A 71704-nucleotide genomic window follows, 5' to 3' on the forward strand; every position below is an offset into this window, starting at 1 on the left:
TCACAATACCCCATAATGACATCACAATACCCCATAATGACAAAGCAAAACAGGTAATTTTTTAAAACAAATTATATAAAAATAAAAACTGAACACATTTACATAAGTATTCAGACCCTTTACTCAGTACTTTTATGAAGCACCTTTGGCAGCGATTACAGCCTCTAGTCTTCTTGGGTATGACGCTACAAGCTTGGCACACCTGTATTTGGGGAGTTTCTCCCATTCTTCTCTGCAGATCCTCTCAAGCTCTGTCAGGTTGGATGGGGAGCGAATCTGTACAGCTATTTTCAAGTCTCTCCAGAGATGCTTGATATGGTTCAAGTCTGGGCTCTGGCTGGGCCACTCATGGACATTCAGAGACTTGTCTCGAAGCCACTCCTGCAAAGTTAAAGGGTCTGAATACTTTCCTGAATGCACTGTATAACGCAAGTCTCAGGAAACACTGTCTGGGTTGGCAATACTCAGTGTAGAAAACAGACGGCCCACAACCTGGACCTACAGGCTGTGGTGAAAGAAAGAAAAGGAGGACTTCAGGAGACCAGGGGAGTATCAATTTGGATTTAATAATGAAGGGTCAGCTAGTGTTGTGGGTGGACTCACTGCGTAATGAAGAGTCAGCTGGTGTTGTGGGTGGACTCACTGCATAATGAATAGTCAGCTAGTGTTATGGGTGGACTCACTGCGTAATGAAGGGTCAGCTGGTGTTGTGGGTGGACTCACTGTATAATGAAGAGTCAGCTGGTGTTGTGGGTGGACTCACTGCGTAATGAAGGGTCAGCTGGTGTTGTGGGTGGACTCACTGCATAATGAAGGGTCAGCTGGTGTTGTGGGTGGACTCACTGCGTAATGAATACTCAGCTGGTGTTGTGGGTGGACTCACTGCGTAATGAAGGGTCAGCTGGTGTTGTGGGTGGACTCACTGCATAATGAAGGGTCAGCTGGTGTTGTGGGTGGACTCACTGCGTAATGAATACTCAGCTGGTGTTGTGGGTGGACTCACTGCGTAATGAAGGGTCAGCTGGTGTTGTGGGTGGACTCACTGCGTAATGAAGGGTCAGCTGGTGTTGTGGGTGGACTCACTGTATAATGAAGAGTCAGCTAGTGTTGTGGGTGGACTCACTGCGTAATGAAGGGTCAGCTGGTGTTGTGGGTGGACTCACTGTATAATGAATACTCAGCTGGTGTTGTGGGTGGACTCACTGTGTAATGAAGAGTCAGCTAGTGTTGTGGGTGGACTCACTACGTAATGAAGGGTCAGCTGGTGTTGTGGGTGGACTCACTGTATAATGAATACTCAGCTGGTGTTGTGGGTGGACTCACTGTATAATGAAGGGTCAGCTGGTGTTGTGGGTGGACTCACTGTATAATGAATACTCAGCTGGTGTTGTGGGTGGACTCACTGTATAATGAAGAGTCAGCTGGTGTTGTGGGTGGACTCACTGTATAATGAATACTTAGCTGGTGTTGTGGGTGGACTCACTGTATAATGAAGGGTCAGCTGGTGTTGTGGGTGGACTCACTGCATAATGAATACTCAGCTGGTGTTGTGGGTGGACTCACTGTATAATGAATACTCAGCTGGTGTTGTGGGTGGACTCACTGCATAATGAATAGTCAGCTAGTGTTGTGGGTGGACTCACTGCATAATGAATACTCAGCTGGTGTTGTGGGTGGACTCACTGTATAATGAATACTCCGCTAGTGTTGTGGGTGGACTCACTGCATAATGAATAGTCAGCTAGTGTTGTGGGTGGACTCACTGTATAATGAAGAGTCAGCTGGTGTTGTGGGTGGACTCACTGTATAATGAATACTCAGCTGGTGTTGTGGGTGGACTCACTGCGTAATGAAGGGTCAGCTGGTGTTGTGGGTGGACTCACTGCATAATGAATACTCAGCTAGTGTTGTGGGTGGACTCACTGTATAATGAATACTCAGCTGGTGTTGTGGGTGGACTCACTGTATAATGAATACTCAGCTGGTGTTGTGGGTGGACTCACTGTATAATGAATACTCAGCTGGTGTTGTGGGTGGACTCACTGCATAATGAATAGTCAGCTAGTGTTGTGGGTGGACTCACTGTATAATGAAGAGTCAGCTGGTGTTGTGGGTGGACTCACTGTATAATGAATACTCAGCTGGTGTTGTGGGTGGACTCACTGCATAATGAATAGTCAGCTAGTGTTGTGGGTGGACTCACTGCATAATGAATACTCAGCTGGTGTTGTGGGTGGACTCACTGTATAATGAATACTCCGCTAGTGTTGTGGGTGGACTCACTGCATAATGAATAGTCAGCTAGTGTTGTGGGTGGACTCACTGTATAATGAAGAGTCAGCTGGTGTTGTGGGTGGACTCACTGTATAATGAATACTCAGCTGGTGTTGTGGGTGGACTCACTGCGTAATGAAGGGTCAGCTGGTGTTGTGGGTGGACTCACTGCATAATGAATACTCAGCTAGTGTTGTGGGTGGACTCACTGTATAATGAATACTCAGCTGGTGTTGTGGGTGGACTCACTGCATAATGAATAGTCAGCTAGTGTTGTGGGTGGACTCACTGTATAATGAAGAGTCAGCTGGTGTTGTGGGTGGACTCACTGTATAATGAATACTCAGCTGGTGTTGTGGGTGGACTCACTGCATAATGAAGGGTCAGCTAGTGTTGTGGGTGGACTCACTGCATAATGAATACACAGCTGTGTTGTGGGTGGACTCACTGCATAATGAATACTCCGCTAGTGTTGTGGGTGGACTCACTGCATAATGAATACTCAGCTGGTGTTGTGGGTGGACTCACTGTATAATTTGTACGAGACTGGTTTTATGCACACTTTCTATCCAAGATGGGAGAGTGACAGAACAGCTCATATCATACAGGTCCAGACGAACTGTGTTATGCCAGTAGGCACTTCGGATACCATTACTTTTTTGTTGCAGGTTAGGAAACTGAGGTTAAGGTAAGGGAAAAAAAAACACTCTCCTAACCTGCTACAAAAATCCCATGTATGAAGTGCTGTGATCACCTCTTGGTAGTGATTTAACGTTAGCTAGCCAACCACATCCCTAGAACGGAACTTCCACCCTGCTCTAGCTAGGGTTGTGGTGGTAATAACATTAAACTTTGACTGACAAAAACACATAGCTTGCTTTAATGACCACTGACTAGTCAAACATCTAGAGTCAATTTCACTAGCAAATGAGCTACTTGGGTAATGTAGCACAACAATGTTTATATGAACAAGAAGGTGATAGATATCATGTCCCCAAAGCTGCAGTCCAAACACGTTATTTTTAACCCCTCAGCCAGCTCATTTCCCTGCGGGGGAATCCCCGTCCAAACCGAATGCAGTTTCATCGCCACCTCAAATTCACTAACCTCGGCCCTCGATTTAGTTCGAGGGAGCGAGTGGACAACTTTGGTCACTTGCGGGGTTGATATGACCCACAATTAAACTCAAACTGTTGTCACATGTCAAACTCTGGTGACAGCGAAGTGTCAACTGTAATAAACAAGGCTGCATTTTCGGCATGTCACGGGGGAAAAAGTATAAAGCTAGCTCTCTAAAATATATAGACATTGATTTTAGCGTTGGCAAATTGACCTAGTCTCGTAGTGAGGAGCCTAGAATCATAAAAACATTTTTGGGTAATTTTGAAATGTGTTGGAATAAACGACCAAACTATAAAAATAGTTACCTGACAGGAGTGTCATCTAGCTACCTGACAGGAGTGTCATCTAGCTACCTGACAGGAGTGTTATCGAGCTACCTGACAGGAGTGCTGGCTAGATACGTTATCTTCCTAGGTACATTAATAGCTTTAGGTTGGTTGTTTTTAAGCTCAACTTCAGATCATCTCTCTCCCTCGCTTGGGCAATGACGGGCTGGGGGGTTAGGGTTGAGCCAGTCTACTTTGAAACGCAGCCTTAAGTCGAATGGTCATTACTAGCGAGCCAAAATTAGAATCCCTAGCTAGATGGATGGACAAGCTTGCTAAAGTGTCGGCAGCCAAAACGTGTCTTAAATTAAGACTGTTTTATTCTTGATTATGAATTATAAAATGAAATTAACTACAGCATCGTGCACTGTGAATGGTGAGCCCTCGGTCTGATTCCCAGGCAGACAGATTGTAGCTATCTTCAGCTTGTTACAGTGAGCTCTCATTTTGAATGGCCAGCTGATTGAATAGCCAACTAGTTAGCCGGTGCTGTCATAGCCTAGGCTAGTAGCTATCGGTGTGTGTGTGTGTAGCTGATAGCCAGCTAATGTTAGTTAACAAGCTCGAGTCTAACCGTGGTTTTCTGGACGTGTCCTCGCTGCGTTATGGTCTTGCTGTGTTTCTCGTTAGCCACTTTCATCCGTTGGACCGCCGACATGTCGACAACCGGTGTGTCAAAGTCACTCACAGCCACGAAATAACGATACACTAACTCAACCACCGGCGTATCACTTACAGATAAGGACTAATGAGAAAGGAGGGCAGTTTGTTGATTAGATTAATTTTTTTAAAGCAATGAATAAGAATAGCCGATAACTGCTAGCGTCCAGGCCGCGAAGGCTAACGGTTGTTAGCTTGCAGTTAGCCGGCTGGCTACCGGAAGTAGATGCTTCTACCCTCGTCACGTGTCGAGGGTCTAGTGTGACATGTTTTCTAAGGGGCAGATCTAGTGTCGGTCTATTCTACCCCAAACTAGACTAAACGATGCAGAGGGACAAACCAAAACCAGCTCTGGGATCCGTTTCACAAATTAAATGTAGTTAGCTGTTTTATTAAGAAACCTTGTTGCCAGAAATACTGGCTACTTTGCCTGCATTTCAAAGCAGTGTTGTTTTGTTGTTGTATCTGATGTCAGAAGGTGAATTCACCAATTTGTAAGTCGCTCTGGATAAGAGCGTCTGCTAAATGACTTAAATGTAAATGTATCTCTTCAGTTCGAACGTATTTGACATGGAATTGTTTTAGCTGTGCATGTTCCTCCACATACCTTCACTATCCCGGTTTCCCTGTAACTGAAAAACATCTTCCTAAACTCGTCCGTTTCGGGGTGGTCCACATGAAGGTAGTCGAGGACCGGTCAACCCCGTTCTCTAATATCGAGGCGGAGTTGAGTTTTGATAACTGGTAGCTGGATTTACAACATTTAGACACCATCAGTCGATTCTTGTAAAAATGTACATTTCCAACTGCGGTCCTGAAATTCATACTTTTAATAAAAACCTATCAAATACAACATCTAATTCCATTTGTCACATACGCCGAATATAACTAATGTAGAGGTTTTCGTGAAATGTTTGCTAACAACCTTTCCCAACAATACAGAGTTTAAAGTTAAATAAAACAGTGACTTCTTCTAAGGTGGGGTTTATCGGGGATTGGCATCCAACGTTATGGTGCATTACCGCCACCTACTGTACTGGCGTGCGGGCCAGAGACAGGGAGAAACTAAATCCTACATGCCAGCCCCGTTGCTCTTAAAAATAGATCATAAAATATTTGAGACTATATCTAATGACGTTCTAGTAAATATACTCTTTAAACTAATTTCCTGTATCCCCTTCTCCCTCATATTAGATCTCCGCCTCTCTCTTTCCCTCTGATACTGCCTGCACTGTAGCAATACATACTCCACGGTCTCTGTTTCCTGGCAATAACCACACCTTCCTGTTGGATGCTTTCCTATCACATTAAGGACTTATTCAACTGGCTGTGTCCCACCCTTAACCTTGTAAAAATAGCCTCCTCTCTTCTGTTCTTTCCTGCTGTCCTCCACTCGCCGACTTTACTCTGTACTTGAAATAAATGTCTGCCCTAAGTATCTCTATTCCACTGCTCATTCCATCTCTACACCACCCCTGTCCATATCAGGCTTTTAACCTATCATCTCTACATCTCTAGTGCTTGTTTAGCCAGTACATCAACATCCCCACTACTTAGTGCTTGTTTAGCCAGTACATGATCGTCCCCACTACTTAGTGCTTGTTTAGCCAGTACATCAACATCACCCACTACTTAGTGCTTGTTTAACCAGTACATCAACCTCCCCACTACTTAGTGCTTGTTTAGCCAGTACATCAACATCCCCACTACTTGGTGCTTGTTTAGCCAGTACATCAACATCCCCACTACTTAGTGCTTGTTTAGCCAGTACATGATCGTCCCCACTACTTAGTGCTTGTTTAGCCAGTACATCAACATCACCCACTACTTAGTGCTTGTTTAGCCAGTACATCAACCTCCCCACTACTTAGTGCTTGTTTAGCCAGTACATCAACATCCCTACTACTTAGTGCTTGTTTAGCCAGTACATGATCGTCCCCACTACTTAGTGCTTGTTTAGCCAGTACATGATCATCCCCACTACTTAGTGGCTGTTTAGCCAGTACATCAACATCCCCACTACTTAGTGCTTGTTTAGCCAGTACATGATCGTCCCCACTACTTAGTGCTTGTTTAGCCAGTACATGATCATCCCCACTACTTAGTGGCTGTTTAGCCAGTACATCAACTTCCCCACTACTTAGTGCTTGTTTAGCCAGTACATGATTATCCCCACTACTTAGTGCTTATTTAGCCAGTACATCAACATCACCCACTACTTAGTGCTTGTTTAACCAGTACATCAACCTCCCCACTACTTGGTGCTTGTTTAGACAGTACATCAACATCACCCACTACTTAGTGCTTGTTTAGCCAGTACATCAACCTCCCCACTACTTAGTGCTTGTTTAGCCAGTACATCAACATCCCACTACTTAGTGCTTGTTTAGCCAGTACATCAACATCCCACTACTTAGTGCTTGTTTAGCCAGTACATGATCATCCCCACTACTTAGTGGCTGTTTAGCCAGTACATCAACATCCCACTACTTAGTGCTTGTTTAGCCAGTACATGATCATCCCCACTACTTAGTGGCTGTTTAGCCAGTACATCAACTTCCCCACTACTTAGTGCTTGTTTAGCCAGTACATGATTATCCCCACTACTTAGTGCTTGTTTAGCCAGTACATCAACATCACCCACTACTTAGTGCTTGTTTAACCAGTACATCAACCTCCCCACTACTTGGTGCTTGTTTAGACAGTACATCAACATCACCCACTACTTAGTGCTTGTTTAGCCAGTACATCAACCTCCCCACTACTTAGTGCTTGTTTAGCCAGTACATCAACATCCCACTACTTAGTGCTTGTTTAGCCAGTACATCAACATCCCACTACTTAGTGCTTGTTTAGCCAGTACATGATCATCCCCACTACTTAGTGGCTGTTTAGCCAGTACATCAACATCCCACTACTTAGTGCTTGTTTAGCCAGTACATGATCATCCCCACTACTTAGTGGCTGTTTAGCCAGTACATGATCATCCCCACTACTTAGTGCTTGTTTAGCCAGTACATGATCATCCCCACTACTTAGTGCTTGTTTAGCCAGTACATGATCATCCCCACTACTTAGTGCTTGTTTAGCCAGTACATGATCATCCCCACTACTTAGTGCTTGTTTAGCCAGTACATGATCATCCCCACTACTTAGTGGCTGTTTAGCCAGTACATCAACTGCCTTGTTCCCCTCCACATGGGTTGGGACCCAAGTATCTATTATCTATATGGGTTTGTAGTATGTGATAAAGCAGGTCTCGTCTCCTTTGTGAGCTAAAGGACTGAAAACTCCTCAACACTGCACATGACTCAGAGCAAATTTCTACACTGTCTGGCTTGACTTCCTCCACCCACTGCAAGGTCAATAGTATTAGTAGTAACAGTAGTAGTAGAATTAGCAGTAGCAATAGTAGTAGTAGTACTAATAACAGTAGTAGTAGTAGTAACAGTAGTAGTAGTACCAATAGTTGTAGTAGTAGTAGTAACAGTAGTAGTAGTAGTAACAGTAATAGTAGTAATAGTAGTAACAATAGTAGTAGTAGTAGTAGTAACAGTAGTAGTAGTAGTAACAGTAATAGTAGTAGTAGTAGCAGTAGTAGTAGTAGTAGTAACAGTAATAGTAGTAGTAGTAGCAGTAGTAGTAGTAGTAACAGTTGTAGCAGTAGTACTAATAACAGTAGTAGTAGTAGTAACAGTAGTATTAGTAGTAGTAGTAACAGTAGTAGTAGTAGTAACAGTAGTAGTAGTAGTACTAATAACAGTAGTAGTAGTAACAGTAGTAGCAGTAGTACTAATAACAGTATTAGTAGTAGTAACAGTAGTAATAGTACTAATAATAGTAGTAGTAGTAGTAACAGTAGCAATAGTAGCAGTAGTACTAATAACAGTAGTAGTAGTAGTAACAGTAGTAGTAGTTGTAACAGTAGTAGTAGTAGTAACAGTAGTAGTAGTAGTTGTAACAGTAGTAGCAGTAGTAGTAGTAACAGTAGTAATAGTAGTAGTAACAGTAGCAATAGTACTAATAATAGTAGTAGTAGTAGTAACAGTAGCAATAGTACTAATAGTAGTAGTAGTAGTAGTAACAGTAGTAGTAGTAGTTGTAACAGTAGTAGCAGTAGTACTAATAACAGTAGTAGTAACAGTAGCAATAGTAGCAGTAGTACTAATAACAGTAGTAGTAGTAACAGTAGTAGTAGTAGTAGTAACAGTAGTAGTAGTAGTAGTAGTAACAGTAGTAGTAGTAACAGTAGCAATAGTAGCAGTAGTACTAATAACAGTAGTAGTAGTAGTAACAGTAGTAGCAGTAGTACTAATAACAGTAGTAGTAGTAGTAACAGTAGTAGTAGTTGTTGTAACAGTAGTAGCAGTAGTACTAATAACAGTAGTAGTAGTAGTAACAGTAGTAGCAGTAGTACTAATAACAGTAGTAGAAGTAGTAACAGTAGTAGCAGTAGTACTAATAACAGTAGTAGTAGTAACAGTAGTAGTAGTAGTAGTAACAGTAGTAGTAGTAGTAGTAGTAACAGTAGTAGTAGTAACAGTAGCAATAGTAGCAGTAGTACTAATAACAGTAGTAGTAGTAGTAACAGTAGTAGTAGTAACAGTAGCAATAGTAGCAGTAGTACTAATAACAGTAGTAGTTGTTGTAACAGTAGTAGCAATAGTACTAATAACAGTAGTAGAAGTAGTAACAGTAGCAATAGGGAATTTTCTGGGAATTCTCGGTGTCGAAGTTTGCGACTACAGACAATTATAATAATATAGTTATTGGTGGGGAAACTCAATCATTTTAATAGCGGGACACCGAGGTTCGTATTTCAGCTTTGAAACCGATAGACTAAAATGAATTTTAGATTGTAATTCATCTATTTGTATGTTTTGCATGAAAAATACAGTCGCTAACCTAAACCGGGTTAAATGTAGGGAATAACGGAGAGATACGATACAGTTTTGTGCCACCAGGATGATGTATTTTTTTATGAATCGACTGACATACGATAAATTTAGCACAGAACATGATACGTTTAAATGTTAGGGTATAGAAAGTTGAGAAGTTTGGTTGGTTTTACTTTGTTGATAGAATTTAAAGCAGAACTCAATCTGAATAGGGAATATATATTTTACAGAGGCAGGCTGATTTGCGGCATCGTTTTACATTGACAACACCGTTCCTCAAATTTAAACAGAGAAAATGGGTTGTGGCATTTAGAGGGAAAATGGGTGCATTATAGCTTAGAGTTACTTTTCAAACGTGGCTAAAAGTTCCAAATACATTTTTTAAAGGAGCTGAATATTGTAAGGATAGTCCGAAAAGATGCTACAGCTAGCAACGGAATTGCTAGGCATTCAATTGGGCTATATAGTGCACTACTTTAGACGAGAGTCCTATTCCCTATATAGTGCACGACTTTAGACGAGAGTCCTATTCCCTATATAGTGCACGACTTTGGACTATAAAATAGGTAAGAATAGTTTAATCATAAAAAGTTGTGATTGTTTTCCCGAGTATTGATTTTTGGTTAGGTAACGCCAGTGAATTCGAACAAGAAGTTAACGTATTCTAAAAACATTATTTGTTTTCATTACGGGGAACAAGTAAATGTCTTATCTTAAAGGTGTGTATGAATCCTATACTATGGCAGTGTATAAAATATTTTGGGGCAACAATTTGGAGATGGACTGAATGAGTTACATGAAACATTGAGGGATTTGGAGCGAATGATGTGAAGGGATTATCATAATTATTAGGTTTAGTTGTTGTAGTAAACATTTGGGTTTAGGGGATTTCCCTGTTCCCAGAGACAAGATATCTTAAAGGGGTACACTCACAGATGGAATATTAGGAGTTTTAATTAGACAAGTGAATAATGTATTGGGAATAGAGTCGTAATTAAAATGCTAAGTCAAAGACGAGACAGTTACTTAAATCAAAATAAATTATAAATAATAACAAAGTACATCAAACAGGATCCACTATAGAGGATATGGGTTACGTTTAGATGGGGTTGTTATGGCGTCTGGCTTGGGAGTACAACACTATCACTATTTATCCTGTTTTGCAAGGAGGAATGGCAAAAAATTTCAGTGTCTCGATGTGCAAAACTGATAGAGACATACCCCAAGCGACTTACAGCTGTAATCGCAGCAAAAGGTGGCGCTACAAAGTATTAACTTAAGGCGGGCTGAATAATTTTGCACGCCCAATTTTTCAGTTTTTGATATGTTAAAAAAGTTTGAAATATCCAATAAATGTTGTTCCACTTCATGATTGTGTCCCACTTGTTGTTGATTCTTCACAAAAAAATACAGTTTTATATCTTTATGTTTGAAGCCTGAAATGTGGCAAAAGGTCGCAAAGTTCAAGGGGGGCGAATACTTTCGCAAGGCACTGTATCTAAGTTCATTCATTGTATTCATTCATTTAAGTAAACATATACATTGACGTTGTTTAAAACTTATGATTAATGATTTGAGGTAAAGGGGAATTATCATTAGGTTCAGTTTATAGTTCACTTTTGAGTTTCTGAATCGAAGTAGCATAGTGAATGCTAGTTAGGCGTTTTGTGTTCTTCTGGGAAAATGGATGTTTAGGTGTCTCACTTTTAGATGTTTCCTGGGATTATAATCTTGGGGAGAGTGGGTGAGATTGAGGGAATAAACAACCAAATTGAAAAAGACCTGGAAGTTTATTAAGTTGTTTATTCATTAAGGTTTGCAAATATATACACATAAAACATTTGTTAGGACTATTTGTTTTAGTGCAAATGTATTTTAAAGAGGCACGCTCACATATCGAACTTTATGAGTTTTTATTTTATGAGTTTTAATTACACAAGTGAATTTGTTTGATTTTAAGGATAAAGGGTTCTTTAATATGTCTAATGTAGTATGGAACATGACTATAAAAGGGTGGTATGACCTATTGACCTTATCATGGCTATCTTTTGGGGTCTGATCAGCCTCAGGGGAGAGCCATTTGAGTAATGAATTTGTGGTCATTTGGGTTACTAGTTTTAAGGTAAATTAATTATAATGGAGTTTTAGTTTGGGGTTAGAATTATTGTTTGAATCACCGATGAGAAAGTGTTTCAGGATTCTGTTTTACAATATTAGCTGTGAAGTTTATGAATTGGCAATTATTGATGTGGTTTTACAACAGAAAATAATCCTATTTATCATTGAGAATAAATAGGGGGAGATGAAACATGGTCCTTTGAGGTTTGGACAGGACACCGTATTAAGCCAATAGGGCAGGAAATTACATACGTTTCAGTTCTTAGGGGTGATCAATTACTGTAGATAAGGTATTCCACACTATGCAACATATATTAAATTCATGTTATTGTCAGATAGAATACTGAGGATCCCTGAAGGAAAGAGCTTGTTAGTGGAGGAATGATTTGATATGGTTAGCATTTGTTTTGGCTTTGTTTGACTATTAGGAGTTTTTTTAAATAGTATTACATTTAACAGGAATATAGGACATCTGTGATGATTTAGGATTTTTGTTAGGATTAAGATAGATTGATTAAGGAAATGTAAGGACTTTAGAGATTGCCACTCATAGACATGTTTTTTCTAAGTCAAACAGTGAGACGCTTAGTGGTATTTGAGAGATAGGCGAGAAAGGGGTTACTGTTTAAATCGGTAAATATATATATTTAAGAACATATATAAATAGCACAGATACTTCTTAAACTAGATACGACACTTGACAGAGTGATACAGATTGATACAGGATTGATATGAATGGATGCCCAAGGGAGAATTGGACATACATGATAATGTCAGAATATAAGGATAATTTACTAATCCTACCTAAGTCATTATTTAGGGTAGATAAGGTTGTTACCTGGGCAGAGCCAGGTATCAAAAGGGGGATGGGTAAGTTATTGGCCTATTGGATAATAAACTAATAATACATTTTAAAAAATGTAGCTAACAAATAGGCATAGAAGTTAAAGATATAATCAGATAAAACATATGAGAAACTGTTTGTTAACCAAGCCTGTATGTCCAGGATTTTATGCATTACAGGTGAACTACAGGTGAAGTCACTCAATCCAGTCCCAGAGGCTTGTTGGGGGGACCATACCAAGGACTCCTGGTGACAGCTAGCTGAAAGAGCTACCCGGATTCATATCGCACGGCGGGAGGGTAAGACACTATGACACTGTCAGAAAAATAAACAGTGTTCGAGAGGAGAACTGGAATTAACACAATTCCAGGGGCCATCTCTCGAATGAAGAAAATCCTTCCTGTCTTTTCACCCCTGTTTTTGTTCATAGAAGTAAAGGTGTGTCTGGCTCTTGCTAGAGATGTGTTCTTGGGGAGAGGGTGGGGCTTCACATGGAAGCTGTTCGTCTGAGCTGTCTTATCGTGGGTGACATATTCTTGATACAGCACGTCCTACCTGAGTATGCGGAGAGTGGTAATTTGACCCATGGTTTAGACAATGAGGATTTTGTTCCAAAACAAGCATAAGAGATCCCTAGATCTGGGTAGACAGGGAAGTTAGAGTAGAGGTTGGGAAGGATCTCTCAATGGAGTTTTATGTAGACCAAATGGGGTCCCTAACTACATGGCAGTCTAGGACTGTGAGCCATTATGGCATATATCGGTGCAGGTCCCCATATTGATCATGGACACAGGTCATAGCTCATATGGAGAGGGCTATATGAATCCACTCACCCAGTATGAAAGGAGTTGGAGTATAGTGAAGGTGAGAGTTTTTTACTTTAATCCGGAGAGAGGGATGTATTACATCAAGATACGCCTTACCCTTTAAACAGTAATGAAGGAGGATCTAGGGTTGTGGTATGATGGATATGACCAGTTTTTGGTCGACACCCTAGTACGGTTCCGGGTAGAGGAGGTTAGGCCAGTATGGTAAAGCTGTTCACAAAAGCAGGAATGCCAGATAATGACAGTTGCATTGATTTGCACTATTTAAATCCCCAGGTTCCTCCCTTTACAGTGACCGGAGGAGATTATTACCGTTTGGCCCGGTACACTACTCTTGGGAAATGATGTCAGGGCGAGGTTTTACCAGGCAGATTGGACAGGATTATGCTCCCTTGTACATTTACATTTAAGTCATTTAGCAGACGCTCTTATCCAGAGCGACTTACAAATTGGTGAATTCACCTTCTGACATCCAGTGGAACAGCCACTTTACAATAGTGCATCTAAATCATTAAGGGGGGGGGTGAGAAGGATTACTTATCTTATCCTAGGTATTCCTTGAAGAGGTGGGGTTTCAGGTGTCTCCGGAAGGTGGTGATTGACTCCGCTGTCCTGGCATCGTGAGGGAGTTACATTTGTACATTTGGGAATGCCTTTCACACTCATTCAACACCAAGACATGAAGTTTAGCCAAACGGGAGAAAAGAGCTACTCCATTTGGGTCTTTTGATGACAAAGTATACATTGATAACATTGGGGTTCCACGGGGGTGCCAGATGAGTTCAAAGCAAGAAAGCAGATCCTTGCAGGATTAGAGTTAAGCATTTCCGGGTGGTCTACTCTCAATAAGAACGTGGAATGGATTAGTTATATTTATTATAATCAACAGCGCTTTACCAATTGTACCAGAGATGCTATTAAAGGTTTTGCAGAACAGACTGAAGCAACCAGCTGGATGGCTTGGCAGAATAGAATTGCATTAGATATGTTAATGGCTGAAAAGGGAGAAGTATGCGTGATTATCAGGACCATGTTTGTGCTTACATCCCAAGTAACACAGCTCCGGACGAATCAGTGCCCGAAGCCTCAGCTGGTTTGACCACCCTGGCTCACGGTTTGGCAGAAAACTCTGGGGTGGATACTTCTCTGACTAATTGGGTTTGATAGTATGTTTGGAAAATGGAAAAATGTTATGATCACTGTGTTATGGGCTACATTCACCTGTGTGACTGTTTTAGTTTTATGGGGCTGTTGTCTAATTCTCTGTGTGTGAGGCCTTATTTCCAGGACTCTGGAGAAATCGATGACAATAGATGGTGAGGTACCAGCCGATTCCAGGTTCTGACCCGTGGAGTGCTGAATGCCTACAGAACAAGTGGACGAATCTGGATCCTTCATTTGCGGGGAATTTATATTTGATGAGACCATTTTTGATGTTTAGGGAGGTTAGGTTGTATCTTGTTTCAATATTACACTGTTGTTTTATGAAGATGTTAACGAAAATCCTGATAAGAAGAGTTGTGATTCTGATGTAGGCCTGAGAAACAGGCAGTGGGAATGCCAGTAGTGGGTTATGTTTAGGTGATGGCCTGAGAAACAGGCAGTGGGAATGCCAGTAGTGGGTTATGTTTAGGTGATGGCCTGAGAAACAGGCAGTGGGAATGCCAGTAGTGGGTTATGTTTAGGTGATGGCCTGAGAAACAGGCAGTGGGAATGCCAGTAGTGGGTTATGTTTAGGTGATGGCCTGAGAAACAGGCAGTGGGAATGCCAGTAGTGGGTTATGTTTAGGTGATGGCCTGAGAAACAGTCAGTGGGAATGCCAGTAGTGGGTTATGTTTAGGTGATGGCCTGAGAAACAGGCAGTGGGAATGCCAGTAGTGGGTTATGTTTAGGTGATGGCCTGAGAAACAGGCAGTGGGAATGCCAGTAGTGGGTTATGTTTAGGTGATGGCCTGAGAAACAGTCAGTGGGAATGCCAGTAGTGGGTTATGTTTAGGTGATGGCCTGAGAAACAGTCAGTGGGAATGCCAGTAGTGGGTTATGTTTAGGTGATGGCCTGAGAAACAGGCAGTGGGAATGCCAGTAGTGGGTTATGTTTAGGTGATGGCCTGAGAAACAGGCAGTGGGAATGCCAGTAGTGGGTTATGTTTAGGTGATGGCCTGAGAAACAGGCAGTGGGAATGCCAGTAGTGGGTTATGTTTAGGTGATGGCCTGAGAAACAGGCAGTGGGAATGCCAGTAGTGGGTTATGTTTAGGTGATGGCCTGAGAAACAGGCAGTGGGAATGCCAGTAGTGGGTTATGTTTAGGTGATGGCCTGAGAAACAGGCAGTGGGAATGCCAGTAGTGGGTTATGTTTAGGTGATGGCCTGAGAAACAGGCAGTGGGAATGCCAGTAGTGGGTTATGTTTAGGTGATGGCCTGAGAAACAGGCAGTGGGAATGCCAGTAGTGGGTTATGTTTAGGTGATGGCCTGAGAAACAGTCAGTGGGAATGCCAGTAGTGGGTTATGTTTAGGTGATGGCCTGAGAAACAGGCAGTGGGAATGCCAGTAGTGGGTTATGTTTAGGTGATGGCCTGAGAAACAGGCAGTGGGAATGCCAGTAGTGGGTTATGTTTAGGTGATGGCCTGAGAAACAGGCAGTGGGAATGCCAGTAGTGGGTTATGTTTAGGTGATGGCCTGAGAAACAGTCAGTGGGAATGCCAGTAGTGGGTTATGTTTAGGTGATGGCCTGAGAAACAGGCAGTGGGAATGCCAGTAGTGGGTTATGTTTAGGTGATGGCCTGAGAAACAGGGGAATGCAGTGGGAATGCCAGTAGTGGGTTATGTTTAGGTGATGGCCTGAGAAACAGGCAGTGGGAATGCCAGTAGTGGGTTATGTTTAGGTGATGGCCTGAGAAACAGGCAGTGGGAATGCCAGTAGTGGGTTATGTTTAGGTGATGGCCTGAGAAACAGGCAGTGGGAATGCCAGAAACATGGCCTGAGAAACAGGCAAATGCCAGTAGTGGGTTATGTTTAGGTGATGGCCTGAGAAACAGGCAGTGGGAATGCCAGTAGTGGGTTATGTTTAGGTGATGACCTGAGAAACAGGCAGTGGGAATGCCAGTAGTGGGTTATGTTTAGGTGATGGCCTGAGAAACAGGCAGTGGGAATGCCAGTAGTGGGTTATGTTTAGGTGATGGCCTGAGAAACAGGCAGTGGGAATGCCAGTAGTGGGTTATGTTTAGGTGATGGCCTGAGAAACAGGCAGTGGGAATGCCAGTAGTGGGTTATGTTTAGGTGATGGCCTGAGAAACAGTCAGTGGGAATGCCAGTAGTGGGTTATGTTTAGGTGATGGCCTGAGAAACAGGCAGTGGGAATGCCAGTAGTGGGTTATGTTTAGGTGATGGCCTGAGAAACAGGCAGTGGGAATGCCAGTAGTGGGTTATGTTTAGGTGATGGCCTGAGAAACAGGCAGTGGGAATGCCAGTAGTGGGTTATGTTTAGGTTATGTTTAGGTGATGGCCTGAGAAACAGGCAGTGGGAATGCCAGTAGTGGGTTATGTTTAGGTGATGGCCTGAGAAACAGGCAGTGGGAATGCCAGTAGTGGGTTATGTTTAGGTGATGGCCTGAGAAACAGGCAGTGGGAATGCAAGTAGTGGGTTATGTTTAGGTGATGGCCTGAGAAACAGGCAGTGGGAATGCAAGTAGTGGGTTATGTTTAGGTGATGGCCTGAGAAACAGGCAGTGGGAATGCCAGTAGTGGGTTATGTTTAGGTGATGGCCTGAGAAACAGGCAGTGGGAATGCCAGTAGTGGGTTATGTTTAGGTGATGGCCTGAGAAACAGGCAGTGGGAATGCCAGTAGTGGGTTATGTTTAGGTGATGGCCTGAGAAACAGGCAGTGGGAATGCCAGTAGTGGGTTATGTTTAGGTGATGGCCTGAGAAACAGGCAGTGGGAATGCCAGTAGTGGGTTATGTTTAGGTGATGGCCTGAGAAACAGGCAGTGGGAATGCCAGTAGTGGGTTATGTTTAGGTGATGGCCTGAGAAACAGGCAGTGGGAATGCCAGTAGTGGGTTATGTTTAGGTGATGGCCTGAGAAACAGGCAGTGGGAATGCCAGTAGTGGGTTATGTTTAGGTGATGGCCTGAGAAACAGGCAGTGGGAATGCCAGTAGTGGGTTATGTTTAGGTGATGGCCTGAGAAACAGGCAGTGGGAATGCCAGTAGTGGGTTATGTTTAGGTGATGGCCTGAGAAACAGGCAGTGGGAATGCCAGTAGTGGGTTATGTTTAGGTGATGGCCTGAGAAACAGGCAGTGGGAATGCCAGTAGTGGGTTATGTTTAGGTGATGGCCTGAGAAACAGGCAGTGGGAATGCCAGTAGTGGGTTATGTTTAGGTGATGGCCTGAGAAACAGGCAGTGGGAATGCCAGTAGTGGGTTATGTTTAGGTGATGGCCTGAGAAACAGGCAGTGGGAATGCCAGTAGTGGGTTATGTTTAGGTGATGGCCTGAGAAACAGGCAGTGGGAATGCCAGTAGTGGGTTATGTTTAGGTGATGGCCTGAGAAACAGGCAGTGGGAATGCCAGTAGTGGGTTATGTTTAGGTGATGGCCTGAGAAACAGGCAGTGGGAATGCCAGTAGTGGGTTATGTTTAGGTGATGGCCTGAGAAACAGGCAGTGGGAATGCCAGTAGTGGGTTATGTTTAGGTGATGGCCTGAGAAACAGGCAGTGGGAATGCCAGTAGTGGGTTATGTTTAGGTGATGGCCTGAGAAACAGGCAGTGGGAATGCCAGTAGTGGGTTATGTTTAGGTGATGGCCTGAGAAACAGGCAGTGGGAATGCCAGTAGTGGGTTATGTTTAGGTGATGGCCTGAGAAACAGGCAGTGGGAATGCCAGTAGTGGGTTATGTTTAGGGATGGCCTGAGAAACAGGCAGTGGGAATGCCAGTAGTGGGTTATGTTTAGGTGATGGCCTGAGAAACAGGCAGTGGGAATGCCAGTAGTGGGTTATGTTTAGGTGATGGCCTGAGAAACAGGCAGTGGGAATGCCAGTAGTGGGTTATGTTTAGGTGATGGCCTGAGAAACAGTCAGTGGGAATGCCAGTAGTGGGTTATGTTTAGGTGATGGCCTGAGAAACAGGCAGTGGGAATGCCAGTAGTGGGTTATGTTTAGGTGATGGCCTGAGAAACAGGCAGTGGGAATGCCAGTAGTGGGTTATGTTTAGGTGATGGCCTGAGAAACAGGCAGTGGGAATGCCAGTAGTGGGTTATGTTTAGGTGATGGCCTGAGAAACAGGCAGTGGGAATGCCAGTAGTGGGTTATGTTTAGGTGATGGCCTGAGAAACAGGCAGTGGGAATGCAAGTAGTGGGTTATGTTTAGGTGATGGCCTGAGAAACAGGCAGTGGGAATGCCAGTAGTGGGTTATGTTTAGGTGATGGCCTGAGAAACAGGCAGTGGGAATGCCAGTAGTGGGTTATGTTTAGGTGATGGCCTGAGAAACAGGCAGTGGGAATGCCAGTAGTGGGTTATGTTTAGGTGATGGCCTGAGAAACAGGCAGTGGGAATGCCAGTAGTGGGTTATGTTTAGGTGATGGCCAGTAGTGGGAATGCCAGTAGTGGGTTATGTTTAGGTGATGGCCTGAGAAACAGGCAGTGGGAATGCCAGTAGTGGGTTATGTTTAGGTGATGGCCTGAGAAACAGGCAGTGGGAATGCCAGTAGTGGGTTATGTTTAGGTGATGGCCTGAGAAACAGGCAGTGGGAATGCCAGTAGTGGGTTATGTTTAGGTGATGGCCTGAGAAACAGGCAGTGGGAATGCCAGTAGTGGGTTATGTTTAGGTGATGGCCTGAGAAACAGGCAGTGGGAATGCAAGTAGTGGGTTATGTTTAGGTGATGGCCTGAGAAACAGGCAGTGGGAATGCCAGTAGTGGGTTATGTTTAGGTGATGGCCTGAGAAACAGGCAGTGGGAATGCCAGTAGTGGGTTATGTTTAGGTGATGGCCTGAGAAACAGGCAGTGGGAATGCAAGTAGTGGGTTATGTTTAGGTGATGGCCTGAGAAACAGGCAGTGGGAATGCCAGTAGTGGGTTATGTTTAGGTGATGGCCTGAGAAACAGGCAGTGGGAATGCCAGTAGTGGGTTATGTTTAGGTGATGGCCTGAGAAACAGGCAGTGGGAATGCAAGTAGTGGGTTATGTTTAGGTGATGGCCTGAGAAACAGGCAGTGGGAATGCCAGTAGTGGGTTATGTTTAGGTGATGGCCTGAGAAACAGGCAGTGGGAATGCCAGTAGTGGGTTATGTTTAGGTGATGGCCTGAGAAACAGGCAGTGGGAATGCCAGTAGTGGGTTATGTTTAGGTGATGGCCTGAGAAACAGGCAGTGGGAATGCCAGTAGATGTTTAGGTGATGGCCTGAGAAACAGTCAGTGGGAATGCCAGTAGTGGGTTATGTTTAGGTGATGGCCTGAGAAACAGGCAGTGGGAATGCCAGTAGTGGGTTATGTTTAGGTGATGGCCTGAGAAACAGGCAGTGGGAATGCAAGTAGTGGGTTATGTTTAGGTGATGGCCTGAGAAACAGGCAGTGGGAATGCCAGTAGTGGGTTATGTTTAGGTGATGGCCTGAGAAACAGGCAGTGGGAATGCCAGTAGTGGGTTATGTTTAGGTGATGGCCTGAGAAACAGGCAGTGGGAATGCCAGTAGTGGGTTATGTTTAGGTGATGGCCTGAGAAACAGGCAGTGGGAATGCCAGTAGTGGGTTATGTTTAGGTGATGGCCTGAGAAACAGGCAGTGGGAATGCCAGTAGTGGGTTATGTTTAGGTGATGGCCTGAGAGTGGGGCATGTGGGAATGCCAGTAGTGGGTTATGTTTAGGTGATGGCCTGAGAAACAGGCAGTGGGAATGCCAGTAGTGGGTTATGTTTAGGTGATGGCCTGAGAAACAGGCAGTGGGAATGCCAGTAGTGGGTTATGTTTAGGTGATGGCCTGAGAAACAGGCAGTGGGAATGCCAGTGGGGTTATGTTTAGGTGATGGCCTGAGAAACAGGCAGTGGGAATGCCAGTAGTGGGTTATGTTTAGGTGATGGCCTGAGAAACAGGCAGTGGGAATGCCAGTAGTGGGTTATGTTTAGGTGATGGCCTGAGAAACAGGCAGTGGGAATGCCAGTAGTGGGTTATGTTTAGGTGATGGCCTGAGAAACAGGCAGTGGGAATGCCAGTAGTGGGTTATGTTTAGGTGATGGCCTGAGAAACAGGCAGTGGGAATGCCAGTAGTGGGTTATGTTTAGGTGATGGCCTGAGAAACAGGCAGTGGGAATGCCAGTAGTGGGTTATGTTTAGGTGATGGCCTGAGAAACAGGCAGTGGGAATGCCAGTAGTGGGTTATGTTTAGGTGATGGCCTGAGAAACAGGCAGTGGGAATGCCAGTAGTGGGTTATGTTTAGGTGATGGCCTGAGAAACAGGCAGTGGGAATGCAAGTAGTGGGTTATGTTTAGGTGATGGCCTGAGAAACAGGCAGTGGGAATGCCAGTAGTGGGTTATGTTTAGGTGATGGCCTGAGAAACAGGCAGTGGGAATGCAAGTAGTGGGTTATGTTTAGGTGATGGCCTGAGAAACAGGCAGTGGGAATGCCAGTAGTGGGTTATGTTTAGGTGATGGCCTGAGAAACAGGCAGTGGGAATGCCAGTAGTGGGTTATGTTTAGGTGATGGCCTGAGAAACAGGCAGTGGGAATGCCAGTAGTGGGTTATGTTTAGGTGATGGCCTGAGAAACAGGCAGTGGGAATGCCAGTAGTGGGTTATGTTTAGGTGATGGCCTGAGAAACAGGCAGTGGGAATGCCAGTAGTGGGTTATGTTTAGGTGATGGCCTGAGAAACAGGCAGTGGGAATGCCAGTAGTGGGTTATGTTTAGGTGATGGCCTGAGAAACAGGCAGTGGGAATGCCAGTAGTGGGTTATGTTTAGGTGATGGCCTGAGAAACAGGCAGTGGGAATGCCAGTAGTGGGTTATGTTTAGGTGATGGCCTGAGAAACAGGCAGTGGGAATGCCAGTAGTGGGTTATGTTTAGGTGATGGCCTGAGAAACAGGCAGTGGGAATGCCAGTAGTGGGTTATGTTTAGGTGATGGCCTGAGAAACAGGCAGTGGGAATGCCAGTAGTGGGTTATGTTTAGGTGATGGCCTGAGAAACAGGCAGTGGGAATGCCAGTAGTGGGTTATGTTTAGGTGATGGCCTGAGAAACAGGCAGTGGGAATGCCAGTAGTGGGTTATGTTTAGGTGATGGCCTGAGAAACAGGCAGTGGGAATGCCAGTAGTGGGTTATGTTTAGGTGATGGCCTGAGAAACAGGCAGGCAGTGGGAATGCCAGTAGTGGGTTATGTTTAGGTGATGGCCTGAGAAACAGGCAGTGGGAATGCCAGTAGTGGGTTATGTTTAGGTGATGGCCTGAGAAACAGGCAGTGGGAATGCCAGTAGTGGGTTATGTTTAGGTGATGGCCTGAGAAACAGGCAGTGGGAATGCCAGTAGTGGGTTATGTTTAGGTGATGGCCTGAGAAACAGGCAGTGGGAATGCCAGTAGTGGGTTATGTTTAGGTGATGGCCTGAGAAACAGGCAGTGGGAATGCCAGTAGTGGGTTATGTTTAGGTGATGGCCTGAGAAACAGGCAGTGGGAATGCCAGTAGTGGGTTATGTTTAGGTGATGGCCTGAGAAACAGGCAGTGGGAATGCCAGTAGTGGGTTATGTTTAGGTGATGGCCTGAGAAACAGGCAGTGGGAATGCCAGTAGTGGGTTATGTTTAGGTGATGGCCTGAGAAACAGGCAGTGGGAATGCCAGTAGTGGGTTATGTTTAGGTGATGGCCTGAGAAACAGGCAGTGGGAATGTTTAGGTGATGGCCTGAGAGTAGTGGGTTATGTTTGTTTAGGTGATGGCCTGAGAAACAGGCAGTGGGAATGCCAGTAGTGGGTTATGTTTAGGTGATGGCCTGAGAAACAGGCAGTGGGAATGCCAGTAGTGGGTTATGTTTAGGTGATGGCCTGAGAAACAGGCAGTGGGAATGCAAGTAGTGGGTTATGTTTAGGTGATGGCCTGAGAAACAGGCAGTGGGAATGCCAGTAGTGGGTTATGTTTAGGTGATGGCCTGAGAAACAGTCAGTGGGAATGCCAGTAGTGGGTTATGTTTAGGTGATGGCCTGAGAAACAGGCAGTGGGAATGCCAGTAGTGGGTTATGTTTAGGTGATGGCCTGAGAAACAGGCAGTGGGAATGCCAGTAGTGGGTTATGTTTAGGTGATGGCCTGAGAAACAGGCAGTGGGAATGCAAGTAGTGGGTTATGTTTAGGTGATGGCCTGAGAAACAGGCAGTGGGAATGCCAGTAGTGGGTTATGTTTAGGTGATGGCCTGAGAAACAGGCAGTGGGAATGCCAGTAGTGGGTTATGTTTAGGTGATGGCCTGAGAAACAGGCTGGGAATGCCAGTAGTGGGTTATGTTTAGGTGATGGCAGAAACAGGCAGTGGGAATGCCAGTAGTGGGTTATGTTTAGGTGATGGCCTGAGAAACAGGCAGTGGGAATGCCAGTAGTGGGTTATGTTTAGGTGATGGCCTGAGAAACAGGCAGTGGGAATGCCAGTAGTGGGTTATGTTTAGGTGATGGCCTGAGAAACAGGCAGTGGGAATGCCAGTAGTGGGTTATGTTTAGGTGATGGCCTGAGAAACAGGCAGTGGGAATGCCAGTAGTGGGTTATGTTTAGGTGATGGCCTGAGAAACAGGCAGTGGGAATGCCAGTAGTGGGTTATGTTTAGGTGATGGCCTGAGAAACAGGCAGTGGGAATGCCAGTAGTGGGTTATGTTTAGGTGATGGCCTGAGAAACAGGCAGTGGGAATGCCAGTAGTGGGTTATGTTTAGGTGATGGCCTGAGAAACAGGCAGTGGGAATGCCAGTAGTGGGTTATGTTTAGGTGATGGCCTGAGAAACAGGCAGTGGGAATGCCAGTAGTGGGTTATGTTTAGGTGATGGCCTGAGAAACAGGCAGTGGGAATGCCAGTAGTGGGTTATGTTTAGGTGATGGCCTGAGAAACAGGCAGTGGGAATGCCAGTAGTGGGTTATGTTTAGGTGATGGCCTGAGAAACAGGCAGTGGGAATGCCAGTAGTGGGTTATGTTTAGGTGATGGCCTGAGAAACAGGCAGTGGGAATGCCAGTAGTGGGTTATGTTTAGGTGATGGCCTGAGAAACAGGCAGTGGGAATGCCAGTAGTGGGTTATGTTTAGGTGATGGCCTGAGAAACAGGCAGTGGGAATGCCAGTAGTGGGTTATGTTTAGGTGATGGCCTGAGAAACAGGCAGTGGGAATGCCAGTAGTGGGTTATGTTTAGGTGATGGCCTGAGAAACAGGCAGTGGGAATGCCAGTAGTGGGTTATGTTTAGGTGATGGCCTGAGAAACAGTCAGTGGGAATGCCAGTAGTGGGTTATGTTTAGGTGTTGAGAAACAGGCAGTGGGAATGCCAGTAGGTGATGGCCTGAGAAACAGGCAGTGGGAATGCCAGTAGTGGGTTATGTTTAGGTGATGGCCTGAGAAACAGTCAGTGGGAATGCCAGTAGTGGGTTATGTTTAGGTGATGGCCTGAGAAACAGGCAGTGGGAATGCCAGTAGTGGGTTATGTTTAGGTGATGGCCTGAGAAACAGGCAGTGGGAATGCCAGTAGTGGGTTATGTTTAGGTGATGGCCTGAGAAACAGTCAGTGGGAATGCCAGTAGTGGGTTATGTTTAGGTGATGGCCTGAGAAACAGTCAGTGGGAATGCCAGTAGTGGGTTATGTTTAGGTGATGGCCTGAGAAACAGGCAGTGGGAATGCCAGTAGTGGGTTATGTTTAGGTGATGGCCTGAGAAACAGACAGTGGGAATGCCAGTAGTGGGTTATGTTTAGGTGATGGCCTGAGAAACAGTCAGTGGGAATGCCAGTAGTGGGTTATGTTTAGGTGATGGCCTGAGAAACAGTCAGTGGGAATGCCAGTAGTGGGTTATGTTTAGGTGATGGCCTGAGAAACAGTCAGTGGGAATGCCAGTAGTGGGTTATGTTTAGGTGATGGCCTGAGAAACAGGCAGTGGGAATGCCAGTAGTGGGTTATGTTTAGGTGATGGCCTGAGAAACAGGCAGTGGGAATGCCAGTAGTGGGTTATGTTTAGGTGATGGCCTGAGAAACAGGCAGTGGGAATGCCAGTAGTGGGTTATGTTTAGGTGATGGCCTGAGAAACAGGCAGTGGGAATGCCAGTAGTGGGTTATGTTTAGGTGATGGCCTGAGAAACAGTCAGTGGGAATGCCAGTAGTGGGTTATGTTTAGGTGATGGCCTGAGAAACAGGCAGTGGGAATGCCAGTAGTGGGTTATGTTTAGGTGATGGCCTGAGAAACAGGCAGTGGGAATGCAGTGGGGTTATGTTTAGGTGATGGCCTGAGAAACAGTGGGTTATGGGTTTAGGTGATGGCCTGAGAAACAGGCAGTGGGAATGCCAGTAGTGGGTTATGTTTAGGTGATGGCCTGAGAAACAGGCAGTGGGAATGCCAGTAGTGGGTTATGTTTAGGTGATGGCCTGAGAAACAGGCAGTGGGTTAATGCTGAGAAACAGGCAGTGGGAATGCAAGTAGTGGGTTATGTTTAGGTGATGGCCTGAGAAACAGGCAGTGGGAATGCCAGTAGTGGGTTATGTTTAGGTGATGGCCTGAGAAACAGGCAGTGGGAATGCCAGTAGTGGGTTATGTTTAGGTGATGGCCTGAGAAACAGGCAGTGGGAATGCCAGTAGTGGGTTATGTTTAGGTGATGGCCTGAGAAACAGGTGGGAATGCCAGTAGTGGGTTATGTTTAGGTGAATGAGAAACAGGCAGGGAATGCCAGTAGTGGGTTATGTTTAGGTGATGGCCTGAGAAACAGGCAGTGGGAATGCCAGTAGTGGGTTATGTTTAGGTGATGGCCTGAGAAACAGGCAGTGGGAATGCCAGTAGTGGGTTATGTTTAGGTGATGGCCTGAGAAACAGGCAGTGGGAATGCCAGTAGTGGGTTATGTTTAGGTGATGGCCTGAGAAACAGGCAGTGGGAATGCCAGTAGTGGGTTATGTTTAGGTGATGGCCTGAGAAACAGGCAGTGGGAATGCCAGTAGTGGGTTATGTTTAGGTGATGGCCTGAGAAACAGGCAGTGGGAATGCCAGTAGTGGGTTATGTTTAGGTGATGGCCTGAGAAACAGGCAGTGGGAATGCCAGTAGTGGGTTATGTTTAGGTGATGGCCTGAGAAACAGGCAGTGGGAATGCCAGTAGTGGGTTATGTTTAATGGCCTGAGAAACAGGCAGTGGGAATGCCAGTAGTGGGTTATGTTTAGGTGATGGCCTGAGAAACAGGCAGTGGGAATGCCAGTAGTGGGTTATGTTTAGGTGATGGCCTGAGAAACAGGCAGTGGGAATGCCAGTAGTGGGTTATGTTTAGGTGATGGCCTGAGAAACAGGCAGTGGGAATGCCAGTAGTGGGTTATGTTTAGGTGATGGCCTGAGAAACAGGCAGTGGGAATGCCAGTAGTGGGTTATGTTTAGGTGATGGCCTGAGAAACAGGCAGTGGGAATGCCAGTAGTGGGTTATGTTTAGGTGATGGCCTGAGAAACAGGCAGTGGGGTTAATGCCAGTAGTGGGTTATGTTTAGGTGATGGCCTGAGAAACAGGCAGTGGGAATGCCAGTAGTGGGTTATGTTTAGGTGATGGCCTGAGAAACAGGCAGTGGGAATGCCAGTAGTGGGTTATGTTTAGGTGATGGCCTGAGAAACAGGCAGTGGGAATGCCAGTAGTGGGTTATGTTTAGGTGATGGCCTGAGAAACAGGCAGTGGGAATGCCAGTAGTGGGTTATGTTTAGGTGATGGCCTGAGAAACAGGCAGTGGGAATGCCAGTAGTGGGTTATGTTTAGGTGATGGCCTGAGAAACAGGCAGTGGGAATGCCAGTAGTGGGTTATGTTTAGGTGATGGCCTGAGAAACAGGCAGTGGGAAGGTGATGGCCTGAGAAACAGTAGTGGGAATGTTATGTTTAGGTGATGGCCTGAGAAACAGGCAGTGGGAATGCCAGTAGTGGGTTATGTTTAGGTGATGGCCTGAGAAACAGGCAGTGGGAATGCCAGTAGTGGGTTATGTTTAGGTGATGGCCTGAGAAACAGTCAGTGGGAATGCCAGTAGTGGGTTATGTTTAGGTGATGGCCTGAGAAACAGGCAGTGGGAATGCCAGTAGTGGGTTATGTTTAGGTGATGGCCTGAGAAACAGTCAGTGGGAATGCCAGTAGTGGGTTATGTTTAGGTGATGGCCTGAGAAACAGAGCAGTGGGAATGCCAGTAGTGGGTTATGTTTAGGTGATGGCCTGAGAAACAGGCAGTGGGAATGCCAGTAGTGGGTTATGTTTAGGTGATGGCCTGAGAAACAGTCAGTGGGAATGCCAGTAGTGGGTTATGTTTAGGTGATGGCCTGAGAAACAGTCAGTGGGAATGCCAGTAGTGGGTTATGTTTAGGTGATGGCCTGAGAAACAGGCAGTGGGAATGCCAGTAGTGGGTTATGTTTAGGTGATGGCCTGAGAAACAGTCAGTGGGAATGCCAGTAGTGGGTTATGTTTAGGTGATGGCCTGAGAAACAGGCAGTGGGAATGCCAGTAGTGGGTTATGTTTAGGTGATGGCCTGAGAAACAGGCAGTGGGAATGCCAGTAGTGGGTTATGTTTAGGTGATGGCCTGAGAAACAGTCAGTGGGAATGCCAGTAGTGGGTTATGTTTAGGTGATGGCCTGAGAAACAGTCAGTGGGAATGCCAGTAGTGGGTTATGTTTAGGTGATGGCCTGAGAAACAGTCAGTGGGAATGCCAGTAGTGGGTTATGTTTAGGTGATGGCCTGAGAAACAGTCAGTGGGAATGCCAGTAGTGGGTTATGTTTAGGTGATGGCCTGAGAAACAGTCAGTGGGAATGCCAGTAGTGGGTTATGTTTAGGTGATGGCCTGAGAAACAGTCAGTGGGAATGCCAGTAGTGGGTTATGTTTAGGTGATGGCCTGAGAAACAGTCAGTGGGAATGCCAGTAGTGGGTTATGTTTAGGTGATGGCCTGAGAAACAGTCAGTGGGAATGCCAGTAGTGGGTTATGTTTAGGTGATGGCCTGAGAAACAGTCAGTGGGAATGCCAGTAGTGGGTTATGTTTAGGTGATGGCCTGAGAAACAGTCAGTGGGAATGCCAGTAGTGGGTTATGTTTAGGTGATGGCCTGAGAAACAGTCAGTGGGAATGCCAGTAGTGGGTTATGTTTAGGTGATGGCCTGAGAAACAGTCAGTGGGAATGCCAGTAGTGGGTTATGTTTAGGTGATGGCCTGAGAAACAGTCAGTGGGAATGCCAGTAGTGGGTTATGTTTAGGTGATGGCCTGAGAAACAGTCAGTGGGAATGCCAGTAGTGGGTTATGTTTAGGTGATGGCCTGAGAAACAGTCAGTGGGAATGCCAGTAGTGGGTTATGTTTAGGTGATGGCCTGAGAAACAGTCAGTGGGAATGCCAGTAGTGGGTTATGTTTAGGTGATGGCCTGAGAAACAGTCAGTGGGAATGCCAGTAGTGGGTTATGTTTAGGTGATGGCCTGAGAAACAGTCAGTGGGAATGCCAGTAGTGGGTTATGTTTAGGTGATGGCCTGAGAAACAGTCAGTGGGAATGCCAGTAGTGGGTTATGTTTAGGTGATGGCCTGAGAAACAGTCAGTGGGAATGCCAGTAGTGGGTTATGTTTAGGTGATGGCCTGAGAAACAGTCAGTGGGAATGCCAGTAGTGGGTTATGTTTAGGTGATGGCCTGAGAAACAGTCAGTGGGAATGCCAGTAGTGGGTTATGTTTAGGTGATGGCCTGAGAAACAGTCAGTGGGAATGCCAGTAGTGGGTTATGTTTAGGTGATGGCCTGAGAAACAGTCAGTGGGAATGCCAGTAGTGGGTTATGTTTAGGTGATGGCCTGAGAAACAGGCAGTGGGAATGCCAGTAGTGGGTTATGTTTAGGTGATGGCCTGAGAAACAGGCAGTGCCAGTAGTGGGTTATGTTTAGGTGATGGCCTGAGAAACAGGCAGTGGGAATGCCAGTGGGTTATGTTTAGGTGATGGCCTGAGAAACAGGCAGTGGGAATGCCAGTAGTGGGTTATGTTTAGGTGATGGCCTGAGAAACAGTCAGTGGGAATGCCAGTAGTGGGTTATGTTTAGGTGATGGCCTGAGAAACAGTCAGTGGGAATGCAAGTAGTGGGTTATGTTTAGGTGATGGCCTGAGAAACAGGCAGTGGGAATGCCAGTAGTGGGTTATGTTTAGGTGATGGCCTGAGAAACAGGCAGTGCGGATGCAAGTACTGGGTTATGTTTAGGTGATGGCCTGAGAAACAGGCAGTGGGAATGCCAGTAGTGGGTTATGTTTAGGTGATGGCCTGAGAAACAGGCAGTGGGAATGCCAGTAGTGGGTTATGTTTAGGTGATGTTTTGATGACAAGAAATATTTCTAATAAAAATAGGCTTTTTAATATTACAGTATATTATATTACAGTATGTGTGATTGGATGTATAATATTTAATCAAAGGGTGGATATGTTAAGGGAATTTGTATCAATGATGACTAATTATGTATACATTTCAATCCAGACTGACTAATCAGAATACTATTATGTTACTGTATATGTACTAATCAGAATACTATGTTACTGTATATGTATGAATTTTCTTTTTAATCCAAGTACTGAATATGTGTGTAAATATAATCAAGAATTAGAACAATGACTGTATGTTCCTTGGTAGATATGAATGAACTATATTGCCAGTCTGGCGAGAAGGCTTATCTTCACAAGCATGACCTTGGCTCGGTCGTATATTATCTTAATAGGGAGAGACGATGTGAGAACCATACAGCCTTTGTACTAGAGCGGAGATGACACGGGTTGGTACTGAAACGAATGACGTCATTTTAAGTTCATAACCTGTGGTAAAATGTGTAAGGAGCAGTACTCTCGTGAATAAAGGCTGCTGTTTGTCTTTAAGGGCTCTGTCCATTTTTACACTAATAAGGGTCATACATGTCCTTATGAATTGACAGGGTGTATCGTTTTAATTGGGTGTTAAAACAGAGGAATTTAATTCCTACAACAAGAAGGTATAAACTAGGGCCTGTAGGACCTGCCTTGTTGATAGTGCTGTTAAGAAACAGATCAGGGCTTTATTATGGACAGACTTCTCACCATCTTAACTGTTGTATCAATATGTTTTGACCAAGACAGATGACCTCAACTTGCTCAATTTCCATGTTATTTATTACAATCCAGGGTTACTCCAAGCAGTTGTCACCTCAACTTGCTCAATTCCCACATTATTTATTACAGGATTTAGTTGAGGTTTAGTGAATGATGTCTTAACAATGCTTTTAGTTTAAATATTTAGGACTAACTTATTTCCTGCCACCCACTCTGAAACTGACTGCAGCTCTAAGGGTTGTAGTGATTTCACTCTAGTAGCTGACGTGTATAGTGTTGAGTCATCCACATACATATACACTGGCTTTATTCACAGGGGCCTAGACAGCTGCCCTGGGGAATTCCTGATTCTACCTGGATTATGTTGGCGTGGCTTCCATTAAAGAACACCCCCTGTGTTCTGTTAGACAGGTAACTCTTTATCCACATTATAGCAGGGGATGTAAAGCTATAACGCATACGTTTTTTCCAGCAACAGACTATGATCGAACGTGTCAAAAGCTGCACTGAAGTCTAAAAAAACATCCCACACAATCTTTTTATCATCAATTTCTCTCAGCCAATCATTCATGTGTTAGCGCTGTGTTTGTTGAATGTCCTTCTATGAGTTCTGAAAGTCTGCTGTCAATTGTTACTGTGAAATAGCATTGTACCTGGTCAAACACCATTTTTTCCAGAAGTTTATTAAGGGTTGGTAACAGGCTGATTGGTCGGCTGTTAGAGCCAGTTAAGAGGTCTTTATTAGGTAGTGGAATAACTTTAGCTTCGGTCCTGTCCTAGTAGGCTTGAAGATGTGGCAAATAGGAGTGGAACTATCGTCCGCTATTATTCATTTTCCATCCAAGTGGTCAGACCCCGGTGGCTTGTCATTGTTGATAGACACATTTTTTCACCTCTTCCACACTCACGTTACAGAATTTAAAATTACAATACCTGTTCTTTCATAATTTGGTCAGATACTTGTATGTGTAGTGTCAGCGTTTGCTGCTGGCATGTCATGCTTAAGTTTGATAATCTTGTGTGATGTTAAATATGAGCCACTATCAGTAACCACCGTCCGTTATACCCTCACAATAATATCCATTTCTTTCCTCTGATCTGGAGGGTCGCTAGCAAGTGGATCATATTTAATAGCATACTGTAGTGAGACATCTTGATGTACAGTACACCCCCTGGACAGGACACTAGTCTATCTACTGTTTCTATAGTGAGACAACTTGACGTTCAGTAAGTTGCTGTTGATAAGAGTGTTTGCTAAATAAATCCGATGTAAATGTAGTTGCTTTGTGAGATGGTGATAAAGTTCACAGTTCGCGTTTGTTATGTAAATGCAAGCTGGGCTTTGGCTCCAACTCAGGGTAGGTCCTCTGGCCCAGTGAGACACGGATGCCAGTCCGCGTAGATGAAAAAAGAAAAGCCTTTCGGGTAAAACACCAGGGTAAATCCTTAATAGAAAGTCACCATAAACAACCAATCAGAACAGGAGAACTTTACATTTTTTATTTGTTTTATTTCTCACATTACGTCAAAAAAGCTGCTTGTGATGGGAGAGGGTCGGAGGTCGAAGATTAAAAAACTTGACCCCTGACCCCAAGAGGGTAGACAGTCAGCTGTGATGGAAGGAAAAAGAAAGGCGTAGTTCAGGTCAGAGGTCAGGGTTTAGTTGATCTTGGGGTGGCGGTAGTCCTTGCCGGCGAACTTTGCCTTGTCTCCAAGCTCCTCCTCAATCCTGGAAGGGTTAAAGGTTAGGGATTAGAGGTCACAGTTTCAGTCATGGAATCATAGAGAATCTCTAAAATGGCCATTGGCATCCTAACAAAATGACAAGAAAAAAGTATCCATCTTGATCAGGAATACGTTCAATCTGGAAACAAGCAGTAAACATGTCGTCCCCCACAAACGATGCAGCACATTGACAACAATTGAAGCTTAAGCGGGACTTCAAAGTTCGGAAATGTCAGTTTTAGTTTAGCGCCCCCTTGTGCCAATCAGTGTAATTAGCTGGGTCTCTATGGCAAGACGCACCAGTCACCCAAGTCAAAATTGGCCCTGTGGTGCCTGAGATACGGCGCGTGACTAACTTCCATATTAACGTACGAATGGACAGAGATCCAACTCCATTGTGGGGCCACCTAGTCTGGTTGTATTGGTCAGGGTACAGTAGCTGTCGTCAGGGTTATTTCCATTCAGGAAGTAAACTGAGATACGGCGCGTGACTAACTTCCATATTAACGTACGAATGGACAGAGATCCAACTCCATTGTGGGGCCACCTAGTCTGGTTGTATTGGTCAGGGTACAGTAGCTGTCGTCAGGGTTATTTCCATTCAGGAAGTAAACTGAAATTCCTATTCTCTTTAAGGCTTTTCAATGAGGAAAATGTTGCATTCTAAATTGGGTTTACTTTCTGCATTCATTTGCATATTTCCGTCAGGGAACGTCTTCTCTGTGAAGTTCGGGTACAACAATGCAATTTGCCATTGCACTCCTCAACACAATTTTTTAAAACTTTGGCAAAGGGTCAAGTCAATAAAACTTAGTGCACTCTGTCCGTAACGATTGTAGTTTTGAGAACAGAAAACTGTATTGAGACTGAATGTTTAATTGATGAGATTTTTTTTTTGCAATTTTCAACTAGCTACATCTTCCTCCTTCTCCCACTTCCCACTTCCTCCTTCTCCCACTTCCTGCCACTGGACTTCCTCTAATCACCATATTTGGAGTGGAAGTTCTAAACTGATTCTTCAGATATACAGGGCATTCTGAAAATATTCAGACCCCTCGACTTACCACTTTGTTGCGTTACAGCCTTATTCTAAAATTGATTAGATTTGTTCCCCCCGCCCCCTCATCAAGCGACACACAATACCCCATAATGACATCACAATAGCCCATAGTGACATCATAATACCCCATAGTATTGACTAAAAAAACAGTGCTGCAGAGATGGGAGAACCTTCCAGAAGGACAACCATTTCCACAGAGGAACTCAGGAGCTCAGTCAGAGTGACCATCGGGTTCTTGATCACCTCCCTGACCAAGGCCCTTCTCCCCTGAAAGCTCAGTTTGGCCGGACGGCCAGCTCTAGGAAGAGTCTTGGTGGTTCCAAACTTCTTCCATTTAAGAATGATGGTTTTTGCTCTGACATAATCTGTCTACTGTCGGACCTTATATAGACAGGTGTGTGCCTTTCAAAATCATGTCCAATCAATTGAATTTACCACAGGTGGACTCCAATCAAGTTATAGAAACATCTCAAGGATGATCAATGGAAACAGGATGCACCTGAGCTCCATTTCGAGTCTCATAGCAAAGAGTCTGAATACTTGTGTAAATAAGGTATTGTTTGTTTATTTTTAATACATTTGCAAAATTTTCTAAACACCTGTGTGTGGATTGTTGAGGGAAAAAACAATTTAATTGGTTTTAGAATAAGTCTAACGTAACGGAATGTGGAAAACCTGAATGCCCTGTATACATCATGTGAGACATCTGGCTCCTATCAGTGTTATGTCTGTCAGTCTACCATATATTAACCGAGGCAGTCTAACATAACACTATATATATATATTAACTGAGTCAGGGTGCAGTAACTAGTGTATTCCTGTAGGGGTCAGTCTACCATAAGGCTCCAGTATATTAACTGAGTCAGGGTGCAGTAGCTAATTTATTCCTGTAGGGGTCATTATAACTAACCTCATCAGCTGGTTGTATTTGGCCAGACGTTCTGATCTACAGGGGGCCCCAGTCTTGATCTGTCCAGTGCAGAGTCCGACCACCAGGTCAGCGATGAAAGTATCCTCTGTCTCTCCGGAGCGATGAGACACCATCACACCCCATCCGTTAGACTGGGCCAGTTTACACCTGTTATTCACCGAGAAGAGATGGTCAGGGGTGTATTCATTAACGCACACTATCAAAACTGTAGCAACGGGAAAAAATAAGTGTTTGTTATTTGACTAATTTAGGTCCCTCCCCGTAACGGCCTGTTTGCTTCAGTGTGGTTCCTAGTGAATACATCCCAGGTCCTGTAATATAGCCCCTGTGGAGCAGCTCTGCTAGGGGGCCCCTGTAGCCTAGCCCCTGTGGAGCAGCTCTGCTAGGGGGCCCCTGTAGCCTAGTCCCTGTGATGCAGCTCTGCAAGGGGGACCAATACTTACGCTTTGATGGACTCTGTGACGGAGCCGATCTGGTTGACCTTGAGGAGCAGGCAGTTACAGGCCTTCTTCTCCACAGCCTGCTGGATACGCTTGGGGTTGGTCACGGTCAGATCATCTCCCACCACCTGGAGAATAACATACAGATTATACAGGTTAACATCACAGTAACTAACAGAGGGTCAGAGCCCCCAGGCCGATGGTCAGACCCCCCAGGCCGAGGGTCAGACCCCACAGGCCGAGGGTCAGAACCCACAGGCCGAGGGTCAGACCCCCCAGGCCGAGGGTCAGACCCCCCAGGCATCGGTAGAGATACAGTGAACTAAACAAACTGGACCCACCTGGATGTCGACGGCGGCGGTGAACTTTGACCATGCAGCCCAATCATCCTGGTCGAAGGGATCCTCAATGGACTGGACTGGAGGAAGAGGAGAGGACTTAGAGGGGAAGGGTGTATATACAGTGTGTGTGTTTCTCTACGTACCGGGATATCCCTTGATGAAGCTCTTGTACAGATCTCCCAGCTGATCCCCGGTGATGTACCTGGCAGGGTCGTCAGGTGACTTGAAGTCCAGGTCGTACTTTCCTGCCTTGTAGAACTCAGAGGCGGCCACGTCCATGCCGATGATGATCTTATCTGGGTAGCCGGCCTTCTCAATGGCTGACTTCAGGAGCTCCAGAGCTGGAGGGAGAAGGAAGGGTTTTAAAAGTACCATGCACCAGGGGGCCCTAAGACCCTTAGGGACAGTCCCTGTGGCGTAGCTCCACCAGGGGACTCTATAGTTGTAGTCCCTGTGACGCATCTCCATCAGTGGGCCCTATAGTTGTTGTCCCTGTGACGCATCTCCACCAGGGGGCCCTATAGTTGTTGTCCCTGTGACGCATCTCCACCAGGGAGCACTATAGATATACATAGACGTACCACTCGACCAGACTCTGGCACATCTACCAACACTGAGAAAGGGGTTTGAACTGGGCTCTTCTACACTCCTGTCCAGTCAAACTTCTACAAATATACAAGGAGATTTATCTATCTCCAGCTCCTCCAGGGTGCCCTATAGTAATAGTCCCTGTGGTGCAGCTCCACAAGGGGGTCCTATAGTAATAGTCCCTGTGGTGCAGCTCCTCCAGGGTGCCCTATAGTAAGAGTCCCTGTGGTGCAGCTCCTACAGGGTGCCCTATAAACTCTTACCCTCATTGTTCTCCAGGATGTTGGGTGCGAAGCCGCCCTCGTCTCCTACGTTGGTGGCATCCTTTCCGTACTTGGCCTTGATCACGTTCTTCAGGTTGTGGTAAACCTCAGCTCCGATCCTCATGGCCTCGTGGAAGTTGGACGCTCCGATGGGCAGGATCATGAACTCCTGCATGGCCAGCTTGTTACCAGCATGGCTACCACCGTTGATCACGTTGAAGGCCTGGAGAGAGGGAGGTGTAGAAGAAGTTAGAGCTTGTTTATATTTGAGATTCTTCAAAGTAGCCACCCTTTACACACTCACTCGACCTCACGGCTTGGTTTTCGGTATTCTCTGCAGACATGTTTTGGTGCCATTTCCCAGATCTGCGTCTCAACACAATCCTGTCGTCTCGGAACTCTGCAGACAATTCCTTCGACCTCATGGCTTGGTTTTTGCTCTGACATGCACTGTCAACTGTGGGACCTTATATGGACAGGTGTGCCTTTCCAAATCATGTCTAATCAATTGAATTTACCACAAGTGGACTCCAATCAAGTTGTAGAAACATCTCAAGGATGATCAATGGAAACAGGAGCTACATTGAGTCTCAAGGCAAATGGTCTGAATACTTACGTAAATAGGTTTTTGTTGTTTGTTTTTTTCATTATGGGCTATTGATTGAGGATATTTTTTGGGCTGCAACGAAGCAAAATGTGGAAAGTCATGGTTTGACTTTTTTTTTGTGTGTTTTTTTTACACACTTCCTGTCGAATACTTCCTGTGTATATGAATATAAATAAACGCAGAAGTATGTTGACACCCTTACAATCAGTGGGTTCTATTTCAGACACACCGTTGCTGACAGGTGTATAAAATTGAGCACACCGCCATGCAATCTCCATAGACAAACATTGGCAGTAGAATGGCCTTACCGAAGAGCTCTGACTTAACGCGGCACCGTCATAGGATGCCACCTTTCAAACAAATCAGTTCCTCAAATTTCTGCCCTTCTGGAGCTGCCCCGGTCAACTGTAAGTGCTGTTATTGTGAAGTGGAAACGTCTCGGAGCAACAACGGCCGAGCAGCAAAGTGGTAGGCCACACAAGCTCAGAACAGGGCCGCCGAGTGCTGAAGCGCGTAGAAATAGTCTGTCCTCGGTTGAAAAATGTACCTCAGAGTTCCAAACTGCCTCTGGATGCAACGTCAACACAAGAACTGTTCGTCGGGAGCTTCATGAAATGGGTTTCCGTGGCCGAGCAGCCGCACACAAGCCTAAGACCACCATGCTCAATGCCAAGCGTTGGCTGGAGTGGTGTAAAGCCTGACCTCAACTCCATCGAACACCTTTGAGATGAATTGGAACGCCGACTGTGAGCCAGGCCTAATCGCCCAACATCAGTACCCGACCTCACTAATGCTCTTGTCGCTGAATGGAATCTAGCCCCCACATCAATGTTCCAACATCTAGTGGAAAGCCTTCCCAGAATAGTGGAGGCTGTTATAGCAGCAAAGGGGGACCAACTCCATATTAATGGCCATGATTTTGGAATGAGATGTTGGACAAGCAGGTGTCCACATACTTTTGGTCATGTAGTGTAGGTAGATGATGGGTCAGGGTTAAATCTGTACTCATGGGGCAGGGTGATGTCCTGGTTATATTATATAGGTATGATGATGGGTCAGGGGTCAGGGTTAAAGGTTAAACCTGTACTCACGGGGCAGGGCAGGATGACGTCCTTGTGTCCGGCCAGGTCAGCGATGTGTCGGTACAGGGGCACTCCCTTCTCTGCTGCTCCTGCCTTGCAGACCGCCAGAGACACGCCCAAGATGGCATTGGCTCCAAACTTAGCTACAAGCCAAGAGATTTAAACAGTGATTCTCTCTCCTCCAGTTGTAAAGTATATTGCAGCTTATTCAAGGGAGCATGGACATATTACCCAGAGATGACTTAGTAGGAAGTGATCTAACTTTCAATGTTAATCAAGTGAATTAAAGGAATCAAGTGAATTAAAGGAATCAAGTGAATTAAAGGAATCAAGTGAATTAAAGGAATCAAGTGAATTAAAGGAATCAAGTGAATTAAAGGATTCAAATGAATTAAAGGATTCAAAGGAAATAAGAGGATGAGCGACGTACATTTGTTCTCCGTTCCGTCCAACTCCAGCATGAATTTGTCAATCTTCTCCTGGTCAACAACGCTGAACTTCTGCTCAATCAGTTTGGCGGCGATGTCCTTGTTCACATGATCCACTGCCTTAACGGTACCTTTAGAGATAGTAAGAATGATTTGATATTTAGAGAGGGGCCTTCATGGAACACAACACTGTCAGACCAGACCTAACGATCACAGAGACACTGGAGATCTCCTTTCTATACAATGGTCTCAACTGTGACAGCAGCTCCATTTTAAAGTAGTCAATTTCTATGCATATTGGCAGTTCATAAATAAATGGAAAAAGGTACCACCTAATGTGCTGGAGTAACTATACTCTTAGCAGGGAAGGTTGTAGTACTAGTAACAGTAGTAGTAAGGCAGCCCCCTTGGTAGTAGTAGTGACTAGCTCAGCAGCAGCAGAAGCAACAGCAGTAGAAGCAGCAGTAGAAGCAACAGTAGCAACAGCAGCGACAACAGTAGCAGCAACAGCAGCGACAGCAGTAGAAGCAACAGCAGCAACAGTAGTAACAGCAGCAACAACAGTAGTAACAGCAGCAACAACAGTAGTAACAGCAACAACAGTAGTAACAGCAGCAACAGTAGTAACAGCAGCAACAACAGTAGTAACAGCAACAACAGTAGTAACAGCAGCAACAACAGTAGTAACAGCAACAACCGTAGTAACAGCAACAGTAGTAACAGCAACAGTAGTAACAGCAACAGTAGTAACAGCAACAACAGTAGTAACAGCAACAACAGTAGTAACAGCAACAACAGTAGTAACAGCAACAACAGTAGTAACAGCAACAACAGTAGTAACAGCAACAACAGTAGTAACAGCAACAACAGTAGTAACAGCAGCAACAACAGTAGTAACAGCAACAACAACAGTAGTAACAGCAACAACAGTAGTAACAGCAGCAACAGCAGCAACAACAGTAGTAACAGCAGCAACAACAGTAGTAACAGCAACAACAACAGTAGTAACAGCAGCAGCAGTAGTAACAGCAACAACAGTAGTAACAGCAACAACTGTAGTAACAGCAGCAACAGTAGTAACAGCAACAACAGTAGTAACAGCAACAACAGTAGTAACAGCAACAACTGTAGTAACAGCAGCAACAGTAGTAACAGCAGCAACAACAGTGGTAACAGCAGCAGCAACAGTAGTAACAGCAACAACAGTAGTAACAGCAGCAACAGCAGCAACAACAGTAGTAACAGCAACAGTAGTAACAGAAGCAGCAACAGTAGTAACAGCAGCAGCAACAGTAGTAACAGCAGCAGCAACAGTAGTAACAGCAGCAACAACAGTAGTAACAGCAGCAACAACAGTAGTAACAGCAGCAACAACAGTAGTAACAGCAACAACAGTAGTAACAGCAACAACAGTAGTAACAGCAACAACAGTAGTAACAGCAGCAACAGCAGTAACAGCAGCAGCAACAGTAGTAACAGCAACAACAGTAGTAACAGCAGCAACGACAGCAGTAACCCCAGCAACAGTAGTAACAGCAGCAACAACAGTAGTAACAGCAGCAACAACAGTAGTAACAGCAGCAACAGTAGTAACAGCAGCAACGACAGCAGTAACCCCAGCAACAGTAGTAACAGCAGTAACAGTAGTAACAGCAGCAACAACAGTAGTAACAGCAGCAACAACAGTAGTAACAGCAACAACAACAGTAGTAACAGCAACAACAGTAGTAACAGCAGCAACAACAGTAGTAACAGCAGCAACAACAGTAGTAACAGCAGCAGCAACAGTAGTAACAGCAGCAACAGTAGTAACAGCAGCAACAGTAGTAACAACAGTAGTAACAGTAGTAACAGCAGCAACAACAGCAGTAACAGCAGCAGCAACAGTAGTAACAGCAGCAGCAACAGTAGTAACAGCAACAACAACAGCAGTAACAGCAGCAGCAACAGTAGTAACAGCAGCAGCAACAGTAGTAACAGCAGCAACAACAGTAGTAACAGCAGCAGCAACAGTAGTAACAGCAGCAGCAACAGTAGTAACAGCAGCAGCAACAGCAACAACAGCAACAACAACAGTAGTAACTGCAGCAACAGCAGCAGTAACAGCAGCAACAACAGTAGTAACATCAGCAACAACAGTAGTAATAGCAGCAACAGTAGTAACAGCAGCAACAACAGTAGTAACAGCAGCAACAACAGTAGTAACAGCAGTAACAGTAGTAACAGCAGCAACAAAAATAGTAACAGCAGCAACAACAGTAGTAACAGCAGCAACAACAGTAGTAACAGCAGCAACAGTAGTAACAGCAGCAACAACACTAGTAACAGCAACAGTAGTAACAGCAACAACAGTAGTAACAGCAGCAACAACAGTAGTAACAGCAGCAACAGTAGTAACAGCAGCAACAGTAGTAACAGCAGCAACAGTAGTAACAGCAGCAACAACAGTAGTAACAGCAGCAACAACAGTAGTAACAGCAACAACAACAGTAGTAACAGCAACAACAGTAGTAACAGCAGCAACAACAGTAGTAACAGCAGCAACAACAGTAGTAACAGCAGCAACAACAGTAGTAACAGCAGCAGCAACAGTGGTAACAGCAGTAACAGCAGCAACAACAGTAGTAACAGCAGCAACAACAGTAGTAACAGCAGCAACAACAGTAGTAACAGCAGCAACAACAGTAGTAACAGCAGCAGCAACAGTAGTAACAACAGCAACAACAGCAGTAACAGCAGCAACAACAGTAGTAACAGCAGCAACAACAGTAGTAACAGCAACAGTAGTAACAGCAACAACAGTAGTAACAGCAGCAACAACAGTAGTAACAGCAGCAACAGCAGCAACAACAGTAGTAACAACAGCAACAACAGTAGTAACAGCATCAGTAGTAACAGCAACAACAGTAGTAACAGCAGCAGCAACAGTAGTAACAGCAGCAACAGCAACAGTAGTAACAGCAGTAACAGCAGTAACTGCCGGCTCGGGATTTGAACCACCAACCTTTCGGTTACTGGCCTAACATTCTTAAACGCTAGGCTACCTATCTGACTACTTCAAAATGATGAAAGTCCTCAATGTCCCTGCCCATGCTAAAACAAGCTTTGGGCCAAGTGCACCATCTATCCACCTCTATGGATCGGACTCACCTTTTCCCAGGTAGCGAGACTTGTCTCCATCTCTCAGCTCCAGAGCCTCATGGACACCGGTAGAGGCACCGCTGGGCACGGCTGCCCTGAAACGGCCTGAACACACAGAGAGAGAGAGGTTAGACTGCTAGGTCGGTGGACAACATTGTGGTACAGTATGTTTGTATGTAAACACTGTGCACCTTTGGCAGTGTAGAGGTCCACCTCCACAGTGGGATTTCCTCTGGAGTCGAGGATCTCTCGGGCATGGATCTTAATGATAGACATCCTGACTAGAGAGAGAGGCATGGATCTTAGTGATAGACATCCTGACTAGAGAGAGAGGCATGGATCTTAGTGATAGACATCCTGACTAGAGAGAGAGGCATGGATCTTAGTGATAGACATCCTGACTAGAGAGAGAGGCATGGATCTTAGTGATAGACATCCTGACTAGAGAGAGAGGCATGGATCTTAGTGATAGACATCCTGACTAGAGAGAGAGGCATGGATCATGATAGACATCCTGACTAATGATCTTAGACATCCTGACTAGAGAGAGAGGCATGGATCTTAATGATAGACATCCTGACTAGAGAGAGAGGCATGGATCTTAGTGATAGACATCCTGACTAGAGAGAGAGGCATGGATCTTAGTGATAGACATCCTGACTAGAGAGAGAGGCATGGATCTTAGTGATAGACATCCAGACTAGAGAGAGAGCATGGATCTTAGTGATAGACATCCTGACTAGAGAGAGAGGCATGGATCTTAGTGATAGACATCCTGACTAGAGAGAGAGGCATGGATCTTAGTGATAGACATCCTGACTAGAGAGAGAGGCATGGATCTTAGTGATAGACATCCTGACTAGAGAGAGAGGCATGGATCTTAGTGATAGACATCCCGACTAGAGAGGAGGGGGTGGAGAGAGAGGCATGGATCTTAGTGATAGACATCCTGACTAGAGGTAGTGAGAAAACATTTAGAACTTCAGTTTTCTGTTTGCTCTGAGCCAATCAGAATACAGGTCAGCGTCTCCTAGCAATCTGTTCTGTAGTCTGAACACTACAGTGTTTAGTATGGAGATACAGGACTCATCTGGATATCTGTCATGTTATAGTGTCTGACAGCATTGGCAGCACCATTGAGGCAACAACCCATAGGAATCCCCACACATTTGACTACTTTAAAATGGCAATGACGCTGCTAATGCTAAAACTTCATTTCGGCCACTAGAGGCCTCCATCATTCTCTATGGTGTGACCTGAGGTAGGCAGTCTGTTGTAGCTTCATGTTCTCAGTGTAGTCCCTCTCCCCACACTGTAGGTCCTCCTCTATGCATCTCACACCCAGCCAGCCTATCAGAGAGCAGTGAGGTCACAGCTGACCAACGGCAGGCCAGGACATTCAGATCACGGTTTAGAGAGAGATATACTAGAATATTTAGCTGCTCCCCCTGCAGAACCTACCACCACCACTTTCTCGGCCTGCCTGCCTCGACCTGCCTGCCTCGGCCTATTAAATCTGAGCTGGACACTAAGCTGTCTCCACACGGTCACTCGGCCTGGAGTGCAGCTGTGTGAAGGGCTCCCCCAAGAGCAGAGCAGGGGGGTGTACAGCGATGTCCTGAATGCTCTAAAGACTGCTATTAATAAACACAAGATGCTGTGAAATGTATACGTGCTGCGTATAGTGTGTCAGTGTGTCAGTGTGTACTGCGTACAGTATGTTGTGTGTACAGTGTGTCAGTGTGTCAGTGTGTACTGCGTACAGTATGTTGTGTGTTAGTGTGTACTGGGTACAGTATGTTGTGTGTACAGTGTGTACTGCGTACAGTATGTTGTGTGTACAGTGTGTACTGCGTACAGTATGTTGTGTGTACAGTGTGTACTGCGTACAGTATGTTGTGTGTTAGTGTGTACTGCGTACAGTATGTTGTGTGTCAGTGTGTACTGCGTACAGTATGTTGTGTGTCAGTGTGTACTGCGTACAGTATGTTGTGTGTCAGTGTGTACTGCATACAGTATGTTGTGTGTCAGTGTGTACTGCGTACAGTATGTTGTGTGTCAGTGTGTACTGCGTACAGTATGTTGTGTGTCAGTGTGTACTGCGTACAGTATGTTGTGTGTCAGTGTGTCAGTGTGTACTGCGTACAGTATGTTGTGTGTCAGTGTGTACTGCGTACAGTATGTTGTGTGTACAGTGTGTACTGCGTACAGTATGTTGTGTGTCAGTGTGTCAGTGTGTACTGCGTACAGTATGTTGTGTGTTAGTGTGTACTGCGTACAGTATGTTGTGTGTCAGTGTGTACTGCGTACAGTATGTTGTGTGTCAGTGTGTACTGCGTACAGTATGTTGTGTGTCAGTGTGTACTGCGTACAGTATGTTGTGTGTCAGTGTGTACTGCGTACAGTATGTTGTGTGTCAGTGTGTACTGCGTACAGTATGTTGTGTGTCAGTGTGTCAGTGTGTACTGCGTACAGTATGTTGTGTGTCAGTGTGTACTGCGTACAGTATGTTGTGTGTTAGTGTGTACTGCGTACAGTATGTTGTGTGTCAGTGTGTACTGCGTACAGTATGTTGTGTGTTAGTGTGTACTGCGTACAGTATGTTGTGTGTCAGTGTGTACTGCGTACAGTATGTTGTGTGTGAGTGTGTACTGCGTACAGTATGTTGTGTGTACAGTGTGTCAGTGTGTACAGTATGTTGTGTGTCAGTGTGTCAGTGTGTACTGCATACAGTATGTTGTGTGTACAGTGTGTCAGTGTGTACAGTATGTTGTGTGTCAGTGTGTCAGTGTGTACTGCATACAGTATGTTGTGTGTCAGTGTGTCAGTGTGTACTGCGTACAGTATGTTGTGTGTACAGTGTGTCAGTGTGTACTGCGTACAGCATGTTGTGTGTCAGTGTGTACTGCATACAGTATGTTGTGTGTACAGTGTGTCAGTGTGTACTGCGTACAGCATGTTGTGTGTACAGTGTGTCAGTGTGTACTGCGTACAGCATGTTGTGTGTACAGTGTGTCAGTGTGTACTGCGTACAGTATGTTGTGTGTACAGTGTGTCAGTGTGTACTGCGTACAGCATGTTGTGTGTCAGTGTGTACTGCATACAGTATGTTGTGTGTCAGTGTGTCAGTGTGTACTGCGTACAGTATGTTGTGTGTACAGTGTGTCAGTGTGTACTGCGTACAGTATGTTGTGTGTACAGTGTGTCAGTGTGTACTGCATACAGTATGTTGTGTGTACAGTGTGTCAGTGTGTACTGCATACAGTATGTTGTGTGTCAGTGTGTCAGTGTGTACTGCGTACAGTATGTTGTGTGTCAGTGTGTACTGCATACAGTATGTTGTGTGTCAGTGTGTACTGCGTACAGTATGTTGTGTGTACAGTGTGTCAGTGTGTACTGCATACAGTATGTTGTGTGTCAGTGTGTCAGTGTGTACTGCGTACAGTATGTTGTGTGTACAGTGTGTACTGCATACAGTATGTTGTGTGTCAGTGTGTACTGCGTACAGTATGTTGTGTGTCAGTGTGTCAGTGTGTACTGCGTACAGTATGTTGTGTGTCAGTGTGTCAGTGTGTACTGGGTACAGTATGTTGTGTGTACAGTGTGTCAGTGTGTACAGTATGTTGTGTGTCAGTGTGTCAGTGTGTACTGCGTACAGTATGTTGTGTGTCAGTGTGTCAGTGTGTACTGCATACAGTATGTTGTGTGTACAGTGTATCAGTGTGTACTGCGTACAGTATGTTGTGTGTCAGTGTGTCAGTGTGTACTGCGTACAGTATGTTGTGTGTACAGTGTGTTAGTGTGTACTGCATACAGTATGTTGTGTGTACAGTGTGTTAGTGTGTACTGCGTACAGTATGTTGTGTGTTAGTGTGTACTGCGTACAGTATGTTGTGTGTACAGTGTGTCAGTGTGTACTGCGTACAGTATGTTGTGTGTACAGTGTGTTAGTGTGTTCTGCATGTAGCTAGTGTGTGGTTAGCAGTTAATGTGTGCAATGTGTGTGTGAAGCGTTGTAGAGCCTCATTGACCCTTCCCCTTTTAGTTTGACCTTTCACTAGCGGTCAGGGTCTGAGGCGGTATTACAGTACGGACCGCAGTGGGTTATTAATACACCGCTCACACAACATTCATGACATTTGAATGACATTAATGAATGACATTAGCTAGTTGATAGAGGACAAGTGGTCTTTGAGTTGGTCTCGCAGTCCGGGAGTCTGTCTGCTCCGTGACTCTCCTTATCTGGCCGGGGGGGAACTCATTCTAGACACTGGTCATACAAAACATTATGAACACCTACTCTTTCCATGAGTGAATCCAGGTCAAAATTAAGATCCCTTATTGATGTCACCTGTTAAATCCACTTCAAATTGTGTAGATGAAGGGGAGGAGACAGGATTTGTAAGCCTTGAGACAATTGAGACCTGGATTGTGTATGTGTGCCATTCAGAGGGTGAATGAGCAAGACAACGTATGTAAGTGCCTTTGAACGGGGTAGGATAGAAGGTGCCAGGTGCACCGGTTTGTGTCAAGAACTGCAACTCTGCTGGGTTTGTAACACTCAACCGTTTCCTGTGTGTATCAATGGTCCACCACCCAAAGGACATCCAGACAACTTGACAACAGTGGGAAGTGTTGGAGTCAACATGGGTCAGCTTCCCATCCTACTAAACTACACTGTAGTAGTTACAGATCCATACAGCCTCCATCCTACTAAACTACACTGTAGCAGTTACAGATCCATACAGCCTCCATCCTACTAAACTACACTGTAGCAGTTACAGATCCATACAGCCTCCATCCTACTAAACTACACTGTAGTAGTTACAGATCCATACAGCCTCCATCCTACCAAACTACACTGTAGCAGTTACAGATCCATACAGCCTTCATCCTACTAAACTACACTGTAGTAGTTACAGATCCATACAGCCTCCATCCTACCAAACTACACTGTAGCAGTTACAGATCCATACAGCCTCCATCCTACTAAACTACACTGTAGTAGTTACAGATCTATAGGCTATGGAGCCTCCATCCTACTAAACTACACTGTAGCAGTTACAGATCTATAGGCTATGGAGCCTCCATCCTACTAAACTACACTGTAGCAGTTACAGACCCATACAGCCTCCATCCTACTAAACTACACTGTAGCAGTTACAGACCCATAAGCTATGGAGCATGTTTTTTATCCATTTTGAATTCGGGCCTAACAACAAAAGGTGGAAAAGGTCAAAGGGTATGAATACTTCCTGAAGGCTCTGATTGGTGCAGGTGGGCTCCTCTCCTTCTGTTGTCCGTAAACATGCGGCGTAACATGGCGATATGACCATGTGGGAACACTGATCCTTTCAAGGTATGGAGCCATTTAACCTTTTTGTGGGTGGGGTGGGTGGGGTGGGTGGGGGGGGGGATCTTTCATATCAGAGAGAAATTAAGGGCTTCCAACACCGTATTGCAGTGTTCAGATTGAGCGTCGGGGGCTCTTAGCAGAAACACCCCAACAGCCGACGCCTTGGTCCAATGACCTGTGTGATCGAATGGAACTGAGAGTCGTGATCAAGGGCTATTCAGGCTCCAGCTTGTACAGCCGATGAACCAGTGTAGTCATACTGTCAAGTCGGCGACAAACAAGAATAAGAGGGTTTTCGTAGGGAATATGTCAAAAACGTTCAGTTTTAAAAAGGTAGATGCTAACAGTTGCAATATGTAAGACATTAGGCTCCCGTTTCCTTATTCCCAAACGCTATGATGAACTTATACAGTAGCCCATGTATACATACATCCATAGAGCTATGGAACTATATATATATATATATGAAGTAGTCAGACATGGAACATAAGCAAAGTGCGTAGGTCTCGGCTACAGTCCAAAGCAACTGCCTCGTTTCCTTGATAACCACAACACGAGCTTTCCCAAGTGTACATTACACTAAATGTTTTAAGAAGAGAACAGTTTTTTAAAAACTGGACTGTACCTGATTGGAGGGCTGGCTGGCTGGCTGTCCTTCTGGAAAGTGGTAACTCTGTTCTCCAGTCTGACTTTTATAGACTACCAGTGGCGACCGCTGCCCAATAAGGGCTTAGGGACCAGAGACAAATTACCAGACACAATCAGAAACGGAAAAACTGAATGTATGGTCACGTGTCTAGGAACACATGAACTGAACAGAGAGAACAGTGGGGTGACTAGGAACACATGAACTGACCAGAGAGAACAGTGGGGTGACTAGGAACACATGAACTGACCAGAGAGAACAGTGGGGTGACTAGGAACACATGAACTGACCAGAGAGAACAGTGGGGTGACTAGGAACACATGAACTGACCAGAGAGAACAGTGGGGTGACTAGGAACACATGAACTGACCAGAGAGAACAGTGGGGTGACTAGGAACACATGAACTGACCAGAGAGAACAGTGGGGTGACTAGGAACACATTAACTGACCAGAGAGAACAGTGGGGTGACTAGGAACACATGAACTGACCAGAGAGAACAGTGGGGTGACTAGGAACACATGAACTGACCAGAGAGAACAGTGGGGTGACTAGGAACACATGAACTGACCAGAGAGAACAGTGGGGTGACTAGGAACACATGAACTGACCAGAGAGAACAGTGGGGTGACTAGGAACACATTAACTTATGTTAAGAGATAGCCAGGGGCACACTCCAACACTTTGACAATAATTTACAGACGAAACATTTGTGTTTAGTGAGTCCTCCAGATCAGAGGCAGTAAGGATGACCAGGGATGTTCTCTGTTTAGTGAGTCCTCCAGATCAGAGGCAGTAGAGATGACCAGGGATGTTCTCTGTTTAGTGAGTCCTCCAGATCAGAGGCAGTAAGGATGACCAGGGATGTTCTCTGTTTAGTGAGTCCTCCAGATCAGAGGCAGTAAGGATGACCAGGGATGTTCTCTGTTTAGTGAGTCCTCCAGATCAGAGGCAGTAAGGATGACCAGGGATGTTCTCTGTTTAGTGAGTCCTCCAGATCAGAGGCAGTAAGGATGACCAGGGATGTTCTCTGTTTAGTGAGTCCTCCAGATCAGAGGCAGTAAGGATGACCAGGGATGTTCTCTGTTTAGTGAGTCCTCCAGATCAGAGGCAGTAGAGATGACCAGTGTCTGGTTGTGATAGTGATAATGTAGTGTACTGAACTAGTCTGGTTGTGATAGTGATAAGGTAGTGTACTGAACTAGTCTGGTTGTGATCGTGATAATGTAGTGTACTGAACTAGTCTGGTAGTGATAATGTAGTGTAATGAACTAGTCTGGTAGTGATAATGTAGTGTACTGAACTAGTCTGGTGGTGATAATGTAGTGTAATGAACTAGTCTGGTAGTGATAATGTAGTGTACTGAACTAGTTGCGTAGTGGTAGTGATAATGAAGTGCATTGAGCTAGTCAGGGAGAGATAATGTAGTTTATTTAACAGTGTACTAAGCTTACACTTGATATGTTAACAACGCACCTTTGATTGAATCCTTAAAGCTAATGTAGTGATACACACTGGATTATCCGATAACTACACTGAGTAAACAAAACATTAAGAACACCTGCTCTTTCCGTGACAGACTGACCAGGTGAATCCAGGTGAAATCTATGATCCCTTATTGATGCCACTTGTTAAATCCACTTCAGTCAGTGTAGATGAAGGGGAGGAGACGGGTTAAAGACAGATTTTTAAGCCTTGAGAAAATATGTAAGTGCCTTTGAACGGGGTGGGATAGAAGGTGCCAGGTGCACCGGTTTGTGTCAAGAACTGCAACTCTGCTGGGTTTGTAACACTCAACCGTTTCCTGTGTGTATCAATGGTCCACCACCCAAAGGACATCCAGACAACTTGACACAATAGTGGGAAGTATTGGAGTCAACATGGGGCCAGCTTCCATGTGGAACGATTTCAACACCTTATAGAATCCATGACCCTACAAATCTGAGGGCATAGGGAGTGGGGCGGTACACTAAATATTAGTAAAGGGTTCATGTTTTGTACACTCAGGGTATATATTCATGAATTTATTCAATACCCCCCATGTCTGACAATCCCTATCTCACCAGGGCCGTCTGTAGGTCAAGTTTCAGCTGAAGGTGAAATGTGAGCCTCTCTGGACTCGCAGCGAAAGGCCAGCGACCCGACACACCCACCCTACCATTTCACTGTACCACACACACGGTGTGCTAAAGGCCAGTGTCCTGACACCCACCCTACCCTTTCACTGTACCCTTTACTGGCTACAGAACTATATTTAACCCTCCTACCCTACCATCCCTGTGACCAGGGAGACACCAGGGTCACCCTACCATCCCTGTGACCAGGGAGACACCAGGGACACCCTACCATCCCTGTGACCAGGGAGACACCAGGGTCACCCTACCATCCCTGTGACCAGGGAGACACCAGGGTCACCCTACCATCCCTGTGACCAGGGAGACACCAGGGACACCCTACCATCCCTGTGACCAGGGAGACACCAGGGACACCCTACCATCCCTGTGACCAGGGAGACACCAGGGACACCCTACCATCCCTGTGACCAGGGAGACACCAGGGTCACCCTACCATCCCTGTGACCAGGGAGACACCAGGGTCACCCTACCATCCCTGTGACCAGGGAGACACCAGGAACACCCTACCATCCCTGTGACCAGGGAGACACCAGGGTCATCCTACCATCCCTGTGACCAGGGAGACACCAGGGACAACCTATCATCCCTGTGACCAGGGAGACACCAGGGACACCACACTCTCCCTGTAACCAGGGAGACACCAGGGACACCCCACGCTCCTCTGTAACCAGGGAGACACCAGGGTCACCCTACCCTCCCTGTAATCAGGGAGACACCAGGGTCACCCTACCCTCCTCTGTAATCAGGGAGACACCAGGGACAAACACCGTTTTGACACTAGTTCTGGATAAAGACAGACACCATCCTGTCACTAGTTCTGGAAAAATACAGACACCATCCTGTCACTAGTTCTGGATAAAGACAGACACCATCCTGTCACTAGTTCTGGATAAAGACAGACACCATCCTGACACCAGTTCTACATAAAGACAGACACCATCCTGACACTAGTTCTGGATAAAGACAGACACCATCCTGATACTAGTTCTGGATAAAGACAGACACAAGCTTGACACTAGTTCTGGATAAAGACAGACACCATCCTGAAACTAGTTCTGGATAAAGACAGACACCATCCTGAAACTAGTTTTGGATAAAGACAGACACCATCCTGACACTAGTTCTGGATTTAAGACAGACACCATCCTGACACTAGTTCTGGATAAAGACAGACACCATCCTGACACTAGTTCTGGATAAAGACAGACACCATCCTGATACTAGTTCTGGATAAAGACAGACACAAGCTTGACACTAGTTCTGGATAAAGACAGACACCATCCTGAAACTAGTTTTGGATAAAGACAGACACCATCCTGACACTAGTTCTGGATTTAAGACAGACACCATCATGTCACTAGTTATAGATAAAGACAGACACCATCCTGACACTAGTTCTAGATAAAGACAGACACCATCCTGACACTAGTTCTGGATAAAGACAGACACCATCCTGACACTAGTTCTGGATAAAGACAGACACCATCCTGACACTAGTTCTGGATAAAGACGGACACCATCCTGACACTAGTTCTGGATAAAGACAGACACCATCCTGACACTAGTTCTGGATAAAGACAGACACCATCATGTCACTAGTTCTAGATAAAGACAGACACCATCCTGACACTAGTTCTGGATTTAAGACAAATCCTGACACTAGTTCTGGATAAAGACAGACACCATCCTGACACTAGTTCTGGATAAAGACAGACACCATCCTGACACTAGTTCTGGATAAAGACAGACACCATCCTGAAACTAGTTCTAGATAAAGACAGACACCATCCTGACACTAGTTCTGGATTTAAGACAAATCCTGACACTAGTTCTGGATAAAGACAGACACCATCCTGACACTAGTTCTGGATAAAGACAGACACCATCCTGACACTAGTTCTAGATAAAGACAGACACCATCCTGAAACTAGTTTTGGATAAAGACAGACACCATCCTGACACTAGTTCTGGATTTAAGACAGACACCATCCTGACACTAGTTCTGGATAAAGACAGACACCATCCTGACACTAGTTCTGGATAAAGACAGACACCATCCTGACACTAGTTATAGATAAAGACAGACACCATCCTGACACTAGTTCTGGATAAAGACAGACACCATCATGTCACTAGTTATAGATAAAGACAGACACGATCCTGACACTAGTTCTAGATAAAGACAGACACCATCCTGACACTAGTTCTGGATTTAAGACAAATCCTGACACTAGTTCTGGATAAAGACAGACACCATCCTGACACTAGTTCTGGATAAAGACAGACACCATCCTGACATTAGTTCTAGATAAAGACAGACACCATCCTGACACTAGTTCTAAAAAAAAGACAGACACCATCCGGACACTAGTTCTGGATAAAGACAGACACCATCCTGACACTAGTTCTGGATAAAGACAGACACCATCCTGACACTAGTTCTGGATAAAGATAGACACCATCCTGACACTAGTTCTAGATAAAGACAGACACCATCCTGACACTAGTTCTAAAAAAAAGACAGACACCATCCTGACACTAGTTCTGGATAAAGACAGACACCATCCTGACACTAGTTCTGGATAAAGACAGACACCATCCGGACACTAGTTCTGGATAAAGACAGACACCATCCTGACACTAGTTCTGGATTTAAGACAAATCCTGACACTAGTTCTGGATAAAGACAGACACCATCCTGACACTAGTTCTGGATAAAGACAGACACCATCCTGACACTAGTTCTGGATAAAGACAGACACCATCCTGACACTAGTTCTGGATAAAGACAGACACCATCCTGACACTAGTTCTGGATAAAGACAGACACCATCCTGACACTAGTTCTGGATAAAGACAGACACCATCCTGACACTAGTTCTGGATAAAGACACACACCATCCTGACACTAGTTCTAGATAAAGACAGACACCATCCTGACACTAGTTCTAGATAAAGACAGACACCATCGTGACACTAGTTCTGGATTTAAGACAAATCCTGACACTAGTTCTGGATAAAGACAGACACCATCCTGACACCAGTTCTACATAAAGACAGACACCATCCTGACACTAGTTCTGGATAAAGACAGACACCAGCTTGACACTAGTTCTGGATAAAGACAGATACCATCCTGACACTAGTTCTAGATAAAGACAGACACCATCCTGACACTAGTTCTAGATAAAGACAGACACCATCGTGACACTAGTTCTGGATAAAGACAGACACCAGCTTGACACTAGTTCTGGATAAAGACAGACACCATCCTGACACTAGTTCTGGATTTAAGACAAATCCTGACTCTAGTTCTAGATAAAGACAGACACCATCCTGACACTAGTTCTAGATAAAGACAGACACCATCCTGACACTAGTTCTAGATAAAGACAGACACCATCCTGACACTAGTTCTGGATAAAGACAGACACCATCCTGACACCAGTTCTACATAAAGACAGACACCATCCTGACACTAGTTCTGGATAAAGACAGACACCAGCTTGACACTAGTTCTGGATAAAGACAGACACCATCCTGACACGAGTTCTGGATACAGACAGACACCATCCTGAAACTAGTTTTGGATAAAGACAGACACCATCCTGACACTAGTTCTAGATAAAGACAGACCCCATCCTGACACTAGTTCTAAAAAAAAGACAGACACCATCCGGACACTAGTTCTGGATAAAGACAGACACCATCATGTCACTAGTTATAGATAAAGACAGACACCATCCTGACACTAGTTCTAGATAAAGACAGACACCATCCTGACACTAGTTCTAGATAAAGACAGACACCATCCTGACACTATTTCTAGATAAAGACAGACACCATCGTGACACGAGTTCTGGATAAAGACAGACACCAGCTTGACACTAGTTCTGGATAAAGACAGACACCATCCTGACACTAGTTCTGGATTTAAGACAAATCCTGACTCTAGTTTTGGATGAAGACAGACACCATCCTGACACTAGTTCTGGATAAAGACAGACACCATCCTGACACTAGTTCTGGATAAAGACAGACACCATCATGTCACTAGTTATAGATAAAGACAGACACCATCCTGACACTAGTTCTAGATAAAGACAGACACCATCCTGACACTAGTTCTGGATTTAAGACAAAACCTGACACTAGTTCTGGATAAAGACAGACACCATCCTGACACTAGTTATAGATAAAGACAGACACCATCCTGACACTAGTTCTAGATAAAGACAGACACCATCCTGACACTAGTTCTGGATTTAAGACAAAACCTGACACTAGTTCTGGATAAAGACAGACACCATCCTGACACTAGTTCTGGATAAAGACAGACACCATCCTGACACTAGTTCTGGATAAAGACAGACACCATCCGGACACTAGTTCTGGATAAAGACAGACACCATCATGTCACTAGTTATAGATAAAGACAGACACCATCCTGACACTAGTTCTAGATAAAGACAGACACCATCCTGACACTAGTTCTGGATAAAGACAGACACCATCCTGACACTAGTTCTGGATAAAGACAGACACCATCCTGACACTAGTTCTGGATAAAGACAGATACCATCCTGACACTAGTTCTAGATAAAGACAGACACTATCCTGACACTAGTTCTGGATTTAAGACAAATCCTGACACTAGTTCTAGATAAAGACAGACACCATCCTGACACTAGTTCTAGATAAAGACAGACACCATCCTGACACTAGTTCTTGATTTAAGACAAATCCTGACACTAGTTCTGGATAAAGACAGACACCATCCTGACACTAGTTCTGGATAAAGACAGACACCATCCTGACACTAGTTCTGGATAAAGACAGACACCATCCTGACACTAGTTCTGGATAAAGACAGACACCATCCTGACACTAGTTCTGGATAAAGACAGACACCATCCTGACACTAGTTCTGGATAAAGACAGATACCATCCTGACACTAGTTCTAGATAAAGACAGACACTATCCTGACACTAGTTCTGGATTTAAGACAAATCCTGACACTAGTTCTAGATAAAGACAGACACCATCCTGACACTAGTTCTAGATAAAGACAGACACCATCCTGACACTAGTTCTTGATTTAAGACAAATCCTGACACTAGTTCTGGATAAAGACAGACACCATCCTGACACTAGTTCTGGATAAAGACAGACACCATCCTGACACTAGTTCTGGATAAAGACAGACACCATCCTGACACTAGTTCTGGATAAAGACAGACACCATCCTGACACTAGTTCTGGATAAAGACAGACACCATCCTGACACTAGTTCTGGATAAAGACAGACACCATCCTGGCACTAGTTCTGGATAAAGACAGACACCATCCTGACACTAGTTCTAGATAAAGACAGACACCATCGTGACACTAGTTCTGGATTTAAGACAAATCCTGACACTAGTTCTGGATAAAGACAGACACCATCCTGACACCAGTTCTACATAAAGACAGACACCATCCTGACACTAGTTCTGGATAAAGACAGACACCAGCTTGACACTAGTTCTGGATAAAGACAGACACCATCCTGACACGAGTTCTGGATACAGACAGACACCATCCTGAAACTAGTTTTGGATAAAGACAGACACCATCCTGACACTAGTTCTAGATAAAGACAGACCCCATCCTGACACTAGTTCTAGATAAAGACAGACACCATCCTGACACTAGTTCTGGATTTAAGACAAATCCTGACACTAGTTCTGGATAAAGACAGACACCATCCTGACACTAGTTCTGGATAAAGACAAACACCATCCTGAAACTAGTTCTGGATAAAGACAGACACCATCATGTCACTAGTTATAGATAAAGACAGACACCATCCTGACACTAGTTCTAAAAAAAAAGACAGACACCATCCGGACACTAGTTCTGGATAAAGACAGACACCATCATGTCACTAGTTATAGATAAAGACAGACACCATCCTGACACTAGTTCTAGATAAAGACAGACACCATCCTGACACTAGTTCTGGATAAAGACAGACACCATCCTGACACTAGTTCTGGATAAAGACAGACACCATCCTGACACTAGTTCTTGATAAAGACAGACACCATCCTGACACTAGTTCTGGATAAAGACAGATACCATCCTGACACTAGTTCTAGATAAAGACAGACACCATCCTGACACTAGTTCTAGATAAAGACAGACACCATCGTGACACTAGTTCTGGATAAAGACAGACACCAGCTTGACACTAGTTCTGGATAAAGACAGACACCATCCTGACACTAGTTCTGGATTTAAGACAAATCCTGACTCTAGTTCTAGATAAAGACAGACACCATCCTGACACTAGTTCTAGATAAAGACAGACACCATCCTGACACTAGTTCTAGATAAAGACAGACACCATCCTGACACTAGTTCTGGATAAAGACAGACACCATCCTGACACCAGTTCTACATAAAGACAGACACCATCCTGACACTAGTTCTGGATAAAGACAGACACCAGCTTGACACTAGTTCTGGATAAAGACAGACACCATCCTGACACGAGTTCTGGATACAGACAGACACCATCCTGAAACTAGTTTTGGATAAAGACAGACACCATCCTGACACTAGTTCTAGATAAAGACAGACCCCATCCTGACACTAGTTCTAGATAAAGACAGACACCATCCTGACACTAGTTCTGGATTTAAGACAAATCCTGACACTAGTTCTGGATAAAGACAGACACCATCCTGACACTAGTTCTGGATAAAGACAGACACCATCCTGAAACTAGTTCTGGATAAAGACAGACACCATCATGTCACTAGTTATAGATAAAGACAGACACCATCCTGACACTAGTTCTAAAAAAAGACAGACACCATCCGGACACTAGTTCTGGATAAAGACAGACACCATCATGTCACTAGTTATAGATAAAGACAGACACCATCCTGACACTAGTTCTAGATAAAGACAGACACCATCCTGACACTAGTTCTGGATAAAGACAGACACCATCCTGACACTAGTTCTGGATAAAGACAGACACCATCCTGACACTAGTTCTGGATAAAGACAGATACCATCCTGACACTAGTTCTAGATAAAGACAGACACCATCCTGACACTAGTTCTAGATAAAGACAGACACCATCCTGACACTAGTTCTGGATAAAGACAGACACCATCCTGACACTAGTTCTGGATAAAGACAGACACCATCCTGACACTAGTTCTGGATTTAAGACAAATCCTGACTCTAGTTTTGGATGAAGACAGACACCATCCTGACACTAGTTCTGGATAAAGACAGACACCATCCTGACACTAGTTCTGGATAAAGACAGACACCATCATGTCACTAGTTATAGATAAAGACAGACACCATCCTGACACTAGTTCTAGATAAAGACAGACACCATCCTGACACTAGTTCTGGATTTCAAGACAAAACCTGACACTAGTTCTGGATAAAGACAGACACCATCCTGACACTAGTTATAGATAAAGACAGACACCATCCTGACACTAGTTCTAGATAAAGACAGACACCATCCTGACACTAGTTCTGGATTTAAGACAAAACCTGACACTAGTTCTGGATTTAAGACAAAACCTGACACTAGTTCTGGATAAAGACAGACACCATCCTGACACTAGTTCTGGATAAAGACAGACACCATCCTGACACTAGTTCTGGATAAAGACAGACACCATCCTGACACTAGTTCTGGATAAAGATAGACACCATCCTGACACTAGTTATAGATAAAGACAGACACCATCCTGACACTAGTTCTAAAAAAAAAGACAGACACCATCCGGACACTAGTTCTGGATAAAGACAGACACCATCATGTCACTAGTTATAGATAAAGACAGACACCATCCTGACACTAGTTCTAGATAAAGACAGACACCATCCTGACACTAGTTCTGGATTTAAGACAAATCCTGACACTAGTTCTGGATAAAGACAGACACCATCCTGACACTAGTTCTGGATAAAGACAGACACCATCCTGAAACTAGTTCTGGATAAGGACAGACACCATCATGTCACTAGTTATAGATAAAGACAGACACCATCCTGACACTAGTTCTAAAAAAAAAGACAGACACCATCCGGACACTAGTTCTGGATAAAGACAGACACCATCATGTCACTAGTTATAGATAAAGACAGACACCATCCTGACACTAGTTCTAGATAAAGACAGACACCATCCTGACACTAGTTCTGGATAAAGACAGACACCATCCTGACACTAGTTCTGGATAAAGACAGACACCATCCTGACACTAGTTCTGGATAAAGACAGACACCATCCTGACACTAGTTCTGGATAAAGACAGATACCATCCTGACACTAGTTCTAGATAAAGACAGACACCATCCTGACACTAGTTCTAGATAAAGACAGACACCATCGTGACACTAGTTCTGGATAAAGACAGACACCAGCTTGACACTAGTTCTGGATAAAGACAGACACCATCCTGACACTAGTTCTGGATTTAAGACAAATCCTGACTCTAGTTCTAGATAAAGACAGACACCATCCTGACACTAGTTCTAGATAAAGACAGACACCATCCTGACACTAGTTCTAGATAAAGACAGACACCATCCTGACACTAGTTCTGGATAAAGACAGACACCATCCTGACACCAGTTCTACATAAAGACAGACACCATCCTGACACTAGTTCTGGATAAAGACAGACACCAGCTTGACACTAGTTCTGGATAAAGACAGACACCATCCTGACACGAGTTCTGGATACAGACAGACACCATCCTGAAACTAGTTTTGGATAAAGACAGACACCATCCTGACACTAGTTCTGGATTTAAGACAAATCCTGACACTAGTTCTGGATAAAGACAGACACCATCCTGACACTAGTTCTGGATAAAGACAGACACCATCCTGAAACTAGTTCTGGATAAAGACAGACACCATCATGTCACTAGTTATAGATAAAGACAGACACCATCCTGACACTAGTTCTAAAAAAAAGACAGACACCATCCGGACACTAGTTCTGGATAAAGACAGACACCATCATGTCACTAGTTATAGATAAAGACAGACACCATCCTGACACTAGTTCTAGATAAAGACAGACACCATCCTGACACTAGTTCTGGATAAAGACAGACACCATCCTGACACTAGTTCTGGATAAAGACAGACACCATCCTGACACTAGTTCTGGATAAAGACAGATACCATCCTGACACTAGTTCTAGATAAAGACAGACACCATCCTGACACTAGTTCTAGATAAAGACAGACACCATCGTGACACTAGTTCTGGATAAAGACAGACACCAGCTTGACACTAGTTCTGGATAAAGACAGACACCATCCTGACACTAGTTCTGGATTTAAGACAAATCCTGACTCTAGTTTTGGATGAAGACAGACACCATCCTGACACTAGTTCTGGATAAAGACAGACACCATCCTGACACTAGTTCTGGATAAAGACAGACACCATCATGTCACTAGTTATAGATAAAGACAGACACCATCCTGACACTAGTTCTAGATAAAGACAGACACCATCCTGACACTAGTTCTGGATTTCAAGACAAAACCTGACACTAGTTCTGGATAAAGACAGACACCATCCTGACACTAGTTATAGATAAAGACAGACACCATCCTGACACTAGTTCTAGATAAAGACAGACACCATCCTGACACTAGTTCTGGATTTAAGACAAAACCTGACACTAGTTCTGGATTTAAGACAAAACCTGACACTAGTTCTGGATAAAGACAGACACCATCCTGACACTAGTTCTGGATAAAGACAGACACCATCCTGACACTAGTTCTGGATAAAGACAGACACCATCCTGACACTAGTTCTGGATAAAGATAGACACCATCCTGACACTAGTTCTAGATAAAGACAGACACCATCCTGACACTAGTTCTAAAAAAAAGACAGACACCATCCGGACACTAGTTCTGGATAAAGACAGACACCATCATGTCACTAGTTATAGATCAAGACAGACACCATCCTGACACTAGTTCTAGATAAAGACAGACACCATCCTGACACTAGTTCTGGATTTAAGACAAATCCTGACACTAGTTCTGGATAAAGACAGACACCATCCTGACACTAGTTCTGGATAAAGATAGACACCATCATGTCACTAGTTATAGATAAAGACAGACACCATCCTGACACTAGTTCTGGATAAAGACAGACACCATCCTGACACTAGTTCTGGATAAAGACAGACACCATCCTGACACTAGTTCTAGATAAAGACAGACACCATCCTGACACTAGTTCTAGATAAAGACAGACACCATCGTGACACTAGTTCTGGATTTAAGACAAATCCTGACACTAGTTCTGGATAAAGACAGACACCATCCTGACACCAGTTCTCCATAAAGACAGACACCATCCTGACACTAGTTCTGGATAAAGACAGACACCAGCTTGACACTAGTTCTGGATAAAGACAGACACCATCCTGACACGAGTTCTGGATACAGACAGACACCATCCTGAAACTAGTTTTGGATAAAGACAGACACCATCCTGACACTAGTTCTAGATAAAGACAGACCCCATCCTGACACTAGTTCTAGATAAAGACAGACACCATCCTGACACTAGTTCTGGATTTAAGACAAATCCTGACACTGGTTCTGGATAAAGACAGACACCATCCTGACACTAGTTCTGGATAAAGACAGACACCATCCTGAAACTAGTTCTGGATAAAGACAGACACCATCATGTCACTAGTTATAGATAAAGACAGACACCATCCTGACACTAGTTCTAAAAAAAGACAGACACCATCCGGACACTAGTTCTGGATAAAGACAGACACCATCATGTCACTAGTTATAGATAAAGACAGACACCATCCTGACACTAGTTCTAGATAAAGACAGACACCATCCTGACACTAGTTCTGGATAAAGACAGACACCATCCTGACACTAGTTCTGGATAAAGACAGACACCATCCTGACACTAGTTCTGGATAAAGACAGATACCATCCTGACACTAGTTCTAGATAAAGACAGACACCATCCTGACACTAGTTCTAGATAAAGACAGACACCATCCTGACACTAGTTCTGGATAAAGACAGACACCAGCTTGACACTAGTTCTGGATAAAGACAGACACCATCCTGACACTAGTTCTGGATTTAAGACAAATCCTGACTCTAGTTTTGGATGAAGACAGACACCATCCTGACACTAGTTCTGGATAAAGACAGACACCATCCTGACACTAGTTCTGGATTTAAGACAAATCCTGACACTAGTTCTGGATAAAGACAGACACCATCCTGACACCAGTTCTCCATAAAGACAGACACCATCCTGACACTAGTTCTGGATAAAGACAGACACCAGCTTGACACTAGTTCTGGATAAAGACAGACACCATCCTGACACGAGTTCTGGATACAGACAGACACCATCCTGAAACTAGTTTTGGATAAAGACAGACACCATCCTGACACTAGTTCTAGATAAAGACAGACCCCATCCTGACACTAGTTCTAGATAAAGACAGACCCCATCCTGACACTAGTTCTGGATTTAAGACAAATCCTGACACTAGTTCTGGATAAAGACAGACACCATCCTGACACTAGTTCTGGATAAAGACAGACACCATCCTGTCAAGTTCTGGATAAAGACAGACACCATCCTGAAACTAGTTCTGGATAAAGACAGACACCATCATGTCACTAGTTATAGATAAAGACAGACACCATCCTGACACTAGTTCTAAAAAAGACAGACACCATCCGGACACTAGTTCTGGATAAAGACAGACACCATCATGTCACTAGTTATAGATAAAGACAGACACCATCCTGACACTAGTTCTAGATAAAGACAGACACCATCCTGACACTAGTTCTGGATAAAGACAGACACCATCCTGACACTAGTTCTGGATAAAGACAGACACCATCCTGACACTAGTTCTGGATAAAGACAGATACCATCCTGACACTAGTTCTAGATAAAGACAGACACCATCCTGACACTAGTTCTAGATAAAGACAGACACCATCGTGACACTAGTTCTGGATAAAGACAGACACCAGCTTGACACTAGTTCTGGATAAAGACAGACACCATCCTGACACTAGTTCTGGATTTAAGACAAATCCTGACTCTAGTTTTGGATGAAGACAGACACCATCCTGACACTAGTTCTGGATAAAGACAGACACCATCCTGACACTAGTTCTGGATAAAGACAGACACCATCATGTCACTAGTTATAGATAAAGACAGACACCATCCTGACACTAGTTCTAGATAAAGACAGACACCATCCTGACACTAGTTCTGGATTTAAGACAAAACCTGACACTAGTTCTGGATAAAGACAGACACCATCCTGACACTAGTTATAGATAAAGACAGACACCATCCTGACACTAGTTCTAGATAAAGACAGACACCATCCTGACACTAGTTCTGGATTTAAGACAAAACCTGACACTAGTTCTGGATTTAAGACAAAACCTGACACTAGTTCTGGATAAAGACAGACACCATCCTGACACTAGTTCTGGATAAAGACAGACACCATCCTGACACTAGTTCTGGATAAAGACAGACACCATCCTGACACTAGTTCTGGATAAAGACAGACACCATCCTGACACTAGTTCTGGATAAAGACAGACACCATCCTGACACTAGTTCTAGATAAAGACAGACACCATCCTGACACTAGTTCTGGATAAAGACAGACACCATCCTGACACTAGTTCTGGATAAAGACAGACACCATCCTGACACTAGTTCTGGATAAAGACAGACACCATCCTGACACTAGTTCTGGATAAAGACAGACACCATCCTGACACTAGTTCTAAAAAAAAGACAGACACCATCCGGACACTAGTTCTGGATAAAGACAGACACCATCATGTCACTAGTTATAGATAAAGACAGACACCATCCTGACACTAGTTCTAGATAAAGACAGACACCATCCTGACACTAGTTCTGGATTTAAGACAAATCCTGACACTAGTTCTGGATAAAGACTGACACCATCCTGACACTAGTTCTAGATAAAGACAGACACCATCCTGACACTAGTTCTGGATAAAGACAGACACCATCCTGACACCAGTTCTACATAAAGACAGACACCATCCTGACACTAGTTCTGGATAAAGACAGACACCAGCTTGACACTAGTTCTGGATAAAGACAGACACCATCCTGACACGAGTTCTGGATACAGACAGACACCATCCTGAAACTAGTTTTGGATAAAGACAGACACCATCCTGACACTAGTTCTAGATAAAGACAGACCCCATCCTGACACTAGTTCTAGATAAAGACAGACACCATCCTGACACTAGTTCTGGATTTAAGACAAATCCTGACACTAGTTCTGGATAAAGACAGACACCATCCTGACACTAGTTCTGGATAAAGACAGACACCATCCTGAAACTAGTTCTGGATAAAGACAGACACCATCATGTCACTAGTTATAGATAAAGACAGACACCATCCTGACACTAGTTCTAAAAAAAGACAGACACCATCCGGACACTAGTTCTGGATAAAGACAGACACCATCATGTCACTAGTTATAGATAAAGACAGACACCATCCTGACACTAGTTCTAGATAAAGACAGACACCATCCTGACACTAGTTCTGGATAAAGACAGACACCATCCTGACACTAGTTCTGGATAAAGACAGACACCATCCTGACACTAGTTCTGGATAAAGACAGATACCATCCTGACACTAGTTCTAGATAAAGACAGACACCATCCTGACACTAGTTCTAGATAAAGACAGACACCATCCTGACACTAGTTCTGGATAAAGACAGACACCAGCTTGACACTAGTTCTGGATAAAGACAGACACCATCCTGACACTAGTTCTGGATTTAAGACAAATCCTGACACTAGTTTTGGATGAAGACAGACACCATCCTGACACTAGTTCTGGATAAAGACAGACACCATCCTGACACTAGTTCTGGATAAAGACAGACACCATCATGTCACTAGTTATAGATAAAGACAGACACCATCCTGACACTAGTTCTAGATAAAGACAGACACCATCCTGACACTAGTTCTGGATTTCAAGACAAAACCTGACACTAGTTCTGGATAAAGACAGACACCATCCTGACACTAGTTATAGATAAAGACAGACACCATCCTGACACTAGTTCTAGATAAAGACAGACACCATCCTGACACTAGTTCTGGATTTAAGACAAAACCTGACACTAGTTCTGGATTTAAGACAAAACCTGACACTAGTTCTGGATAAAGACAGACACCATCCTGACACTAGTTCTGGATAAAGACAGACACCATCCTGACACTAGTTCTGGATAAAGACAGACACCATCCTGACACTAGTTCTGGATAAAGACAGACACCATCCTGACACTAGTTCTAGATAAAGACAGACACCATCCTGACACTAGTTCTAAAAAAAAGACAGACACCATCCGGACACTAGTTCTGGATAAAGACAGACACCATCATGTCACTAGTTATAGATAAAGACAGACACCATCCTGACACTAGTTCTAGATAAAGACAGACACCATCCTGACACTAGTTCTGGATTTAAGACAAATCCTGACACTAGTTCTGGATAAAGACAGACACCATCCTGACACTAGTTCTGGATAAAGATAGACACCATCATGTCACTAGTTATAGATAAAGACAGACACCATCCTGACACTAGTTCTGGATAAAGACAGACACCATCCTGACACTAGTTCTGGATAAAGACAGACACCATCCTGACACTAGTTCTAGATAAAGACAGACACCATCCTGACACTAGTTCTAGATAAAGACAGACACCATCGTGACACTAGTTCTGGATTTAAGACAAATCCTGACACTAGTTCTGGATAAAGACAGACACCATCCTGACACCAGTTCTCCATAAAGACAGACACCATCCTGACACTAGTTCTGGATAAAGACAGACACCAGCTTGACACTAGTTCTGGATAAAGACAGACACCATCCTGACACGAGTTCTGGATAAAGACAGACACCATCCTGAAACTAGTTTTGGATAAAGACAGACACCATCCTGACACTAGTTCTAGATAAAGACAGACCCCATCCTGACACTAGTTCTAGATAAAGACAGACACCATCCTGACACTAGTTCTGGATTTAAGACAAATCCTGACACTGGTTCTGGATAAAGACAGACACCATCCTGACACTAGTTCTGGATAAAGACAGACACCATCCTGAAACTAGTTCTGGATAAAGACAGACACCATCATGTCACTAGTTATAGATAAAGACAGACACCATCCTGACACTAGTTCTAAAAAAAGACAGACACCATCCGGACACTAGTTCTGGATAAAGACAGACACCATCATGTCACTAGTTATAGATAAAGACAGACACCATCCTGACACTAGTTCTAGATAAAGACAGACACCATCCTGACACTAGTTCTGGATAAAGACAGACACCATCCTGACACTAGTTCTGGATAAAGACAGACACCATCCTGACACTAGTTCTGGATAAAGACAGATACCATCCTGACACTAGTTCTAGATAAAGACAGACACCATCCTGACACTAGTTCTAGATAAAGACAGACACCATCGTGACACTAGTTCTGGATAAAGACAGACACCAGCTTGACACTAGTTCTGGATAAAGACAGACACCATCCTGACACTAGTTCTGGATTTAAGACAAATCCTGACTCTAGTTTTGGATGAAGACAGACACCATCCTGACACTAGTTCTGGATAAAGACAGACACCATCCTGACACTAGTTCTGGATTTAAGACAAATCCTGACACTAGTTCTGGATAAAGACAGACACCATCCTGACACCAGTTCTCCATAAAGACAGACACCATCCTGACACTAGTTCTGGATAAAGACAGACACCATCCTGACACTAGTTCTGGATAAAGACAGACACCATCCTGACACGAGTTCTGGATACAGACAGACACCATCCTGAAACTAGTTTTGGATAAAGACAGACACCATCCTGACACTAGTTCTAGATAAAGACAGACCCCATCCTGACACTAGTTCTAGATAAAGACAGACCCCATCCTGACACTAGTTCTGGATTTAAGACAAATCCTGACACTAGTTCTGGATAAAGACAGACACCATCCTGACACTAGTTCTGGATAAAGACAGACACCATCCTGAAACTAGTTCTGGATAAAGACAGACACCATCATGTCACTAGTTATAGATAAAGACAGACACCATCCTGACACTAGTTCTAAAAAAGACAGACACCATCCGGACACTAGTTCTGGATAAAGACAGACACCATCATGTCACTAGTTATAGATAAAGACAGACACCATCCTGACACTAGTTCTAGATAAAGACAGACACCATCCTGACACTAGTTCTGGATAAAGACAGACACCATCCTGACACTAGTTCTGGATAAAGACAGACACCATCCTGACACTAGTTCTGGATAAAGACAGATACCATCCTGACACTAGTTCTAGATAAAGACAGACACCATCCTGACACTAGTTCTAGATAAAGACAGACACCATCGTGACACTAGTTCTGGATAAAGACAGACACCAGCTTGACACTAGTTCTGGATAAAGACAGACACCATCCTGACACTAGTTCTGGATTTAAGACAAATCCTGACTCTAGTTTTGGATGAAGACAGACACCATCCTGACACTAGTTCTGGATAAAGACAGACACCATCCTGACACTAGTTCTGGATTTAAGACAAATCCTGACACTAGTTCTGGATAAAGACAGACACCATCCTGACACCAGTTCTCCATAAAGACAGACACCATCCTGACACTAGTTCTGGATAAAGACAGACACCAGCTTGACACTAGTTCTGGATAAAGACAGACACCATCCTGACACGAGTTCTGGATACAGACAGACACCATCCTGAAACTAGTTTTGGATAAAGACAGACACCATCCTGACACTAGTTCTAGATAAAGACAGACCCCATCCTGACACTAGTTCTAGATAAAGACAGACACCATCCTGACACTAGTTCTGGATTTAAGACAAATCCTGACACTAGTTCTGGATAAAGACAGACACCATCCTGACACTAGTTCTGGATAAAGACAGACACCATCCTGAAACTAGTTCTGGATAAAGACAGACACCATCATGTCACTAGTTATAGATAAAGACAGACACCATCCTGACACTAGTTCTAAAAAAAAGACAGACACCATCCGGACACTAGTTCTGGATAAAGACAGACACCATCATGTCACTAGTTATAGATAAAGACAGACACCATCCTGACACTAGTTCTAGATAAAGACAGACACCATCCTGACACTAGTTCTGGATAAAGACAGACACCATCCTGACACTAGTTCTGGATAAAGACAGACACCATCCTGACACTAGTTCTGGATAAAGACAGATACCATCCTGACACTAGTTCTAGATAAAGACAGACACCATCCTGACACTAGTTCTAGATAAAGACAGACACCATCGTGACACTAGTTCTGGATAAAGACAGACACCAGCTTGACACTAGTTCTGGATAAAGACAGACACCATCCTGACACTAGTTCTGGATTTAAGACAAATCCTGACTCTAGTTTTGGATGAAGACAGACACCATCCTGACACTAGTTCTGGATAAAGACAGACACCATCCTGACACTAGTTCTGGATAAAGACAGACACCATCATGTCACTAGTTATAGATAAAGACAGACACCATCCTGACACTAGTTCTAGATAAAGACAGACACCATCCTGACACTAGTTCTGGATTTAAGACAAAACCTGACACTAGTTCTGGATAAAGACAGACACCATCCTGACACTAGTTATAGATAAAGACAGACACCATCCTGACACTAGTTCTAGATAAAGACAGACACCATCCTGACACTAGTTCTGGATTTAAGACAAAACCTGACACTAGTTCTGGATTTAAGACAAAACCTGACACTAGTTCTGGATAAAGACAGACACCATCCTGACACTAGTTCTGGATAAAGACAGACACCATCCTGACACTAGTTCTGGATAAAGACAGACACCATCCTGACACTAGTTCTGGATAAAGACAGACACCATCCTGACACTAGTTCTGGATAAAGACAGACACCATCCTGACACTAGTTCTAGATAAAGACAGACACCATCCTGACACTAGTTCTGGATAAAGACAGACACCATCCTGACACTAGTTCTGGATAAAGACAGACACCATCCTGACACTAGTTCTGGATAAAGACAGACACCATCCTGACACTAGTTCTGGATAAAGACAGACACCATCCTGACACTAGTTCTGGATAAAGACAGACACCATCCTGACACTAGTTCTGGATAAAGACAGATACCATCCTGACACTAGTTCTAGATAAAGACAGACACCATCCTGACACTAGTTCTAGATAAAGACAGACACCATCCTGACACTAGTTCTGGATTTAAGACAAATCCTGACACTAGTTCTGGATAAAGACTGACACCATCCTGACACTAGTTCTGGATAAAGATAGACACCATCATGTCACTAGTTATAGATAAAGACAGACACCATCCTGACACGAGTTCTGGATACAGACAGACACCATCCTGAAACTAGTTTTGGATAAAGACAGACACCATCCTGACACTAGTTCTGGATTTAAGACAAATCCTGACACTAGTTTTGGATGAAGACAGACACCATCCTGACACGAGTTCTGGATACAGACAGACACCATCCTGAAACTAGTTTTGGATAAAGACAGACACCATCATGTCACTAGTTATAGATAAAGACAGACACCATCCTGACACTAGTTCTAGATAAAGACAGACACCATCCTGACACTAGTTCTGGATTTAAGACAAATCCTGACACTAGTTCTGGATAAAGACAGACACCATCCTGACACTAGTTCTGGATAAAGACAGACACCATCCTGAAACTAGTTCTGGATAAAGACAGACACCATCATGTCACTAGTTATAGATAAAGACAGACACCATCCTGACACTAGTTCTAAAAAAAAGACAGACACCATCCGGACACTAGTTCTGGATAAAGACAGACACCATCATGTCACTAGTTATAGATAAAGACAGACACCATCCTGACACTAGTTCTAGATAAAGACAGACACCATCCTGACACTAGTTCTGGATAAAGACAGACACCATCCTGACACTAGTTCTGGATAAAGACAGACACCATCCTGACACTAGTTCTGGATAAAGACAGATACCATCCTGACACTAGTTCTAGATAAAGACAGACACCATCCTGACACTAGTTCTAGATAAAGACAGACACCATTGTGACACTAGTTCTGGATAAAGACAGACACCAGCTTGACACTAGTTCTGGATAAAGACAGACACCATCCTGACACTAGTTCTGGATTTAAGACAAATCCTGACTCTAGTTTTGGATGAAGACAGACACCATCCTGACACTAGTTCTGGATAAAGACAGACACCATCCTGACACTAGCTCTGGATAAAGACAGACACCATCATGTCACTAGTTATAGATAAAGACAGACACCATCCTGACACTAGTTCTAGATAAAGACAGACACCATCCTGACACTAGTTCTGGATTTAAGACAAAACCTGACACTAGTTCTGGATAAAGACAGACACCATCCTGACACTAGTTATAGATAACTAGATAAAGACAGACACCATCCTGACACTAGTTCTAGATAAAGACAGACACCATCCTGACACTAGTTCTGGATTTAAGACAAAACCTGACACTAGTTCTGGATTTAAGACAAAACCTGACACTAGTTCTGGATAAAGACAGACACCATCCGGACACTAGTTCTGGATAAAGACAGACACCATCCTGACACTAGTTCTGGATAAAGACAGACACCATCCTGACACTAGTTCTGGATAAAGACAGACACCATCCTGACACTAGTTCTGGATAAAGACAGACACCATCCTGACACTAGTTCTAGATAAAGACAGACACCATCCTGACACTAGTTCTAAAAAAAAGACAGACACCATCCGGACACTAGTTCTGGATAAAGACAGACACCATCATGTCACTAGTTATAGATAAAGACAGACACCATCCTGACACTAGTTCTAGATAAAGACAGACACCATCCTGACACTAGTTCTGGATTTAAGACAAATCCTGACACTAGTTCTGGATAAAGACAGACACCATCCTGACACTAGTTCTGGATAAAGATAGACACCATCATGTCACTAGTTATAGATAAAGACAGACACCATCCTGACACTAGTTCTGGATAAAGACAGACACCATCCTGACACTAGTTCTGGATAAAGACAGACACCATCCTGACACTAGTTCTAGATAAAGACAGACACCATCCTGACACTAGTTCTAGATAAAGACAGACACCATCGTGACACTAGTTCTGGATTTAAGACAAATCCTGACACTAGTTCTGGATAAAGACAGACACCATCCTGACACCAGTTCTCCATAAAGACAGACACCATCCTGACACTAGTTCTGGATAAAGACAGACACCAGCTTGACACTAGTTCTGGATAAAGACAGACACCATCCTGACACGAGTTCTGGATACAGACAGACACCATCCTGAAACTAGTTTTGGATAAAGACAGACACCATCCTGACACTAGTTCTGGATTTAAGACAAATCCTGACACTAGTTTTGGATGAAGACAGACACCATCCTGACACGAGTTCTGGATACAGACAGACACCATCCTGAAACTAGTTTTGGATAAAGACAGACACCATCATGTCACTAGTTATAGATAAAGACAGACACCATCCTGACACTAGTTCTAGATAAAGACAGACACCATCCTGACACTAGTTCTGGATTTAAGACAAATCCTGACACTAGTTCTGGATAAAGACAGACACCATCCTGACACTAGTTCTGGATAAAGACAGACACCATCCTGACACTAGTTCTGGATAAAGACAGACACCATCCTGACACTAGTTCTGGATAAAGACAGACACCATCCTGACACTAGTTCTAGATAAAGACAGACACCATCCTGACACTAGTTCTGGATAAAGACAGACACCAGCTTGACACTAGTTCTAGATAAAGACAGACACCATCATGTCACTAGTTATAGATAAAGACAGACACCATCCTGACACTAGTTCTGGATAAAGACAGACACCATCCTGACACTAGTTCTGGATAAAGACAGACACCATTCTGTCACTAGTTCTGGATAAAGACAGACACCATCCTGACACTAGTTCTGGATAAAGACAGACACCATCCTGAAACTAGTTCTGGATAAAGACAGACACCATCCTGACACTAGTTCTGGATAAAGACAGACACCATCCTGACACTAGTTCTGGATAAAGACAGACACCATCCTGACACTAGTTCTGGATAAAGACAGACACCATCCTGACACTAGTTCTGGATAAAGACAGATACCATCCTGACACTAGTTCTAGATAAAGACAGATACCATCCTGACAGAATATTGTCTAATTTTCTCACTAAACAGAGAACATCCCTGGTCGTCCCTTCTGCCTCTGATCTGGAGGAGTCACTAAACAGAGAACATCCCTGGTCGTCCCTTCTGCCTCTGATCTGGAGGACTCATCAAACAGAGAACATCCCTGGTCATCCCTTCTGCCTCTGATCTCTAGGACTCACTTAACGGAGAACATCCCTGGTCATCCCTACTGCCTCTGATCTGGAGGACTCACTAAACAGAGAACATCCCTGGTCATCCCTACTGTCTCTGATCTGGAGGACTCACTAAACAGAGAACATCCCTGGTCATCCCTACTGCCTCTGATCTGGAGGACTCACTAAACAGAGAACATCCCTGGTCCTCACTACTGCCTCTGATCTGGAGGACTCAACTAAACACAATAGGACATCCCTGGGCCTCCCTACTGCCTCTGATCTGGAGGACTCAATAAAAAGAGAACATCCCTGGTCATCCCTACTGCCTCTGATCTGGAGGACTCACTAAACACAAGAGGAAATCCCTGGTCCTCCCTACTGCCTCTGATCTGGAGGACTCACTAAACACAAGAGAACATCCTTGGTCATCCCTACTGCCTCTGATCTGGAGGACTCACTAAACAGAGAACATCCCTGGTCATCCCTACTGCCTCTGATCTAGAGGACTCACTAAACAGAGAACATCCCTGGTCCTCCCTACTGCCTCTGATCTGGAGGACTCAACTAAACACAAGAGGACATCCCTGGGCCTCCCTACTGCCTCTGATCTGGAGGACTCAATAAAAAGAGAACAACCCTGGTCATCCCTACTGCCTCTGATCTGGAGGACTCACTAAACACAAGAGGACAGCCCTGGTCCTCCCTACTGCCTCTGATCTGGAGGACTCACTAAACACAAGAGAACATCCTTGGTCATCCCTACTGCCTCTGATGTGGAGGACTCACTAAACAGAGAACATCCCTGGTCATCCCTACTGCCTCTGATCTATAGGACTCACTCAACACAAGAGAACATCCCTGGTCCTCCCTACTGCCTCTGATCTGGAGGAGTCACTAAACACAAGATAACATCCCTGGTCATCCCTACTGCCTCTGATCTGAAGGACTCACTAAACAGAGAACATCCCTGATCATCCCTACTGCCTCTGATCTGAAGGACTCACTAAACAGAGAACATCCCTGGTCATCCCTACTGCCTCTGATCTGGAGGACTCACTAAACAGAGAACATCCCTGGTCATCCCTACTGCCTCTGATCTGGTGGACTCAGTAAACAGAGAACATCCCTGGTCATCCCTACTGCCTCTGATGTGGAGGACTCACTAAACAGAGAACATCCCTGGTCATCCCTACTGCCTCTGATCTGGAGGACTCACTAAACAGAGAACATCCCTGGTCATCCCTACTGCCTCTGATCTGGAGGACTCACTAAACAGAGAACATCCCTGGTCATCCTTACTGCCTCTGATCCTAGGACCATGCCTCAGGACTACCTGGCATGATGACTCCTTGTTGTCCCCTGTCCACCTGGCCGTGCTGCTGCAGTTTCAACTGTTCTGCCTGGAACCCTGACCTGTTCACTGTGATTACTATTATTACATTCTCCTCTACACACACACTCATCTTCTCAGACTCCTCTACACACGCTCTCAAACACACACACTCTTTTCTTAGAATACATCTTTATTATATTTGGCACAATGATAATTTCACAGGTTTGTTCATTTGCATATCATCATCATCGTCGTCTAAAAGAACATTGAGGCTCCAGGGTGAAGTCTGCCCTAGGTAAGGCTCTAGGATCTAATCATTAGACCTTCACCAGCACTGAGGTCAGGGGGAGGTCAGGGGGTAGAGGTAAATCCTCATCAGGTATTGCATCATGTCTGAGAGGAGGGGAGGTCGGGGGCTTTAGGTCAGGGATTAGAAGTCACTCTTCCTCAGGTAATGCATCATGTTGGAGGCCTTTATGTCCTTCATCCCTTTAACAATGATCAGAGCTGAGAGAGAGAGAGAGAGACAGAGAGAGAGAGAGAAAGAGAGAGAGAGAGAGAGAGAGGGGGAGAGAGAGAGAGAGAGAGAGAGAAGGGGAGACAGAGAGAGAGAGAGAGACAGAG

General features: G+C 44.4%; 2 protein-coding genes across 2 annotated transcripts in view; both read right to left on the reverse strand.

Moving 5' to 3' along the window:
* Positions 1-4603, reverse strand: part of LOC135510159 (stress-associated endoplasmic reticulum protein 1-like) — a 21720-nt gene extending 17117 nt beyond the window's left edge. The window contains exon 1 of the mRNA XM_064930944.1: positions 4297-4603. Within this exon, the coding sequence (XP_064787016.1) occupies positions 4297-4380 (84 nt within the window). The 5' untranslated portion in view covers positions 4381-4603. The remainder of the gene's footprint in view (positions 1-4296) is intronic.
* A 26222-nt stretch (positions 4604-30825) lies between these two features.
* Positions 30826-45993, reverse strand: LOC135510160 (beta-enolase-like). Its single transcript, XM_064930945.1, has 11 exons — positions 45927-45993; positions 40137-40226; positions 39955-40050; positions 36807-36935; positions 36386-36519; positions 34688-34910; positions 33980-34177; positions 33837-33913; positions 33499-33623; positions 33035-33202; positions 30826-31068 (listed from the first exon to the last, which is right to left on the reverse strand). The coding sequence occupies exons 2-11, from the start codon at positions 40219-40221 to the stop codon at positions 30999-31001; spliced, it is 1305 nt and encodes a 434-aa protein (XP_064787017.1). The 5' UTR covers positions 40222-40226; positions 45927-45993; the 3' UTR covers positions 30826-30998.
* Between the last annotated feature and the right edge of the window lie 25711 nt (positions 45994-71704).

Source organism: Oncorhynchus masou, chromosome 23 (genome assembly GCF_036934945.1).
Source record: "Oncorhynchus masou masou isolate Uvic2021 chromosome 23, UVic_Omas_1.1, whole genome shotgun sequence".
Classification (NCBI taxonomy): Eukaryota; Metazoa; Chordata; class Actinopteri; order Salmoniformes; family Salmonidae; genus Oncorhynchus; species Oncorhynchus masou.

Bases quoted from the DNA above. Each gene is read 5' to 3' on its own strand.
- LOC135510160 (XM_064930945.1), bottom strand. From the start codon at position 40,221: ATGTCTATCATTAAGATCCATGCCCGAGAGATCCTCGACTCCAGAGGA. The intron at 36,520-36,806 runs GTACGTCGCTCA...CTTGGCTTGTAG, and splicing joins GGACGGAACGGAGAACAAAT to CTAAGTTTGGAGCCAATGCC. The intron at 33,624-33,836 runs GTGGGTCCAGTT...GTTATTCTCCAG, and splicing joins CCGCCGCCGTCGACATCCAG to GTGGTGGGAGATGATCTGAC.